The sequence below is a fragment of the Streptopelia decaocto genome (genome assembly GCF_964273445.1).
Source record: "Streptopelia decaocto genome assembly, chromosome: 27".
Classification (NCBI taxonomy): Eukaryota; Metazoa; Chordata; class Aves; order Columbiformes; family Columbidae; genus Streptopelia; species Streptopelia decaocto.
Window position 1 is genome coordinate 1,460,430 of NC_138682.1, and position 60,948 is coordinate 1,521,377.

General features: G+C 60.0%; 4 protein-coding genes across 5 annotated transcripts in view; 2 read left to right on the top strand and 2 right to left on the bottom strand.

Moving 5' to 3' along the window:
- Positions 1 to 2,967, top strand: part of GLI1 (GLI family zinc finger 1) — a gene marked incomplete at its 5' end in the record, with an annotated part of 10,389 nt that extends 7,422 nt beyond the window's left edge. The window contains one exon of the mRNA XM_082073561.1: positions 436 to 2,967. Within this exon, the coding sequence (XP_081929687.1) occupies positions 436 to 2,630 (2,195 nt within the window). The 3' untranslated portion in view covers positions 2,631 to 2,967. The remainder of the gene's footprint in view (positions 1 to 435) is intronic.
- A 13,039-nt stretch (positions 2,968 to 16,006) lies between these two features.
- Positions 16,007 to 17,002, top strand: NEUROD4 (neuronal differentiation 4; the record flags this gene model as incomplete). Its single annotated transcript, XM_082073736.1, has 1 exon — positions 16,007 to 17,002. One exon carries the CDS (start codon positions 16,007 to 16,009, stop codon positions 17,000 to 17,002), a length of 996 nt encoding a protein of 331 aa, XP_081929862.1.
- A 14,715-nt stretch (positions 17,003 to 31,717) lies between these two features.
- Positions 31,718 to 41,732, bottom strand: ENDOU (endonuclease, poly(U) specific). Its single transcript, XM_082073496.1, has 9 exons — positions 41,374 to 41,732; positions 35,149 to 35,283; positions 34,922 to 34,957; positions 34,259 to 34,430; positions 33,922 to 34,121; positions 33,548 to 33,661; positions 33,366 to 33,472; positions 32,487 to 32,629; positions 31,718 to 31,860 (listed from the first exon to the last, which is right to left on the bottom strand). The coding sequence occupies exons 1-9, from the start codon at positions 41,456 to 41,458 to the stop codon at positions 31,746 to 31,748; spliced, it is 1,107 nt and encodes a 368-aa protein (XP_081929622.1). The 5' UTR covers positions 41,459 to 41,732; the 3' UTR covers positions 31,718 to 31,745.
- Positions 41,733 to 43,098: 1,366 nt separating this feature from the next.
- Positions 43,099 to 58,910, bottom strand: RAPGEF3 (Rap guanine nucleotide exchange factor 3). 2 transcript variants are annotated; one of them, XM_082073732.1, is made up of 27 exons: positions 58,523 to 58,910; positions 54,450 to 54,503; positions 53,690 to 53,796; positions 53,434 to 53,555; positions 53,152 to 53,326; positions 52,816 to 52,900; positions 52,250 to 52,310; positions 51,967 to 52,043; positions 51,731 to 51,877; positions 50,736 to 50,845; positions 50,433 to 50,521; positions 49,426 to 49,504; positions 48,539 to 48,689; positions 48,372 to 48,454; positions 48,094 to 48,133; positions 47,379 to 47,460; positions 47,159 to 47,305; positions 46,952 to 47,049; positions 46,488 to 46,613; positions 46,223 to 46,404; positions 46,047 to 46,137; positions 45,250 to 45,300; positions 44,773 to 44,860; positions 44,581 to 44,645; positions 44,299 to 44,353; positions 44,141 to 44,212; positions 43,099 to 43,443 (listed from the first exon to the last, which is right to left on the bottom strand). In XM_082073732.1, the coding sequence occupies exons 1-27, from the start codon at positions 58,778 to 58,780 to the stop codon at positions 43,325 to 43,327; spliced, it is 2,814 nt and encodes a 937-aa protein (XP_081929858.1). In that variant the 5' UTR covers positions 58,781 to 58,910; the 3' UTR covers positions 43,099 to 43,324. The 2 variants fall into 2 exon arrangements, with proteins under 2 accessions (XP_081929858.1, XP_081929859.1); XM_082073733.1 differs by having other exon boundaries at positions 58,775 to 58,785.
- Positions 58,911 to 60,948: the final 2,038 nt, after the last annotated feature.

Genomic DNA, 60,948 nt, shown 5'->3' on the forward strand with positions numbered 1-60,948 from the left:
AGAAAATATTTAACATTACTTGTTTTCACACGGACCATAAGATCTGCCGTATTCAAACACAAAGCCTCTTGTCCTCAACACCTGTGACCACTTTAGAATGACCCAGTCCATTGCGTGATGAAGCAACATTGTTGGTCAAGAAACCAGTTTCTGGCACGGCGCTATTTGTAGTCACTTTTGCTTTCTCCGAGAGGCTGCAAATAATGAGATGTAGACATGAACACCTCGTGAATACATTTAGCTTTCCATTTAGCTATAGCTTTATTCAGCATGGCTGTAGATAAGGGTAGCAACAAACAATCGAAGCTTAAAGAGCATTTTTAACATAAGTACCAAGGGCTTATATTTGATCTGAAACTGTTTTATTTTAAGGGAATAGCGTTTAATTGAATTGTCCCCAGCGCCCTGGTTTAACACCTCTTTTCCTTCCCTCAGGCCTACCCGGGGAGGCCCCCGGCGTCTCGGTGCCGCCGCCGGCAGCGTGGCAGCGGCGCATCGCGGAGCTGTCGGCGGCGGAGCCGGGCCTGGCGCCGAGCGAGCGCCGCAGCAGCACCACCAGCACCGTGAGCTCGGCCTACACCGTGAGCCGGCGCTCGTCCCTGGTGTCCCCGCGCCCGCCGGGGGCCCGGCTGGGCGGCGAGGCGGGCGGGATGGGCCTGGCAGATGGCTACGAGCTGGTGTCTCCGGACGAGTCGCGCCGCTCCAGCGCCTGCGGGGGGCTGCCGGGTGTGGGCAGCCTCACCCCGGCCCAGCGCTACCGCCTCAGGGCCAAATACGCCGCGGCCACGGGCGGGCCGCCGCCGACCCCGCTGCCCAGCCTGGAGCAGGGGTTGCCGCACGGCCATAGCTCGCCCGGGGACTACCTGGGGACGCCGGAGCCCCGCTTCCTTGCGAACGGTTTGCCGCGAAGGCACAGCTCCAACGAGCACGCTGGCTACGCGGGCGGCGTCCCCCCTCACCTGCTGCCCTGGAACGGCGTACGGCGCGCCAGCGACCCCGCGCGCACCGCGGCCAACCCTCCCGCCGCCTCCAGGGTGCAGCGCTTCAAGAGCGTGGGTAATGTGAGCGTGCCGGGAGCGGGCAGACCCGCTCTGCAGCCCGTGGGTGGCTCCGATGCCAACCTTCAGCGCCACGTGTTCTCCCCACGGCCACCCAGCATCAGTGAAAATGTCTTCCTGGAGACGGCGAGCGTAGACGGCCCCGGCGCAGGCGTGGAGTCCGGCTTGCTGGAGATGGAGCAGTACTTGAGCTACCCCGAGGAAAGCTTCCCGTGCCAGGGGATGGGTGCGGAGCTCCAGTGCCTCTACGGCAGCGCTCAGCGGACCACAGGGGGACTGCAGCTGAACCCGGGAGGGCACAGGGACATGGAGGAGGGATTGCTTCAGTCCGACTTCTCCCTTCCGCAGTGCCAGATGAACCAGCACTTCACGACCATGCATGCCGGCGGCGAGCCCATGCCGGCTCCGTGGGATGAGCCTCCCCAAGGCAACCTGGAGCTGAGCTCTGGGCAGTCGAGCGTCGGCGCCTCTGTGTCTGCCGTGTCCGGGCCGCACTGTCACCATCCAAGTCCTGAGTACCTGCTCCCCAGTTCTTGCGGGCAGCAACCCAAACTCATGAGCTCGTGCCAGGATCGGGGTTTTACTTCGGGGCACCGGCTTAACCGACTGCAGATCAAATGTGAGCAGCGTTACCCGGCGCCTGCCCCGGCGCTTGCTCCCTGCCAGAACGCCAAGCTCGCCGGGCCCCTGCAGCCTCCAGCATCCTTTGGCCAAGCCATGAGCGCGGGGCCTGGTGGTTACCAGGCTGAGGAACTCGGTTACATGGGCATGTCGAGCCCGGGTGCTCGAGGAGCCCAAAGCTCCGCCATGCAGAGCAAAGAGGCGATGGTCTGTAGCTACGTGCAGGCCCAGCAGGCTCTGATGTGGGGAGACCAAGTGGCTCCCGCCGGAGCGGACGCCGGCGCGGGGCTGGGCGAGCCTGGGCAGTGCCAAGCTGTGCCAGCACCGCTGTACCTTAGCCCCAAGTACTCTGGTTACCAAACCAAACCAGACCACCTGCGGGGCCCGCCGGAGACCCAGCACCTCCTCGGCACCCCGTGCTTCCACCCGGAGATGGTGCCGCACCCGCCCGGTGGCCCTAAACCCGCCGGTCACCAAAACAGTGTGAAATACGCGGGGGATTGCTACGCGGGGCTGGATCCCAGCTCCCGGCGTGCGCTCCGCTTGCCCCCCGCCCGCCCCGCACCCGAGGGGCTCAGTAATTCCCAGTATCGCCCGGGCCAGGTGGGCAGAGGGGGACATAAGGTGCTGGGCCAAATGGCAGCAAGCTGCAGGGGTCCCCGGCACTACGGTGGGAGCTTGGAAGGACTCAAAGGCAGCTCGTGTTACCAGCTGGGCTCCGGGGAGCAGGTGGCCAACAGCCTGGACTCTCTGGACCTGGAGAACACGCACCTTGACTTTGCTGCCATTGTGGAAGATCCAGAGACGCCTGCGCTGCTGCCCGGGCCACCAAGCCCTGCTGGTGGCCTCCTGCTTGCTGCATCCGGGGGTGCCAACATGGCCGTGGGCGACATGAGCTCCATGTTGAGCAGTCTGGCGGGGGAAAGCCATTTCCTCAACTCCTTGTCCTAACGGGGAGGTACCAGCCATCAGGGGGGAGCCGAACCGCATTGGGGCAGAGGTGCGAAGTCCCTTCTCACGTGGAGATTCGTGGCATGAAACACCCCGGGGTGTCCCCTTGTGCGGTCTGTGAGTGTCACGCTCTTCCAGGGAAGGGACATCGCTGGGTCCCACACGCTGTAAGCCCCATTAGGTGCTGTGGGTCACCTCTTGTTGGCGGGAACTGGTTTGGGAGTCCCTCCATTCCAGTGCCTGGAACCTTTCCCTGCCTCCCTCTGGACACGGTGACCCTGGGCAGTCTTGATGTCAAAACCAAAGAGTCCTACCCATCCCAATGTTCCCATTACACCTGCCCCTTATATCCTCATCTTTGTCTTGACTGCAATCACTCCTTGCTTGGCAAGGCCACCCCCTCCCTCCCATGGACGGTGCCCGTGTCGCTCCGTGTCTGTCTGTCTGTCCGGTGGGTGTTATCCCAGCTTTTGTTTGAGAGAAGCGGCGGCCCCCGTCCCCATTAAACCCTTTCTCAGGGGGCTGCGGGCTGTGTGCAGTTTGACCCACGAGAGCCCAGCGTGGCCCTTGGGGGTCCAGCCACAGCGTCCAGCAATGAGGACCCTAAATTGACAATATCTCGTACTCCAAAGATAGAAAAGTGCTTCCCCTTCACCTTTCCCCACCCCGATTTGGGGAAAGTCCCCATCTGTGGGACTGTGCACAGAGTGGGAGCCGCCACCAGGGCGCGAAAATAGCCCCGACACCCTAAACCTGGGTCTGCAACGGGGATAAAACATTAATTAATCAATAAATAGAACAATTTGGGGGGAGGGGAGGAAAAAAAAAACCCAAATGGAAACAGCTGAAGCGACTCTCGCCGTGTGCAGCTGCTGCCCCCTGCTGGCGGGACGCGGCACTGCAGGCGGGACACGGCGCATGCGCAACGCGGTGACGGGGTGGGGCCGCCGCTGGGGGCGGGGATATGCAAATCAGCAGAGCAAGCGCTCGAACTGGCTGCCGGGAAAAAAGAAATGGAATATAGTTTTCAGGTTTTACGCTTTCAGCCTTACTGACCAAGCAAGGTGACCAAACCTGCCCAAAGTGACCCCCCCCAAACTCACCCAAATCCCCCCAAAGTGACCCCAAACCCCGCCCACTCCTGCACCCCTGGGCGGGCTCTCTGCTTGTGAGGGTGTGTCCTGTGCAAGCCCCGCCCCTGCTCACTATTTGGCAGCCCCATTGCCCCCCAAGGCTCACTATTTGGCAGCCCCATTGCCCCTCAAGGCTCACTATTTGGCAGCCCCATAGCCCCCCAAGGCTCACTATTTGGCAGCCCCCTTGTCCCCTATAGCTCACTATTTGGCAGCCCCATTGCCCCCCAAGGCTCACTATTTGGCAGCCCCATTGCCCCCAAGGCTCACTATTTGGCAGCCCCATTGTCCCCTATAGCTCACTATCTGGCAGCCCCATTGCCCCCCAAGGCTCACTATTTGGCAGCCCCATAGCCCCCCAAGGCTTTGTTGGGCTCCGCCCACAGGGACACGCCCCTAAAGAGGCTCCACCCCCTTCCTAGAGGTGGTTCCCTGGTCAGTAGGGGTGTGTCCTTTGCAGACCCCGCCCATTCCAGACTCCACCCACTCAGTTTGGCTGCCCCCTGGGGTGTGTCTCAATCAGGCCCCGCCCCCTTAAAAAGCTCCGCACCCCAGCCCCCGGGGCGGTCCCTTCTCAGGCTCCGCCCCTCGCCCCACCCCCTTTATAACGAGGTTATAAAGGGCGGGTGCAAAGCCCTTCCAGGCAAAGGCTCCACCCTCCAGCACTTGCGCTAATTAGTTAATCGTGCTCATTAACTGACTAATTAACAGGAACCCCGAGAGCAGCAAGGAACAGCTGGCCACGTGCCCTCCTGCTGGCCACGCCCCCCCTGCTGGCTACTCCCCCTCCAGCAGACCACGCCTCCATTCAACTGACCACGCCCCATCCAGCTGACCACGCCTCCATTCAACTGACCACGCCCCATCCAGCTGACCACGCCTTCCCTGGGTAGAATGGTGGGGTCACAAGGATCTATGGGGCAGTTGTGGGGGTCACGGGGTCTGTGGGGCTCCATGGGGCTGTTTTGGGGTGAAACACCCCAGAAGAGGCTGAACAGCCCCCATACTGCCCCATAGCCCCCTCAATGCGCCACTTAATGACTCCAAACTGCCCCATAGATCCACAGCAGTGCCCCACAGCACCCCAAAACCCACCCCCAGCGCCTCCATAGCCCCCCTGCACTTGTGGGGCAACAAGGGGGTGGTCATGAAACCAACCCCGCCCACCACAGTAACCCCCACACCCCCCCAAAGTGACGAGTTTTGGAACCTCTTTGAGGGGTTTTGGCGTCTCACATGATGGGAGACGCGGTCACCGTTGCTGTGGCAACGCCCAGATCTCGCCAGCAACTCCCGCGAGAGCTGCGGCTGCTGGCGGGACCCCGCTGCGCGGCCGGGTCCTAAAGCACGGCCGGGTCCTAAAGCGCGGCCGGGTCCTAAAGCACGGCCGGGTCCTAAAGCGCGGCCGGGTCCTAAAGCACGGCCGGGTCCTAGAGCGCGGCCGGGTCCTAGAGCGCGGCCGGGAACGTCCAAAATCTCCTGGGGCACGTATAGCACCGCTTGGGCTTGTATAGCAGGGCCTGGGTTACATATAGCACCACCTGGGGCTCATATAGCCCCACCTGGGGTACATATAGCATTTTTTTGGCTCGTATAGCACTGCCTGGGGTACACATAACATTGCCTGGGCTTATATAGCACCACCCGGCGGTTATATATCACTGCCCAGGGCCCATATAACATTGTCTGGGCTCATATAGCACAACCTGGGGCACATACAGCACCCCCTAGGGTACATATAGCACCACCTGGGGTACATAAAGCACCGCCTGGGGTACGTATAGCACCACTTGGGGTACGTATAGCACCACTTGGGGTACATATTGCCTGGGCTCGTATATTCATTGCACCACACATGGGCCATATAACAATGTCTGGGCTTCCTTTCCTTTTTCCTTTTCCTTTTTCCTTTTCCTTTTTCCTTTTCCCTTTTCCCTTTCCCTTTTCCCTTTTCCCTTTCCCTTTTCCCTTTTTCCTTTTCCTTTTCCCTTTTTCCTTTTCCCCTTTTTTCCTTTTTTATTTCCCCTTTCTTCTTTCTTTTTTTTTGTCTTTTCTCATTTTTCTTTTTCCTTCATATTTTTCCTTATTTCCTTTTTCCTTTGTAATTTTCTTTTTTCATTTTTTCTCTTATTTCTTTCCTATTTTTCCTTCCCCCCCACTCCCCCCCCCAGCCCAGTGCAGCCGCTCTCCATAGGGCAGGATGTCACACACAAGTGACTCCTGGCACCTTCTCACCCCATCATTGTCCCCAAGGTGTTTTGGGGCATCATCAGCCATGGATTTACTGCGGATGGAGCCTAAATTAGACTCAGCCTAACAGAGCAGCCTGTGTAATCCGGCGTGAAAGTCTCCCCCATGTTGGCACAAAGAGAAGCGCAGGGTTGTCCCTAAACTTCAAGCAGGTGACCCCAAAAGACCCCCCAGTAACCAGAGTGGGGGGCACTGGAGCTGGGACCAACCTGCATCCAACAGCTGGGAGGCTTCAGTGCGGCTTATTTTCCAGCTGTGGCACATCTGGAGGCAGGAGATGGGCACGGCCCTTGCGAGGAGCAGGCAGGTGGCACCAGGACACGCTGCGGTGTCCCAGGATGTCCCCTGGGCCCCGATGTCACGACCATTAACTCAATTAACTCTGACCATCAGCCACCCTAACGACCCAACACAGCAGCAGCCCTTAGAGGACCCGTTTCTAATTAATTTTAGCTCGTTAACTAATTAGAATAGAACCAGAGAATCGCTTTGGTTGGAAGGGACCGTCAAGATCATCGAGTCGAACCGTTAACACAAAAATGTCCCCACAAACCTCATCTCCGTGTCTCTTCAGACCCCCCAGGGGTGGTGACTTCACCACTGACAACCCTTTCTGTACATAATTGTTTTCCTAATATCGAATCTAATCTAATTAATGGATTTACTTGTAAATTCTCAGAAAAGCCGCGTTCCCTGCAATCCTTTCCCCCCCCTGGGAATCTTTGGTGATGCTCCCAGCCAACATCCCTCCCCAACAACGTCACCCCTGGGCCGGATCCCGGTGTCCCCGGTGCTCCCCGTTCCCGGGATGCTGGCGCAGAGCCCCGCGCCCCCCGGGGATGCCGGCAAATCTCCAGGCCTGGGTCGTGGCCAAGGTGGCCCAGGTGCCGCGGCGGCTCCCGGGGGACGGTCCAGGGATGCTCTGGGGGTGGGACATGGAGCCCCGGCTGCGGAGCCGGAGGAGACGGGGGCAGCAGCTGGGCCAGGCGGTTGCCAAACGGGCAGAGATGGTGGCTCCCGGCAAAGCCGAGCCCGCGGCTCAACATCTGGGGCCCCGTGGTCAGCGGCCAGGCAGCAGCAGCGCTGCCCGTGCCAAGGGATCTTCCTCCTCCTCCTCCTCCTCCTCCTGCAGAGCCTGGCAGGGGACCTGGGACAAGCCTCCTCCTGCCTCTGGGGACATCGGGGCAGACTCCGGGGTTGGGGACACTGAGGCAGGCTGTGGGGTTGGGGACATTAGGGCAGGCTGTGGGGTTGGGGACATCAGGGCAGACTCTGGGGTTGGGGACACTGAGGCAGGCTCTGGGGTGGGGGACATCAGGGCAGGCTCTGGGATGGGGACATCAGGGCAGGCTCTGGGGTTGGGGACATCAGGGCAGACTCTGGGTAGCCCCCTTAGCTCTTTGCTGGGACAAATCTGGTCCCAAGAGGTCCCCTAGATCTGTCCTGTGTCCCCAGGGCTGTGCTGGACCCCATGGCCTGGTCCCCCCAAACTCTCCTGTGTCCCCAGGGCTGTGCCACCTCCAACGCCACATCCTTGAGGACTCCGAGCGTTGCACAGTCCCTCCTGCTCCATGACCTCTGTGTGGACAAGGCCACTGTCCCCAGAGTTGGGGTGTCCCCGCGGGGCTGTTGCTGCTGAGGGTTCCTCCCAGCAGGTGTCACCTCCCGCCCAGGGATGCGCCACCAACACCCGCCCGGTGCCACTTGTGCCTCTCCCACGGTCGCACACGCGTGTGCCGGAGCTGCCGCCTTCCCGGGGGGGGTGACGGTCCCCAGGGACATGGGGGTGACACGGTGGCCCCCAGGGCTGTGTGTGTTGTCACGGCTGCAGCGACCTGGGACAGCCGGTGGCTTTTGCAGCTCCTGGGGCTGTTCGGGGCTGCTCTGCGACGGGCGGGTTGGAAATACAGCGGTATCAAAATTGGGGTGGGGAGGGAGGGGCCGGGCGCTGGGCTGGGAATCTGGGGGGCGAAGGGGGGTTGGAGCAGCAGGGGGGCAGGAAAAAAAGGATAAAAGAAAAATAGAGAAAAAATTAAAAGAAAAAAGAAGAAAGAGAAAAGAAAAAGAGGAGGAAGGAGGGTCCTGCTCCCGGGTCCCGGGGGCGCAGCGCTGCCCGGGCCGGGCCACCCGGAGCTGCCGCGGAGCGCTGGAGGGGCCGGGCCGCCCCCCGGCCCATGCGCAGCCCCGTCCCCAGAGCAGATGTCGCCTGAGCCCCCGGCCCGCACCCCCCGCTCTGGAGCCGCCATTGAGATGCAAAGCGGGGCCGGGGCCGCCCCGCCAACTGCCCGGGGGTGGCGCTTCCCCTGCGCCCCCGGCTGGCCGTGACCCCCCCGCTACCGCCCGGGCCTGGGGACCCCCGAGACCCCCCGGCACGGGGACGTGGGGGCGTCCGCTCGTGTCCCCCAGCATCCGGGTGCTGAGGCCCCAGCCCACCCAGTACCGCCCAGTGCGGGTCCGCTGGTGTGGCCACGCTCCCGGTAGCAAAAGCCCATCCCGGGGGGTCCTGCCTCAGCAGCACAGGGGGAAAAGGGCTTCCCCCCCAGACCCTTTATCTTTTTTTCCTTCTTTTCTCTTTTTCCTCTTTTCCTTTTCCTTTTCTCTTCTTCTTCTTCTTGTTTTTCTCTTCTCCTTCTCCTTCTCCTTCTCCTTCTCCTTCTCCTTCTCCTTCTCCTTCTCCTTCTCCTTCTCCTTCTCCTTCTCCTTCTCCTTCTCCTTCTTCTCCTTCTCCTTCTTGTTTTCTTCTTCTTCTTCCTTTTGTCTTCTTCTTCTTCTTCTTCCTTCTTCTCTGTACTTTTTGCTTTCTTCTTCTCTGTATTTTTCTCCTTCTTCTTCTTCTTCATGAAATATAAAAGTAATAGTAATTTAACCTGGTACCGCATCACAAAGCTTCTGTAAAGCAGAGGAGACCCTAGAACAAGATTAAAGGTGGGTGTCCCCAGCTCTGCTCTTGGGACATGTGGGGGCTTCAGCATCCCACTCGCACCCCCCTCCTCACCAGAGGAGCAGCCCTGGGGAAACTGAGGCAGGGAGCTGGTGAGAGGCTCAGCCCCATCCATCTCCAGAGCATTGGGACACACTGGGTGCCCCAGCCCTTGGGGGGACAAGAGGTGACCAGCAGGCAGGGGGAGGGCTGCAGCGAGGGTTGGGGACACGTTTGGTCCCCACGGAGTGTCCCCAACCCCTGACATGTCCCTTCTCCAGCACCAAGAGCCAACACCAACTGGACCACACGATTGGGCCACCAGGATGGTGCCTGTGGGGCTGGGGAGACCCCAAAACTGAGCTGCCAGGGGACCCCAGGAACAGCGTCCCTTTGTCACCGCCTCCCCCTCCGCCACCTCTCCCCGGTGCCACCATCGCTCAAATTGACAAACACGGGTCAGCGAGCGCTGGCTGCAGCCCCCCGGCCCCCGCCGCCCCCCGGGGGCCCCCCAGCCCCTGATTTCTCTTTAATTGCATTCCCCAGTGTCATGCAAATCAGCCGTCCCGGGCGCAGCTGCCGGGATTAAATTAGACCCCGTTAATACGCGGTAATTGCGTTTCCGCACAGGCCCAGGAATGCCAGCCCGGGCACGGGGGCGGCAATTGCCTTTCACAATATTTACTCTGGTAATTCCCCCCTTCCAGGGGCTGGCGGGGGGACGAGGGGATGGAGAGAATCACCGGGGTGGGGGCGGTGGCCAAGGGCGCTGGTGGGACATGGGGACAGGGGTGGGTGAGGTTTCCCCCTTCTCATCATCCCCAAATTTTGCCCTTTGTATGCACAGGTTTGTGCCTGGAGCACCTGAGTGGTGGGTTCATCCCCTCCCAGGTGGAACATCGTCAAGGTGGAGCATCCCGGGGTGGAGCAACATCGAGATGGAGCATCCCAGGATGGAATATCATCAAGATGGAGCATCCCTGAGGGGAACAGCATTGAGATGGAGCATCCCAGGATGGAAGATCATTGAGGTGGAGCATCCCAGGGTGGAGCAACATTGAGATGGAGCATCCCTGGGGTGGAGCAGCATCAAGATGGAGCATCCCAGGGTAGAAGATCATTGAGGCAGAGCATCCTGGGGTGGAGGAACATCAAGCTGGAGCATCCCAGGGTGGAATGTCATCAAGGTGGAGCATCCCTGGGGTAAGCAGCATTGAGATGGAGCGTCCCAGGGTGGAACGTCATCAAGGTGGAGCATCCTTGGGGGAAGCAGCATTGAGATGGAGCATCCCTGGGTGGAATGTCATCAAGGTGGAGCATCCTTGAGGGAAGCAGCATTGAGATGGAGCATCCCCAGGTGGAACATCATCGAGGTGGAGCATCCCAGGGTGGAATGTCATCAAGGTGGAACATCTCAGGGTGGAGCAACATTGAGATGGAGCATCCCAGGATGGAATATCATCAAAATGGAGCATCCCTGGGGGGAACATCATCAAGGTGGAGCATCCCTGGGGGAAGAAGCATTGAGATGGAGCATCCCAGGATGGAACAGCATCGAGGTGGAGCATCCCAGGGTGCAGCAGCATCAAGGAGGAGCAACCCAAACCCAGCTCCTTTTGGCCAGTCCTGATGCCACTGTGAAGACCTGCTCCAGGTCCCCCAAGTCCCCCATGTCACGCCAGCTCTGCTGGGATCACAGTTCCCCCCCATGGCTGCAGATCTAGGACACGAAGCATCTGAGCAGGATGGTGCTTTCAAGGGATATCTCCTTGCAGAGCAGCTGGGAATGGCCACAGGGTGAGGGACATCTTGTGTGTCACCAACAGATGGGGGTGACACGGACAAGCTCAGGACCTGCCACCTCTTCTCCAGATGTCCCGGGGATTATGAGGTCTGTTCCTCATGGGCTGTGCTGCTCAGAGAGGGAAACTGAGGCCCAGGATGAGCAGGAAGGGCTGGGACTATGTGGGGTGATGGGGACGACCCAGAGCCCCAAGTGCTGGGGAATGGAGAAATAGGGGGGGATGTGGGGTGGTGGGAAGGTGATTGGGGAGGGGATGAGATGTAGGACATGAGGGTGACAACCCATGAGAGGTGGGGGGGTTAAATGTGGGATGGAGGACGCCTGGGAGGGACAGACAGACACCTCGGGGACACCCAGCACCCACTTGGGATGGGGCGGGGGGGCTGCACCCCCACCCCAGCCACAGCCCCCCACTCTCTGCCCACCCAGGTCCCCGGGGCTGGTTCTGGGAGGGGGGAGCGGGACGGTTGAACATCTTGCACGAACGGTCCCGCTGTCACCCCACCAGATGCCGTGTCCCCGCACAATGGCATTAGCCAGCGGCACGTGGCCGCGGGACAATGCTCCCGCCACCGCCCCGCTCGCTCCGGGGGTCACCGCCATCCGGGGGCCACCGCCGGCTCCCTGGGGGGACGTTTCGCCGTGTGTCCCCCCTACTCTTTGTGCGGGTGCCGGGACCTGTTGGAGCCATCTGTCAGGGAGGGGACGAAGCCACCGCCGAGCCGGGCAGTTGTGGCAACAGGCAGATTTATTGGCCGCAATCTGTTCCTGCCGGCCCGGCCCGGTGCTGGGAAGTCAGCCATGGATCCACTAATGAATTAATTAGTATTCCCTGTAATCCCAGGCTGCCAAAGACATGATTGCGAGTGCTCTAAATTAATGGGAAGGGTCCTGGGGGCTGGCGCGGGAAGGGACGCTCCCATGCAGTGATGCTGAGCTCTAGGACCAGAGTCCGGGCAGAGATGGAGAGGGGGGGGATGGCTTTTTTTTGGGGGGGGGATGACTTTTGGGGTGCCACTGCCACCCTCAACCCAGCCCCTTTGCCAGCATGGGCGGCCGCAGTCCCCACGCTTGGAGGAGATGGGGGGCAGAGCAAAGCAACCTGTAACACCTGGTTCTTAATTAACGGGGGGTCTTTTCCCATCGCCCCCATCTTGCCAACCGGGGGCTGTGGAGCCCGGGGCCCCTTGTCTTAGCTCTGCCGGGCCCCTTCTGGCTGGACCAGCTGCTAATTATCCCCCCTTTGCTCTCTCGTTACAGCTGGGAGGGAGCTGCGTCTCCCCACCATGCTGACCCCAACACCTGGACCCCCCCACCCAAGGCCCCAGCATCACCATGGGGGTGCCCCTCCAGGGGTGCTCACTGAGGGGTGCACATCCAGGGGCACCCATCCAGAGGTGTTCATCGAGGGGTGCACATGCAGGGGTCCCCATCCAGGGGTGCCCATATTTAGATGCCCATCTAGGGGTGCTCATCTAGGGGTGCTTGTCCAGGGGTCCCCACCCAGGGCCGCTCATGCAGGGTCCCCATTCAGCGGTGCCCATCAAGAGGTTTCCATTTTTGGATGTCCGTCTAGGGTCCCCATCCCAGGGCGCTCATGCAAGGGTGCTGGTCCAGGGATGCCGATCCAAGGATGCTCACCCATGGGTGCTCATCCAGGGGTGCCCATCTAGGGTCCCCATCCAGCGGTGCCCATCCAGGGGTGCTCATTGAGGGGTGCTGATTCGGGGGTGCTCATGCAGGGTCCCCATCCAGAGGTGCTCATTTTGGGGTGCTCATCTAGGAGTCCCCATCTTAGGTGTCCATCCAGGGGTGCTCATCGAGGGGTACCCATCCAGGGTCCCCTTTCTAGGATGTCCATACCAGGGTGCTGGTCCAGGGATGCTCACCAAGGGTGCCCACCCAGGGGTGCTCACCTATGGGTGCCCATCCAGAGATGCCCACCCAGGGGTGCTCATGCAGGGGTGCCCATCTTGGGTGTTCATCCACGGGTTCCCATCTAGGATGCCCATCCCAGGACGTTCATCCCAAGGTGCTCATCCAAGGGTGCCCACCCAGGGGTGCCCATCCAGGGGACCCCACCCAGCGCACCCACCCAGGGACACTCGCCTACAGGTGCCCGCCCAGGGATGCCCGGTGACTTGGGTGCCCACCCGGGGACACCCACGCAGGGATGCCCGGGGGTGCCGTCGGGGTCCCGGGGCGGGGGGGGGGGGGGGGCGGGAGGAGCCAGGCTCGGCCACCTCCCCCCGTGGGAGGAGCCACGCGGGATCCGTGGCCGGGCAGGAGCCGCCGGCAGCGCGGAGCTCTCAAAGCCGCCGGGAGCGGAGCTGCCGCCGGTGCCGGTGCCGCCGCCGCGGGAGCTGCGCGACCCTCGGGGCTGGAGCACCATGTGCCCGGGCAAGTGACAGCGGGAACACGCTCCGGTGCCCAGGTAAGGGCGGACCGGGACCTCCGGGGGTGACCCGACGGGACGCCCCCTCCGACGGGGCTCCCCTGCCACTCGGTGCTGCCGGTTCTCCGGGCGACCCTCGGGGACAACGCGGGGGGATCTGCCCCGGCCGGGGAGCAGCGGGACACGGTCCCGGGTGGGGTTTGTGCCCTCCGAGCGGGGATGAGCCGCCGGGGGTGCGGGATGGAACCGGCGGCACCGAGCCCCAGCCGACCCCCGGCTCCCCGCAGCCGCCGGCGATGGAGCCGCAGCCCCGGGGGCGGGGGGGACCCCTGTGCTGGGGGCTCTGCCCCCTCCCCAGCCTCGGGGCTGGGCACCCTCTCGCAGCGGGTCCGGCTGTCGCTGGGGATGGAGGTGATGAAGGTGATGGGGGGATGAAGGACCTGCTCCAACACCCGGGTTTTGTTGCTCCGCTCCCAGGGTTGGGGACCCCGGTGCTCTGCAAGCGCAGCCCCTTCCCCAGCGAGTCCTGCCCGGGGCCAGGACCCCAGCAGGGGGGACACCAGCCTGTCCCCCCCCACTTCTCCCCCTTTTCCAGGTGTGGAAGCTGCAGGGCTCCCCTCGAGCGCTGTGCGCCCCCTCTCCCCTGCCCCAGTTGGGCTGGGATTGGACCATGAGTGGGACTGGAAGCTCTGGGCAGCCCTGGGTGACACCGATGTCCCTGTCGCCACCCAGATGGCCATGCCGGAGCTGCTGGAGCAGCCGTGGGGCTTTTCATCCGCCCCCTAGCCAGAGCGCACCGGCTGAGCCGCATCCTCCTGTGTTCCCAGGCAGGACACGGCGCAGCACTCTCCACTAAATCCTGATTTTCATGGTCTGCTTGGGGGTGTCTTGTCCATCTCCGTGATGAATTCCCACCCCAGCTGCCCATTTTTATCCCTGGCTCTTGTGCCAGCATCTTTTCTGCATCCTCCTCCTCAGCCCTCTGGGTTTCTGCTGCTTTGGGTGGTCCCGTCCAGGGTCAGGATCTTCATCCCAGGGGCTGGTCAGGTTGTCCTGGACCAACTGTCCACATCTGGGGCATCGAGTCCCTTGAAAGGAAACCAGAGAAGGAGTTGAACAGAGTCATTTTGGGATGGGAGCTGGGTGCCTGGTGGCACAAAGGGAAATCATCTCCCTCTGTGTTAAGCTGAGCCAGCCCTACTTGAAAATTAAGTTTTTTATTACTTTTACTGCAAGGAGTTGGTTGTGGTTCTTCCAGACAATGTGGGATGGAGATGTTTGAAAACAAGAGGTGTCCAAAATAAGGGGCTGGACAAGTTTTCCATTCCAGAGTGGGTCCCCACCGTCTCCTTGCTTGGGAAACTGGGCAACTACCAAAGCGACTTTGTCAGGCAACTCCCTCTTTGTCTGCTTTTCTCCCCTTTAAAAAATAATTATCAATATTCTGGAGAAAGAGAGCAAAACTCCTGCAAATTCAAGCTGGATTTCCAAAGAGACAAGTTTCTAGAATCCCATGGAACTGCTGTGCCATGAAGTGCAGGGAAGGGGGAGAAGATGCTGGACCGGGGAGGGACTGGAGCTGTGGGCAGGGATTATAGAATCACAGATGGTTTGGGTTGGAGGGACCGTCCCAGCTCCCCCAGTGCCACCCCTGCCATGAGCAGGGACATCGTCACCAGTTGCTCAGAGCCCCGTCCAGCCTGGCCTGGGATGTCTCCAGGGATGGGACATGGGATGCTGCTTTTGGGACAGGTCCCCAAGGCTGGAGGGACAGGAAGCCTCCTCAGGGGTGGCTGGAGCAGATCTACAGCCATTCCTGGGCTGCAAAGTGGGTGCAGACCTGTGGTCCCACCAGGGTGCTGGCAGAAGGTGTTTGGACCTGGTTCAGCCAGACCCATCCATTCATCCCAAAGGTCCTTCACCACCTCTGACCCTGGATTTCCGAGCATCTGACAGACCCCAGTGACTCTGCAAAGAGTTAATTGGGGCCACATGGTCCTCTGGGGATACGAAGGCTGCGCACAGCAATTAACACCCTAATCCAGCCTGCAAGCCCCATCACGCATATTAAAAGTGGGATTTTCTGCGTGGGGTGGACGGGGCAGTGGGGCCGGGGCTTGGGCAGCACACTTTCAGCAAAGCTGCTTAGATACTAAGCTTTATTAAATGAGTCAGGCACGATGACAGGATTTGGGGGGGCTGATTAACATGAAACTCGGGCTGTTTTGTGCAGTGGGACCGTGGTCGTTATGGCAAAGGAAGGTTCAAGCAAAGGTGCCCAGGTTAGGAAAGCTCAGGCAGGAAAATACCCAGCGGCAGCTCAGCAGAGGAACTTCACTTTAGGATTCCCTTTTGCAACCCACAACGTGACAAGCAGGGTTGAAGCCATGAGAGGGGGGACTCGTCGAATTATTATAGAATCACAGAATCATTTTGGTTGGAAAAGCCCCTCAAGACCAACCGTTCACCCAACCCTATCACAACCCCATGTCCTGAGAACCTCATGTCCGTCTGTCCAACCCTCCAGGGATGGTGACTCCAGCACTGCCCTGGGCAGCCTGTTCAATGCCCCACAGCCCTTTGGGGAAGAAATTAATAACCTTAAAATGGAATTGTTGGAAGCCCTGGCAAAGAGTTGCTGGGCCCCGGGGAGACACTTCAATGGCTCCCAAAAAACAAGCAGAAACTATTGTAGATAGGTAAACAGATAGATGATGGATACTTGCATTCTGTAGGTACTGTTAGAGGACTGAAAGCAGTTGTTGTCTGTGGAAGATGATTTGGAGCTCAGTTCCTAATGCCCTCAACATGTTGAGTGATGCTTCTGCTGGATTTCGTTAACATCTCGTTGTCCCTTCGTTGCAGAGATCAGAGATGACCAAGACGTATGCCAAGCCCAAAGAGATGGCGGAGCTCGTGAGCACCCAAGTCTGGATGGACGACACGTTGAGCTCCAAAGATGAGCTGAAGGACGAGGACGGCAGGCAAGGTCCTTTCGGATTGATGCCCGGCTTGAACGAAGAGCACGACAGCATTGAGGAAGAAGAGGAGGAAGAGGATGATGGGGAAAAGCCCAAGAGAAGAGGACCAAAGAAGAAGAAAATGACCAAGGCGAGGCTGGAGCGGTTCAGGGCCCGGCGGGTGAAGGCCAATGCCCGGGAGCGCACGCGGATGCACGGGCTGAACGATGCTCTGGACAACCTCAGGAGGGTGATGCCCTGCTACTCCAAGACTCAGAAGTTGTCCAAGATCGAGACGCTGAGGCTCGCAAGAAACTACATCTGGGCTCTGTCGGAGGTGCTGGAGACAGGGCAGACCCCCGAAGGGAAGAGCTTTGTGGAGATGCTCTGCAAGGGCTTGTCCCAGCCCACCAGCAACCTGGTGGCTGGTTGTCTGCAGTTGGGACCACAGACCTTGTTCCTGGAGAAGCATGAGGAGAAGTCCCCAGTGTGTGAATCAGCCATCTCCAGCCACCCCTTCACCTACCAGTCCCCGGGGCTCCCCAGCCCACCCTACGGGACCATGGAGACGCATCTGCTGCATTTGAAGCCACCGACGTTCAAGAGCTTGGTGGATGCTTCCTTTGGAAACCACCCCTCTGACTGCACCACTCCCCCCTACGAGGGTCCCCTGACGCCACCCCTGAGCATCAGCGGGAACTTCTCCTTGAAGCAAGATGGTTCTCCAGACCTGGAGAAGTCCTACACCTTCATGGCCCACTATCCGTCGGTCAGCCTGGCTGGAGCACACGGACATGCCTCCCACTTCCAGACCACAGTGCCCCGCTATGAGATCCCCATAGACATGAGCTACGAGTCCTACCCGCACCATGTGGCCGGGCCTCAGCTCAACGCCATCTTCAACGAGTAGCAAAGCAGAGTTAGACCCAAATTCTTGACGCAGAGAGAAGTTCGGGTATCACCACGGGGTGAGAGACTTCTGAGCATCTCTGCAGGACGTTGCTGTGGAAGGTTCAGCCGTCCCTCCTGTCCTCTCCCAACAGGTCTGCGCTGGTGCCACCTTGTTGACATCGGAGCTGTCCCCAGGAGCCATGTGAACCTTTCCTTCCACCGCCAAGAGCTGAGCCATTGCCTCCTCCTCCTTCTCCCCTAGAGATGCTCATGAAGGTGGCTTCAACCTGCAGGACTTTCCTCCTGAACGCACTCCAGCACTTGGGATCGGCCATTGCCAAGATGTCACGGCTCCTTCTCCTCCGTCCTTGGGGTGGGGGGGTGTGGGCATACCTCTGTCTCACATTGGGGATGGACAAGCCCCTCCTGCCCCTTGGGATGACTGATTCCCCTTCCACACACTCCAATGGGTTCATGGTTTTCTGTGATGGAAAAGGTGGGAATGATCTGGACCATTTGCAGAAGACCAATGTGGTTGCTCCTCCTTGACGCTTCCCACCCCATGCAGAACATTTTCTTTGCTGCCACCCTATCATCCAGGGACAGCATGGTCCAGCCAGGCTCAGAGCTTCTCATGATGGTTCCTCCTGTCCTCTTCTGAGCCTCAGACCTCACCCGTGACCTACAACCAGCATGAGGTTATCAGCACATGGATCCTGGAATCGCGTTAAGGGACAGCTGACCTTCCAGAGCACCCACGGCCCCGCTGGACGAGGAGTTCTCAGCTGAACCTTTGCTCCTGGCTTGGACCACGTCTTCTTACGGTTCGTAGCGTCGCTCATCACGATCCGTGTCCTGCAGACATCCCGGAAAAAGAAGCGTGTCTTAATTTCCTCTTTTATTTATTATTTACTATGTGCACGTGGGGGGGGGGTCTAATTTATTTCCTTCCATTTTACATGAGATGTGGAATGTGCTGAATAACCTCCTCATTTCCCGGTTGACTTCCAGGTCCTTAGGTGGAGTTAGCTTTGTGGAGACGTGTGGTTCTTGCAGTGCTGTTGCTCCAGGACTATTTATTAGCCATTATTTATTTAATTTATTTGCTTCCTGCCCTCATCTTCTACTTTCTGGTGATGGAAACCAAGTATTTAACCAAGAGGTTGCATATTTAATGTCGAACTACATATTTAACATGGCCATTTCTTGGGTTTTTGGAGGCTGCTTGTGCCCAGCAGCTCCCAACTCATCCCTTGTATTTCTAGATGAGCAATAATTTCCAAAGGCTATGCAAATATTTTTGTTTTCGAGAAAATCCAGGCAACTATTTTTGATGTCCTGCTGGCCAAACCTCCATGTTTTGCAGAGGTGTTTTGTATAGAGTCGGGAATTTGGAAATGACTTGAGCTTCGGAGCTCCCTGCCCAGGCCCTGGGGCTCGGGGGCTTCTCTTTTGTACTGAGAGCAGATGCTTATCCTTTTGTAAAGAGAGCAGAGTTGGGTTTTTAGCTTAAATAAAGTTGTGGTCTTGTTTCAAGCAGCATCACCGCAGGGCTGATGTCTCCTTTTCTGTGGTTTTCAGAGTGGTGGTGGTGAGGGGCAACCAAAGGATCTGAAATTCCCCCCGTGTTGGGGTCCAGCTGGGATCCCCAATGTAAGATCATTGAGTCCAACTGTTCCCCACCCCAGCACTGCCCCATGTCCTGACAACCTCATGTCCGTCTGTCCAACCCTCCAGGGATGGTGACTCCAGCACTGCCCTGGGCAGCCTGTTCAATGCCCCACAGCCCTTTGGGGAAGAAATTGTTCCCCAGATCCAACCTCAACCTCCCCCGCATGTCACACACGTGCTCACACACACGTGCGTGTGCACCTCCATGGCTGTGCACACACCAGCATCACGTGCGCGGACAACCCTTTGCACACGTGCACGCTGGGACACATATGCGCCAATGCACTCTCCTGCGTGTGCACACGCTTGTGAGCAATGCACAAATGCACACATGGAGGTGTGCACGTGCAAACAGCCACACACATGGGTTGGCTTGGCCATGCAGAGGCGCTGGGACTTGCCCCGCTTGGACGGCACAGGGGACACCGGCGTCCTGACTTCACCCTGCTGCAAACATCGTGACCTCGAGTCCTCATTTCCCAGCTGTGCTGAAAGCCCCAAACAACTTCTGGCTGCTGTTGAGACCTCCCCCCGCGGCCCCTCACGCGGGACCCCGTGCTCCACGTGTCCTCGCACGCCGCGGTGTCTCGCCGTCCCCCGGCCCCGCGCGCCGGCTGCTGCCGGGAGCCCGGTGGGAGCTGCCGAGCGGCTCGTCCCCGCAAGCTGTGCCTGGCACGTGGAGCGAGCGGGGGCTCTCTGGGGGGACCTGCAGCTGCAGCCGCGCTGCAAAGGGCTGGGGAGACCCTGCGGCCCCAAGTGGGGACGGGGCTGAGGGGCACGGGGGGAGTGAGCTGGGCAGGAGGAGAGGAGAGCTTGTGTGTCCCTGAGCAAGGGCGGGTCATTGGATTTGGGAGTGGGCTTGGAATGCACCTTCCTGGGGATACACCTACCTGGGGATGAACCTACCTGGGATGCACCTACCTGGGGATGCACTTACCTGGGGATGCACTTACCTGGGGATGCACCTACCTGGGGATGCACCTATCTGGGGATGCAGCTACCTGGGGATGCAGCTACCTTGGGATGCATCTGCATGAGGGTGCACCTACCTGGGGATGTATCTACCTGAGGATGCACTTACCTGGGGATGCACCTACCTGGGGATGCACTTACCTGGGGATGCACCTACCTGGGGATGCACCTACCTGGGGATGCTTTTACTTGGGGATCCACTTGGGGATCCTTTCACCTGGGGATTTATCTACCTGGGGATGCGCCTACCCAGGGATGCAACTACCTGAGGATGCACCTACCTGGGGATGAACGTACTTGAGAATGCATTCACCTGGGGATGCACCTACCTGGGGATGATTTTACCTGGGGATGTACCTACCAGGGGATGCACCTACCTGGGGATGCACCCACCCAGGGATGCTTTTCCCTGTGGATATTGTTACCTGGGGGTGCACCCACCTGGGGCTGGCTCTTTCCCTGCCCTGCTCTGCAGCCTGTGGAACTGAGAGCCCCTTTCCCAGCATGTCCGCACAGCATGGCTGCGCACACACAGCAACGCTCTGGGAGCAGTGGGATGAGGCAGTGGCCGGCTGCCCGCTGGTGCCCAGGGTCCAGCTGTGCCCCCGGCCCCCCCAGCCTTTGGCTCGCTGGCCAGTGGCCAAGCCCAGCGCGGTGCCAAGTCCCCCGGGCGCGTGTGCGCCCGACAGCCGGGGAATCGTCCTTTCCAGCAGCCCCAGCCTGTGCCAAGAGGGCAGGGAGCTGTGCCAGGCGGGGGCAAACGCTGCCCTGCTGCTGCGCTGGCCCCCGGCGAGAGCACAGCTGGCCCTGGGACGCGAGGGGACATCCCTGTGTGTGTGTGTGCAGCAGGGTGAGGGGTCTCTCATCTGCTCCGGGGTCCTGGCTCCACCGGTTGGTACTCGGGGTTGTTTAAATCCCCTGTATCTCTGCAGGACACGGGGGTTTGGCACTGCTGAGGAGCTGGGAACTGGCGCACTCACTGTACCACATGCTCCCCAGCACAGCCTGGGAGTCAACAGGGAGTCACAGAATCATTTTGGTTGGAAAAGCCCCTCAAGATCATCAAGTCCAACCATTCCCCACCCCAGCACTGCCCCATGTCCTGAGAACCTCATGTCTGTCTGTCCAGCCCTCCAGGGATGGTGACTCCAGCACTGCCCTGGGCAGCCTGGGATTTGGACCCACAGCTGGGGGGTGGGGACAGGACGGGCAGGTCTGGGACCTGGGATGGCAATGCTGTGTCTCACCAGCCCTGGTGTGGACCCACAGAAACAGCAAGGACAACCCGGTGCCCGGGAGCTGAGCCCTGCAAGTCGAGTCCATCAACTGCACTTATGTAGCCTAATCTAGACTAATTAGCAGGTAGGACAAAGGAGCCCTTGTTAAAAACTCCCTGCTTGCCACACGATGACCCAGCTGAGGTTGGAGGATGCTCTTTCTCCTGGAGGAAGGACCAAGGAGGCTGGAGCCATCAGGAACCCCGAATGATCAATTGGCTCCTCGTGCTCCAGCTCCAGTCTCGTTGGGTGAGCGTTGCTTTGGGACTCAGAGCAGAGACACCTCCAGATGCTTCTTGGGCTTCCAAAGCTTTGCTTAACTCCACCAGGTTCTTCATCTAGGTCTACATGGAAGTCACCTCAGATGGCAGAACCAGACCCTCTCTGGGACCCCCAGCAAATCCTTAGGGGATCTGGCTGAAGACCAAGACTCTATTTTTAAGGGTGCTGGAAGGAAAAAACTCAGCTGGGGAATGAACAAGGTGAAGAACGACCACCAGAGCTGAACGTGCCAGCTGGGAGAAGCCTCCTACACCGTCCATCCCTGGGTGGCTGGAGAAGACCCCAAGGGAAGGAGCTTCATCCCATCCAACGTGAGGCATCCCCATGGTTGCGGTTGGGGTGTCCAGCACCAGTTGGACACACGGTTTGGCCAACAGTGGTGGTGTCCATGGAGGGGACTCCCCACCTTGCCTTGGGAAAACCACCATTGGGACCAGCTCTTCACTCCGAGGGTCTACGTCACCGTGCTTTCCACAGTGCTGTATAATTGCTAAGTCTTTGTAAAGCCCAGATTTAAAAGCTGTAATTCTGATATTGTTTGTAATCTGATAACACCATGAGCCACTGAGCTCCTAATGTGCCCAGCTTGGGAAACCACAAGGATTTTCCCACTAAGCCGAAATGTCAGACTGTTGATTCTTGAGTTAATCGTCTTTTCCCCCTTGGGGACATCAGATTTTGCCAACTAACTTTCTTGCTGATTAGTGTGGGCCGGTGGGAGAGGAGCTGCGCGTGGTCTCAAGAGGATCAATGTGGTGGCACTGTGGGGACACCAGGATGTACCAGGACATTGCCCGCACCCACCACGCATCGAGGGTTCAATTTGGCTTGTGCAAAGCTGTGACCCTCAGGCTCACACTGTGTGTTGCAAACCAACCCATCATTTGGATGTTTGCAGCCTTCAGGACCAGTTTCTGTTTCCATGAGTCCAAGCTGCTGCTCCTGGACATGGTTGTGCTGGTGGGTGATCCCTGTGCTTGGATGTCCCCACCCCAGCACCCAAGCACCCTCCGGTCCACGTGCTCAGTGTCCCCCCAGGCCCTGGAGCTGTGTGCATGTGGCTCAGGCCACCCAGGGCAGAGAATCATCACAGAATCATTTTGGCTGGAAAAGACCGTCAAGATCGAGTCCAACCGTCCCCCACCCCTGTCCCTTCCCCATGTCCTGAGAACCTCATGTCCGTCTGTCCAACCCTCCAGGGATGGTGACTCCAGCACTGCCTGGGCAGCCTGTTCAATGCCCCACAGCCCTTTGGGGAAGAAATTGTTCCCCAGATCCAACCTCACCCTCTTTCTCCAGCCCCTCACCAGCTCCGTTCCCTTCTCTGAGCTCACTCCAGCACCTCAAGGTGTTACTTGGCATGAGGGGCCCAAAATTAAACATAAAACTTCAACTGAAGTTTAAACCAGACAAAACTCCCAAGGCTGCAGCTCATGAATCATGGTCTAGTGGAAGGTTGAACTTGCTGACCTTCAGGGTCCCTACCAACCCAAACCATTCTATGATTTAACTGGGGATCTGCGGCTGCTCCACCACCCTGTAACACCCCTTGCCCGGGACAAGGGACCCAGGGAAGGGCAAATTCCCCTTCCCACATCCAGCCCAGCCGAGATGGGACCGGGGTCCCCATCCCATCAGCTTCTCCAGATTCTCCCACCAGCGCGGGGCGGGTAATTCGCACAAATCCCAGCGCTGGCTTCACCGAGTCCCTCTAAGCTCTTTGCCGTGCTCCAGATCAGCCTTCGTTCAATCTGTTTGCAAAGCTGTACAGAGTGTTTGCGCAGCAGGGACCGGGCCGGGGGATTAGGGGAAACGCTCCCTCAGCATCTGCTCGGTCCAGCCGTGGCCGGTGCCGGAACATCCCTCACCTTGGGGGACCATCCCGGCCCCCCAGGCGTCCCCATCCCCACCCTGCTGTGGGACCCAGGGAGTATTCCGGCTCCAAAGGTGCTGGGGGTCCTGGCACACACCTGTGCTGCTCTGGAAGCCTCGGAGATCATGATTCAGGGACCTTCCAGGGGTGTCACTTGGACCCGAGCCCTGATGCTCCAGCAGAATGGAGAAAAAGCCACCAGCATCCAGGCTCTCACCACCCGCAGTGCCCAAAATTGTAGATTGTAATAAATTTTACATCATAAAGATGTGTAGATCGGATTCTCAGGGACATGGGGCAGTGCTGGGGTGGGGGAACAGTTGGACTCCATGACCTTGAGGGGCTTTTCCAACCAAAATGAATCTGTGATTCTATGATAAAATCTGCCCAGGGAACAGGCAGCTCAACAGCTCCTTGGGATGGGAAGGGACAGGCAGGGACGGGCAGGGACGGGCAGGGACGGGCAGCCCTGGCCAGTCCCCGGATCCCACGCTGCCATTGGGGTGTCACCAGCACCATCCCCATCTGAGACATGGGGGCTGTCACACACTGCCCAGCACACACACACACAGGGCTGTGTTGTTTTTTATATATATATATATTATAATACAAGTTCAGGATCCCCCCCCCCCAGCTTAATCCCCACCAGATAAACTAACAGCGGAGAGATTTGGAGTTATTGACGAAGTCTTGCTGCTCGAGTGAGATTAGAGCTCGGCTTAATCTTGTAGCAGGAGGGTTTGGGGCCGGTTTAATCAGAATTTGTACAGGAATAATCCCGTCTTTAAACTCGCTCCCGGCCCAATCCCTCCCAAGTTGTAATCAGGCGGGAGCCTCTTAGATGAAGAGGCCTCGGGGGGTGTTTCCAGCCCCAGTGGTGCAGGAGGAGCCCCAGAGATGTGGGGCCCCCAGGGCGCTGCCACCTTCTCCACACCTTCCCGGAGGGGAAACTGAGGCACGGGTGAGCCCTGAGGCTCCGATTGTCACTGTCCCCCGGTGCGCTGACTCAAAGAATCAAGCACGACCCCCCCCGGGTGATGGGATGGGCACCCATGGGTTGGTGGCAGCAGGACCAGAGCACCCTGAGGACTAACCCAAAAGCGGGGGCTCAGCCACCTCCCACAGCCCCCCCCAAGCTCCGGATGCGGTGGTCGCATTGGGCTGTTTGCAGGAGCCGTCCTGTGTGACAACCCTGTGCAAACCCCACCAAAACAATCAAATCAACCTCCAACAAGGTTGCAACCAGATCTGAGAGAGCTGGGTGAAGGCTTTTGCTCTCCAAACCCTTCTCTGGGTGCTTTAAGCCGCTCCCTTAACCGTGTCGTGCCTCAGTTTCCCCCCGAGCTGCCAGCATTGCCAGCTGCTACACAGAACCCACCTAACGATCTAATAGAATTTAAATCACCCACAGGTGAGGTTGCAACCAGCATTGGGAGAGCTGGGTCAGCGCTTTTGCCCTCCCAACCCTTCTATGGGTGCTATAAACCGCTCCCTTTGCCGTGCTGTGCCTCAGTTTCCCCCCCCCCCCGCTGCTGGTATCGCCAAACCCTACACAAAACCCACCTAATAGCATTCAAATCATCCACAAACAAGGTTGTGACCAGCATCAAGAGAGCTGGGTGAATGCTATTGCCCTCCAAACCCTTCTCTGGGTGCTATAACTGCGCCCTTAACTGTGCTGTGCCTCAGTTTTCCCCCAGATTTGCCAGAGCCTGCACCAAATCCATCTAAATATCAACTAAAATTTAAATCTCCTGCAAACTAGGTTGCAACCAGCATTGGGAGAGCTGGGTGAGCGCTTTTGTCCACCAAACCCTTCTATGGGTGCTATAAACTGCTCCCTTCTCCGTGCTGTGCCTCAGATTCCCCCCCCAGCTGCTGGTATCGCCAAACCCCACATAATAACATTCAAATCATCCACAAACAAGGTTGTGACCAGCATCAAGAGAGCTGGGGGAATGCTATTGTCCTCCAAACCCTTCTCTGGGTGCTTTAAGCTGCTCCTTTAACTGTGCTGTGCCTCAGTTTCCCCCAGATTTGCCAGAGCCTGCACCAAATCCATCTAAATATCAACTAAAATTTAAATCTCCTGCAAACTAGGTTGCAACCAGCATTGGGAGAGCTGGGTGAACGCTTTTGTCCACCAAACCCTGCCCTGGATGCTGTGAACTGCTCCTTTAACTGTGCTGTGCCTCAGTTTCCCCCCGAGCCGCCAGCATTGCCAGCTGCTACACAGAACCCACCTAACGATCTAATAGAATTTAAATCACCCACAGGTGAGGTTACAAGCAGCATTGGGAGAGCTGGGTGAGCGCTTTTGCCCTCCAAACCCTTCTCTGGGTGCTATAAACCGCTCCCTTCGCCGTGCCGTGCCTCAGTTTCCCCCCGATCCGCCGGCCCTTGTGCAGCGCCAGCGCCCAGCGGGGCCGCGGCTGCTTTTGTGCCGCGTTGGCTCTTTCAGGGAGCACAAAGCCGGGACCCGGCGGCACAGATGGACCCTTTCAGAGGGGAGCGGGCTCCTTTCTCCGTCTGCCGCCGGGCTCTGCCTTCCCTGGCGATCCCCCTTAATTGAATCCGCACTTTCATAGCTCATTACCCCGCTGATGGATTGGATTAGCCCGGGCTGCGGCTCGCCCGCCTCTGCGGGGAACAGTTGGCTGCTCGGCGTCCCCGCCGGGAGCGGGAGGAAGGTGGGGAGGGGGCCCAGGGGGGTCCCGGCCGTTAGCGGGAGCTGGGGGGCAATGGATGCGACCCCGGCCATGTCTCTCCAACGGGCACACGCAGCTGTGGCCGGGGGGTGGCGGTGGGTGCGTGTCCTCGCTGTGCCCCCCAAGGGGTGTTGGACCCCACTGGGGACCTAATGATCCCTGGGGGTCTTTGTGGGGAGCGGTTGGGGGACCTGGGGGGGTTCAGCTGGAGAACTGAGGGGAGACCTTCTGATCTCTGAACTGCCTGAAAGGAGCTTGGAGCATGGAGGGGGTTGGTCTGTGCTCCCAAGTGATAAAACAAGAGGAAACGGCCTCAAGTTGCACCAGGGGAGGTTGAGGTTGGAAATTTGGGGTGATTTCTTCCCCAAAGGGCTGTGGGGCATTGAAGAGGCTGCCCAGGGCAGTGCTGGAGTCACCATCCCTGGAGGGTTGGACAGACGGACATGAGGTTCTCAGGACATGGGGCAGTGCCAGGGGTGGGGAATGGTTGGACTCGATGATCCTGAGGGGCTTTTCCAATCAAAATGATTCCATGATTCTCTGATTATTTGGTGATAGGAAGAGCATCCCTGGGATGGACGATGTGGCAGCGGTGGGGGGGACCATCTCTGGGTTGGGACATCAACACCCTCACCCTGCACCTCGGGTGCCCCACGGCAGCACAAGGCGGGGGCTCTGCCGCCCCCAGCGCGGGGAGGACGCCGGCACGTGCCGATCCGCCCCCGCTGGCGTGTCCATATGGGCTAACGGCCGCTCGTTAACCTCTGCTCCGCGCTGGACCCCAGCCCAGCTGCCAGCGATGCTCTGCGCCCCCTCCCTGCCCGCTCGGGGGGCTCGGGGGGGGCTCCGCGCTCCCCCACCCCTTCCATCCTCAGGAGGAATCACTGTAAAAAGTGGATTTACCATATGCAAACACAGTGGTGTCTTACCCCACCGCGGCAGGACTCGACCTCTCTCCACTGCATCCCTGGTGGGTTGAGGACAAAGGGGGATGCTGCCCTGGGGTCCCTTCCAGCCGGTGGCTCGTGGAGCCCATAACACACATGAGGGTTGGGTTGATTTGGGTCATTTTCTCCTTTAACTTGCACTCAGAGCTGGGACAGGGGGTTCTGAGGCAGCTCAGGGTTTCCCATTGGCAGGACAGCATCTCCCTGCCCTGAGCATCGTGGCTGCGCTGGGCATAGGGCAGAGCATGGGGGGACGTTTCTGCCCTCCCCGAAGGGCGCTGAGCCCTGGAAAAGGCTTTAGCAGGAGCACCCGGTGCTGCTCCAGCGAGGAGGGATGCTGCGGGGATGCAGGAGCCAGCCGAGCGCCGGGAGGAGGGATGCTGCGGGGATGCAGGAGCCAGCCGAGCGCCGGGGCCGTCCATCCAGATGGAGATCCCGCTCCTGCCAGCTCAGACATCTGATCGCGGCGGATAAAAAAGTGCCCGCGGCATAAATGGTTTAGCGTAGTCCCCCTCCGCATCCTCATCCTCTTAGCAAAAGGTAGAGCCGGGCACTCCCGGCAGGCTCCCCGACCAGATGTGGCCAGAGTCCCATCGGGGTAGTTAGTGCCGTATCGTTTACGGGAGGGGATTAGAGGGACTCCACGTCGAGTCCCCGTCCCCAAGGCCTCTTGGATTAGGACATAATGCAGGAGGCTTTGCCTTGCGGGGGCTCAGATGGAGCCGTAACCCTCTTCATCCTCACTTTGCAAAAGCTCTAATGGGCGGGAGCTGGTGGTGGCGCCCGGGGGTGTCACGTCGGGGCTGACACGGGCTGTGCCAGGAGGAGTCAAAAGCTGCTTCCAGAGGTGAGAGCAAAGCACGGGGGAGACCCAACCGCAAATCCTGGGGTCACTTTTGGGCCCCTCGTGCCAAGAAACACCTTGATGTTCTGGAGCAAGTTCAGAGAAGGGAACGGAGCTGGGGAAGGAGGTTTAGTTTGGAAATTTGGGGTGATTTCTTCCCCAAAGGGCTGTGGGGCATTGAAAAGGCTGCCAGGGCAGTGCTGGAGTCACCATCCCTGGAGGGTTGGGCAGATGAGGTTCTCGGGGACATTTTAGTGGCAGCATTGGGTTAATGGTTGGACTCCATGATCTGGAGGGGCTTTTCCTACCAAAATGATTCTGTGATTCTATGATTCCCTGCAGGCAGCTGGTCCCACAGCTGCGCGTTGGTGCTTGCAGCCCGTGGGAGGGCACCCCACGGGGGACACGGCTTTTTTGGGGCTCCAGGGGACAGAGGTGGCTGAGACCCCCCAGGACGGGGGCACCTTAGCAGACAGGACCCTCATCCTCCTTTATCTCAGCTGTTTCCAGGGCAGAACTCCAGGAGTTCTTACTGTCTGGGGCTGCTGGTCCAGGACACCAGCGGGGTGAGGACACCGGGCCAAGCGAGGGTCAGTGTCACTCTGTCACTTACCCTCCAGTGCGGCACCCAAAACTTGTCCCCACTTTCCTTCCTCCACCCCTGCACCCACATTCTCTGATGTCTCGCTCCCTGACGTCTCTGAGCCCCAGGAGCTGCTCATGGGTCCTGGCCCCAGGAACATCCCCACTTGGGGACCGAGGACATGGCTGAGCTGCTGGGCCCTGGGGTCTGTGTCCCAGGGGCTGCCCCTCCCTGGGGACAAGGACATGAGGGTCTGCGGGAGGCGCATCCTCCATCCTGGCCCAGCTGTGCCCTCTCTGGGGGCTGGGGGTCCCTAGAGCCCCCCAGCCCCACACCCAGCGCTGGGGCCGCTCAGAGCTCCAGGTGCTTTTCTCAGCACAGGGGGACAGACCTGGAGGCCCCTTGGGCAGCGTGGCGGTGGCACCCCCAGGGTGACACCCCCTGTGACGCCGTTCACTGTCCCCCAGGCTGGTCCAGGGGAATGATGCCCCACACTTGGGGGGTGCCCCTGCCAGCCCCCCGGTGATGCCAGCCCTACCGCAGAGCCCCCCAGAGGCACCGGGACCCCATAACCCCCCATCCTCAGCCCCATCTCCTGCTTCCTCCCTGCAAGATTTGGGTGGGCAGCGGGCAGGACAGTCAGCAGCTCCAGGCAGCCACTTGCGCCCCCCTCTTGCCTGCACCCCCATCCTGCCTGCATCCCCATCCTGCACCCCTCTCCTGCCTGCACCCCCTCGTGACCACACAGTCATCTTGCCTGCACCCCCATCGTGCCTGCAACCCCTCCTGACCACACCATCATCCTGCCTGCCTACTCCCTCCTGCCTGCACCCCCTGGGTGCACCTCCCTGGCTGCATCACCATCCTGCCTGCACCCCATGCCTGTCCCCCCCATCCTGCCTGCACCCCCATCCTGCCTGCACCCCCATCCTGCCTGCACCTCCATTCTACCTGCACCCCCTCCTGCCTGCACCCCCTCCTGACCACACCACCATCCTGCCTGCACCCCTCTCCCTGCACTCCCTCGACTGCACCCCCTTCTGTCTGCACCCCCATCCTACCTGCACCCCCTCCTGCCTGTACCCTCCTGTCTGCACCCTCCTTACTGCACCCCTATGACTGCACCCCGCTTTTGTCTGCATCCCCATCCTATCTGCACCCCTGCCCGCAGCCCTGCCCGCAGCCCATGCCGGCCGGGCAGGCAGCAGGCCGGGTCCCAGGGCGCCGATGCTGCTGCGCGAGCAGCGCGGGGAGATTTGAGCTCCCGACAGATGGCGGCTGCAAGAGTTCCTGGGGACGGGCTGCGAGTCCCCGCACCATCTGCCAGGGGTCACAGGTGACCCCCCAACCCCGCCGCGGGGAGGAGGGCATGCCAGAGCTTGGGTTACAGCAACACGCAGGGACACGGGGGAAAAGCGATATGGGGGGGATGCAGGATACGTGTGGGTTGGGTCCCCACCATGGGCACCGTGGCCATTGCTCCGCTCAGTCCCCGGGGGGCAGCAGGGGCTGGTTGCAGGAGGCACAGGGGGGTGGTCCAGCTGGGGGTTCAAGCGCTGGGGGGCAGCTCGGGGCTGGTGGCAGCTGGTGGGTGCTCCCCCTGTGGGGATGTTTGCAAGGGGCAGATTGTCGAGCGCTGGAACAGGCTGCCCAGGACAGTGGTGGCGTCACCACCCCTGGAGGGGTTGGACAGACCGAGATGAGGTTCTTGGGGACATTTTAGTGCCAGTTTTGGGTTAATGCTTGGACTTGATGAGCTTGAGAGGCTTTTCCAACCTAAATGATTCTGTGATTGCCCAGGGCGGGGATGAGGATGCTCCAGGACCTCCATCCCTGCTCCAGCCCACCCTGGAGGTTGCTCCGCAGCGATCGTGGCAGCGGGTGCTGCTGCAGGGCTGTGCTGGCACAGCACCCAGTTCTCCTCCTGGTTCTGCATCCTTCAGCCCACTCCCATTCCCACCGGCCTCCGAGATGCCAAATCTCTCCATCCAGCAAGACCCTGGTGTCCCCAGATGTCACAGAAAGTACCGGTCCCCTGTCCGCAGGTCCCCTGCACCCGCTGCCAGCCCTGCACCAGGGCTGCTTTTCCAGCACCCATTTCTGGGGTGAACACAGACAAACCTGACCAAGAACAGTCGCCCGCCCTGCCCAGGTCACTGCCGTGGGGGCGGGTGTAGCGTGGGGGGACCGACCAGTGTTTGGGGATGCTCAGGTGATGCTGGGGAGCTGCTCAGAAGGAACCCCCTCCATGGGGGGCAAGGACGGCCAAGGTGGGCACTTCTCTGGGTCTTTGCTGGGCTGATGAGCCCCTTCCCCACATCAGCTCACGCTGTGGGGGGTGAGGCTGCCCAGACCAAGGGAGTCCAGGTTGCACCCAGCAAAGCAAAGCAGAGGAAAACCAGCCATCAGCGGGTCTCCCCGTACCCCAAAATCCCTGTCTGCGCTGGCGGGGACACCACAGCATCCTCCGCAGTGTCACCCTGCAGCCCCGGAGCCAGCGCATCCCTCTGCATCTTCCCACCCTCGGGTCCAGCTCCTGGGACAGGCTCCTTTCAGACACAGGGAGCAGCACCACGGGACCCTCCAGCTTCACCCAAAGTGCTGGGAAATCGAACAAAACGAGTGGAGAAAGAAAGGGAAGGGCAGGAGCGGGGTGGAGAGGAGGGGCAGGTGTCAGCAAGCTGCCTCCAGCCATCTGTTGCCAGCTCGGGGACTCCCAGCTCTGCGCCCGATGGGGACAACGCTCGCTCTCGAGGCGGGGGACACCGCGCGGTCGCATCCCCCACCTGAGCGCAGCCGCGTTGGGGACTTTGGGAGGGGGGTGCTGGCCCTCCCTCCGTGGGGCTCCTGGGTGTCCTCGGCACAGCTGAGCTCACGGGGAGGCTCAGGAGACTATTTGCAGGGAATAATGCATGGAGGGAATATTGGGGTATCCCCTGTGTTCCCCCCCTTGCATAGGGGAGGGGGGTGCAAACCAGCGCTGGGGCTTGGGCTCCTCAGGGGACAGGACTGAAAAATACTCCTCAAATACTCAAATCTTGGGGGCAGTTTTGGGCCCTTCACACCAAGAAACCTTTGAGGTGCTGGAGCAAGTGGAGAGAAGGGAACGGAGCTGGTGAGGGGCTGGAGCACAAGTGTGATGGAGCGGCTGAGGGAGCTGGGGGGTTCAGCTGGAGACCAGGAGCTGAGGGGAGACCTTCTGATCTCTGAACTGCCTGAAAGGAGCTTGGAGCCAGGGGGGTCGGGCTCTGCTCCCCAGGAACAAGCGCCAGGAGCAGAGGAAACGGCCTCAAGTTGTCACCATCCAGGGGCAGTATTTATTCGCTCGGGGGTGCTGCTCTCCATGGCAAGTCCCCCCCTTTCCCTCCATCTGCTGTGACCGGGGAACACGACAATGATGGCACCGGGATGCAGCTTCTGTCTCCATCCCCACATTGCCACCACACTGGGCACGGCCACCACTGTCCTTCCCAGTTCCCTCCAGTACCCTGCACTGGTCCCGCAGCACAAGCACCAGCAGGACCAGTCCTGCCCAGTGCTGCAGACCTCAGTGTGGGGCAGCCCATGGCCCCAGCGCAGGCTTGGGGTCCCCCCCTCTCCCAGCCTCAGGGTGAGATGACATAGGCGGTGGCGATGTACTTCTTGCCATCGCCGTAGGTGGACTTGGTCCAGGTGTAGGTCTGGACGCTGAGGCTGTAGCCACCCAGGCTCAGGTGACACCTGTGGGGACACGGCCTCTATCGTAGCCCTGCTCCATCCCAGCCCCACAATCCCATCTCCAGATGTTCTCAGTGTCCCCACACCAGCCCTGCTCCATCCTCAGCCCCACAGTCTCATCTCCAGATGCTCCTGGTGTCCCCACCCCAGCCCTGCTCCATCCCTGAACCCCACAATCCCATCTCCAGATGCTCCTGGTGTCCCCACCTCAGTGCTGCTCCATCCCCACCCTCACAATCCCATCTCCTCCCATCTCCAGATGCTCCTGGTGTCCCCACACCAGCCCTGCTCCATCCCTGAGCACCACAATCCCATCTCCAAGATACACCTGGTGTCCCCACCCCAGTGTTGCTCCATCCCCACCCTCACAATCCCATCTTCTCCCATCTCCAGATGCTCCTGGTGTCCCCACACCAGCCCTGCTCCATCCCAGCCCCACAGTCCCATCTCCAGGATGCTCTTGGTGTCCCCACACCAGCGCTGCTCCATCTCCAGCCCTCCCCACCCACGCTGCCCCAGGTCTAGTCCGGGCTCAGGGGCCAACCCGGCTGCTGCTGGAGCTCAGGAGGACACTGCTGACCCCACGGCCAGAGGACAGAAGGACAGACGCACACAGACAAGGTACTTACGCCCTCCCAGGCCGCGCGATGAAGCACAAGGTGTAGAGGCCGAATTCGAACTCGGGGCTGCAGCCGATGAAGGCAGAGCCCACCTCCTTGTAGAAGCCATCCCAGCTGAACTGCAGCCCCAGCACGTCAGGGTACGTGTCCCACTAGAGAAAGGGGGTTCAGGGATCAGCCCCCTGGCTCCACTTGCCCCTGGGCGCAGTAGGGCAGGGGGTTCAAGCAAAGCCCATCTGCACACAAACCCAAGCACCCTCCCACCCTCTCCAGAGACAGATCCAGAGCAGCTCTCACTGCTCCCAGGGGCCACCAGACAGAGCCTCCAGTGTCATATTGCTCACTTGTGCTTTGGGAGTCCCTTTTGCCCATCACATCCTCTGTTCTGGACCATCCCACCCATCTTCATCCCCGGGTCACACAGGGAAGCAGAGGGGATGTGGCAGGGCGAGCATCTCTGATGCTTCTGATTTGCCCTGTTCGGGATGCAGCTTATCTGGGATACAGCTGATCTGGGATGCACCTGATCTGGGACAAAGCTAATTTGGGATGCTGCTGATTTGGGATGCAGCTGATTCGGGATGCAGCTGATTTGGGATGCAGCTGATCCAGGATGCAACTGATCCAGGATGCAGCTGATTCAGGATGCAGCTGATCCAGGATGCAGTTGATTTGTGATGCTGCTGATCCAGGATGCAGTTGATCTGGGATGCAGCTGATTTGGGATGCAGCTGATTTGAGATGCTGCTGATCCAGGATGCAGTTGATCCGGGATGCAGCTGATTTGGGATGCAGCTGATTTGAGATGCTGCTGATCCAGGATGCAGTTGATCCGGGATGCAGCTGATTTGGGATGCAGCTGATTCGGGACCCTGCTGGACCACTTACCGGTCCATTGAAGTTGTGGCTGAAGTAGTTGACGATGCCCTGCTTTTCCAGAAGGTAGAAGCGAATCCAGTTGTGAAATCCCGACACCTTCCCTTTTTTCACCTCCCCTAAACACAAGCGAGAGCCCGGGGTGAGCCCCCAGCCCCCAGCCCCCAGACCCCGTCGCACGGCTCGGGCTCTACCTGAGAAGACGTGCTCGAAGCCGCTGGAGTCCTCCTCGCCGTTGCCTCTGGAGTAGAGGCCGAACCACATCTCCTTCAAATCGGCGACGAACTCCTGCTCGGAGCCGTAACGGTCTGCGGGCAAAGCAGCGTGAGGTGGGAGCAGCATCGCAGGGTGGGTGCACGGGGAGAGGTAGAGACACAGCTCCCCCATCCCATTCCTCTCCCTCAGGAACATCTTGGCTTTGCCCAGCTCAATTCTCCCATGTTTGGCAGCTCGGTGCATCCCTCCCATGCTCCTCCAATCTGCATCCCCCCAGGTCATCTCCCACCCAGCTGGGACTTTCCTTTTGGGTGCCCAGTGCCCCATTCCCCCTGTCCTTCCCCACACTCACTTTTCTCGTGGAGGAAGGCGAAGAGTTTCTTCATGAGCTCAGTTTTCATCACCTCCTTGAGGAAGTTGTCCTGCTCCCTCAGCTCCTCCGCCGTCACCTCCTCCTCCCTGCCCGTTGCCCTCTGGTAATTGTCCAGCAGTTTAATGAAGCTCGAGTAGGTGGGTTTGGAGAAGAGCTTCTCATTGACGTATTTGTAGAGCCTGGGAGAGACCGGATCCTGCGCTGAGCGAAGCAAAGATCCCTTCCAAAACCAGCCCTGCGCCCTGCCCGGCCGGCTGGTCCCTGCCGGGGTGGCCATGGGCTGCTGGCCACCCCAGGGATGCTGGTGGCCACTCACGGCTGCGGGGAGCGGTCCTCCTGGTCACCCGTCTCATCAGGGGATGCCTGGTGCTGGGGGTTGAGGGTGATGTCGGTCGGCTGGGCTTTGTTGTGATCGGCCTTGTAAAGCTGCTCCGAGATGCGCAGGAGGTCCTGGTCGGTGATGGCATCCTGGCTCCTGGAGAAACCCTCTGCAAGGACAGGTGGGAGAAGCGAGGGGATGCAGCACCCGCTGCTGCGTCCACGCAGGGGTGTCACGATGCTGTGACACCACGAGACCCTCATGCTCAGCATGGAGGGGTTAGTGGTGCAGGAGTGGCAAGGGGGGTCCCAACGCACCCCAGCCCTGGGGACAAGAGCTGGACACAGTGTTGCAGGCACGGGAGTGTTTCATTAAGCACTGGGGGAGCCCGAAAGCATCAGTCCAGTCTCCCACACACTGGTGAGGCCAAACCTCAAATCCTGGGGTCAGTTTTGGGGCCCTCACACCAAGAAAGAGCTTGAGGTGCTGGAGCAGGGACATCTTCAGCAGCTCAGGTTGCTCAGAGTCCCGTGAGCCTGGCCTGGGATGTCTCCAGGGATGCTTCATCCACCACCTCTCTGGCCAACCTGGGCCAGGCTCTCACCACCCTCGGGGCCAACAATTTCTCCCATATGTCCAGCCTGATGTGGAGCTACTCACCGTGGGTGTGAGCCGCCTCCTCGGCCCCTTCTCCACCTGTGTAGAGCCGAAAGGAGAAGCAGCTCAGTGTGATGGAGACGCGGGCTGGGGGCTGCCCAGGACCACACACACAAACGCACAGCCAAGCAGACAGACACACCCACCCCCCTGCACCCCACAGATGAGCTCTGGTGGCTTCATGGAGCAAGCAGCACCCCCCAGACCCCCCATGGCCCGGGGATGCTCACCGGGTCGGCAGTGCCTGTCGTAATCCCGGCAGCAGCTGCGGTACCTCCGGCACTCGGCGTTGCAGTGGCACTCGTCCTCCTCGTTATAGGGCTCCCCGCAGCGCCCCTCACAGGAGTCGGGGGCCGTGTACAGGTCTTTGGGACAGACAAACACCAGCGTGGTCCGCAGGACGGACTGACCACCCTGCCCATCCCACCTGGGAGCATCCTCCTGCCCACGCACCCCTCCTGGACCATATCTCCACCCCGCACCTATCCGGGATCATTCATCAGCGTTTCGAGGTGGCATTTTGATCAGCTGAATCGCCAGGATGCCCATTGCCACAGGTCAGTCCCCTTCGGCCAGGGACGCACACCCCACCGTGGCCACTTCACACGAGGAAACGCGTTCTTGGCTCCCCACTCCTAACCGCTCCGTCTGATTCACCCTTTTAATGCCAGGTTTGCAAGAGTGTCCCAGGTCCCCGGGCCACATTCCAGACACCCTTATTTGTAACCCACTGTCTCGTCCTGCAATGCTGGGAAAACTGGGAGCTCGCTCCTGAACTATTTATATGACAAATGAGTTGCCGAGTATGTGCTTTATTACACATAATGCAAAGCTAAAAATAACCCAGCAACTCCCATCATGCTTTGAATAGTGTAAGTGTCCCTTCTCAGAAGAACGAGGGACACGTGCCATCAAGCAAAGAGAAGCTGTAGGGGACCAAGATGTTGGGTTTGAACTAAGCTCAGAGACTATGTGCTTTGGGAAGGTTCTTTTTCCTCCGTGTTGTCCATGAGCTCCTGACAGATGAATGGGACAGCCTGGGGGTGACTTTCTCAACATCATTTTGCTCCAGTCAGGAAGGTGACAAGGTGACAAGGTGCTGAGAAGTCATGTCCCAACCTGTAGAGCCATCCCTGGAGAAAAGGATGTTGCAATCACACAATGTCTTAAACACCTCAGGGTCACCAGCGTTTATCTCCAGCCCATGAAACACCCTTTGGGCAAATCCTGATGAGAGTGACTTCCAAGTCACCAAGCTTGCTGGCTTCTTCCTGCCCCCTCATTGCTTGGTGTCTTGTCTGGCATTGCACCCAAGCCATTTGTACTGTTCAGAATCACGACATCAAGGTCTCCCATGTGCTGATGAGAGGAGGAAGAACCTCTTCATCCACCAGCCAACGCAGCTGGTTGGTCGTGCTGCTGAGTCCTGTTTGGCCACCAGGTCCTTTTCTGAAAATCCACTTTATGGAAAGAGGAGAATCGGTGGGAAGTAGTTAATAGGACGTTATTAGTACGAAGGGTTTCCTTGAGGTGACGTGCCCTTGGTGCTCCTTTATTCCCACCTTTGCTTGTACTGATGCCTGGAGAACTGCAAAGAGCTGCCGAGGGGAGGAGCGCCCGTGTTTTGGGTGGTGGGGGATGCTCGTGGTGTCCAGACATCCCAGTGTCACCAGTCCACGCAGTGGAACCGCAAGATCTGGAGCAGCTGAGATCCCCGTCTCTGGGGCAGCATCCCTGCTGCTCCCAGCGCAGCTGTGGGGATAACTCAGCCTGAATCATCCATCCCGGCTCATTTTCCAGTGGGATTGTGCAAGGCGGGAACTGCCCACACATAAGTCACCGCCGAGACCTTCCCGGAGCCGGGGCACGTGCTGCCGGAGCGTGTCCCAGCAAAGCACCGATACCGGGTGTGCGGTGACTCAACCCGGGTCGGAGCCACAAGAGCCCTTGGGGAGCGAGATCAGTGTCGCCCCAGCCCCTGGGGGTCGGGAGCTGGGGGGGGTTTGCTCCTCTACAACTGCCTGAAAGGAGCTTGGAGCATGGAGGGGGTTGGTCTGTGCTCCCAAGCGATAAAACAAAAGAAAACGGCCTCAAGTTGCACCAGGGGAGGTTGAAGTTGGAAATTTGGGTAATTTCTTCCCCAAAGGGCTGTTGGGCATTGAACAGGCTGCCCAGGGCAGTGGTGGAGTCACCATCCCTGGAGGGTTGGACAGACGGACATGAGGTTCTCATGGACATTTTAGTACCAGGGGTGGGATAATTGTTGGACTCCATGATCTTGAGGGGCTTTTCCAACCAAAATGATTCTACAATTTGGCTGGCCCAACCAGCAAATGTTTTCTGGCTGTACAAATCCAGACAAATATTTCGTTCTCATTTTCAGCCCTTCGGCCTGATCCACCCTCCCCGAGCACAGCTTTTTGGACAAGAACAAACTGATTCTCCTTGCTGCCAGAAGAGTTTCTGACCCAGGAAAAGCGGGCTGTTTCCTGAGCAGCTCCATTCACCAAGGTGTGGGGAAACGCCTGAGACACGACGGAGCCCTCCCAGCGGCTCCCGGCTCCGTTCAGTCCACGAACATGAGTTACAGCTGGCGTCAGAGCAGCATCCGCGTGTCCCTGGCCTGACTCAACACCTCTCTCCACTGTGCAAACACCATCCCAAAATCAGCCCATTTGAAGGGCAAATTAACTTGCAGCAAAAGATCTATTGATAGCCTGAGCTCCCCAAATATTCAGTTACATGTTCCTGGCCCTCAAAAGCATCCATAACCCTGGGTGCACAAGCTGCCTGTGAGATAACCAGGTAAAATCTCCCACCGCTGTCCTGCCTGGATGAGGATAAGCAAAGTCATTGCCCAGCAGAGGTGTCACAGCTCCCATGGGTCCATCAGGGTGATGCTCTGGTCCAAAGCGCTGGCCAAGGATGACCATGACACAAGCTGCTCTGCTTCCCAGTTTCTCCTTCAAGCAACAATAACTTTGCGGTTGCATCAAACAAGATGAGACCACAACAAATCCACCTGTTTCAGGACAACTTTGCAGCAGAAGCAGCTCCTTGTCTCCGCTGGTCACCTCACGTCTGCTCTGAAACATCAGCTACAGCTTGTTGGCAGCGTCAGGAGTGATGAAACTCCCTTCTTGCACATAGATCAGCGCTCGAGTTTGGTGCGAGGAGATGGTAACAGCGGCACCGAGTCACAGGCCGGATCCTGGTCAACCGGGAGCCACAACCTGATGCCCACAAGCCAGAGCTGTTCTTTAGCACCTCTCCTAACAACCACAAAGTCATGAAGGGCGAAGCACCCGAGTTCACGCTGCATTTCCCATTGCATCTGACTGGCTCCTCCGCTCACCTCCAGCGCCCACAGTGGGATTGGGGATGAGGTGTTAGAGAAGTATTTCCCTTTGCGGAGGAGCCAGAGGAAGGTGGGTTTGCGTGATGAACGCACAGCAGGACACACCAGGACGCAACTGGTGGACCAGGCTAAAGACCAAGGGAAGTCTCAACCCATCGAAGAGACGGATAAACCACCCTCATCACCACCTGGAGCTTAAGAAACGTGAAATCATCCTTCACTCTTTCCCCTGTGAAGTTCTGCTGGTCCAACCTAATGTGGAACCAGCTGTCCCCATCCAGCCGAGCTCCCCCCCAAAACTTCCAACCCATTGCTGGCCCCTTCCCATGGACGCACCGGCTGGTTGGGCCCCTCTGTCGCCGCCAAGCTCCATTACTCACGGCCAGACACGCAGCCCAGGGCTATTCCTGCCCCAACAAGGAGAATCCAGGGCTTCATCGTCCCCTCGATGCCACGCTGGCTGCTCCGGAGCGTCCCGGATGGCAATGCCGGTGCTCCCTGCTATATGTGGGTTCCCTGGGGAGGAGGAGCATGATGCACCCACACTTTGCCAACTCTCATTATGTGCACAGCTTAATTATAGGTTGCCCAGAGTGGGAGGAGGGCTGGTAAATCCAGTATCCCGGTATTGCTCCATTCCTCCCGTGCACAGCCCTGGGGGGAAATTTGGGAGCATTGGGAAAACTTCTCCGTGGGGTTTTTGGCCACCCGGAGCCCAGCAGGTCCATCAGAGACATGAGCTGGACATCAGGGCCATGAGCTGGTCCCTCCATGTACCACACGCTCCCGTGCAACTGGTGTGAACTGGGGGGCAACTTTCTGCTCCCCAGTTCATTGGAAGTGAAGATCTCTCCTTCCTCCGCTGCTGTCCCTGGACGTTATGTCCCCCTCCAAGGACAAACCAGTTTCATCGAAGGCTCCAGGTCCTCCAGCAACACAAGGAAACCCTGAGGCACAGCCACAAGCCAGGTTTTAGCACCAAGGCTGCTCAGGAGCAGGTTTTGTGGGCTGTCCCAGTGCCCCAGCCCAGAGCTGGTCCATCCCTACCCTGCTCCAGGAGCCCTTGTGGCCTCAAGTAATGCCAAGAGTCACCAGCCCAGACATCCCAGGCTCAATCCAGTGTATCCCAGTGGAAGATGCTGCAGGAGGGGGGGTGTTTGGGTGTATTGGGCAGGAGAGACGCCTTCCCCTGCTACTACAGCTTGGAAGGGACCTGGATCCCACAGGTTCCCAGTCCTGGAGCATGTTGGACATGCTGACCAGTATACCCAGAGGCACGAGGGTGACCAGACTGGGACAGGTCAGTGTCCATCTTGCCTCCAAGGGCATCTTAATGCTGGCTCTGAACCCCAGCACAGCCGCCCCATTCTCAATGGGCATCGCAACCATCCCTGAGCGCATCTCCATCCACGTCCCTGCACCACCCGGCTCAGCCGCTCCAAACCACACCAGGAAAATAACAGTGAGGGGTGAGGAGCAGGACAAGCGACCAGGAGTGGGTATGAACCTCCTCACCCCATTCTGCTGCTGGAGGATGAGGAATCATCGAATCATAGAATCATTCTGGTTGAAATAGACCCTCAAGATTGAGCTCAACCATAACCCACCCCATGTCCCTGAGAACCTCATATCTGTGTCTGCTCAACCCCTCCAGGGATGGTGACTCCACCACTGTCCTGGGCAGTGTCCACTGCTTCATGACCCTCTCCATGAATAATCTTTTCCTAATATCCCATCTGAACCTTCCCTGAGGCCATTTCCTATCGTTGGGGAAGATTCCCCAGCCAGCAGCTCCTGGATGTTCCATAAGGAGCCCCGGGTGCTCCGGACTCCCATGCTCATGATGCTTCAACCCAAAAGCAGCAGGTCCATGACAGGGTCTCCCCACCCAGAAAGGGGTCACCCCTGTGCATCTCCCCCTCAGTGGGCAATAACCGACCTCCCAGCACCATCTGAGCCAAGGTGAGACAATCTCTGGGCACGGGCAGAGCAGGCAGGAGCTGCCTGCAATTCCTGCTGCCAACACAGCATTGCGACAGCCTCAACCCCCCCGGGGTGCGTTAGCTGGCACAGCAGAGCCGGGTTTGGTGTCACAAGGACCAGGTTTGGGTTCTTTGTCACCCCTCAGTCACTTCCTACCCTCCGCCCTGGGCTGGGGACCCTGCTGACCTGTCTTTCTGGAAAACCGCCTTGTGTTCTCCAAGAGCTTTGAGTCACCTGGTGCTGAGGCTGCTCTGTGAGTCCATCCACTGGATCAGGCACAAGCCAACCCTTTTTCAGCTCAAGCCCTGTTGGGTTGAGGAGCTCATATCGCTGGGGTTGGACGTTGGGTGGATGGCTCCAGCAATTGTGCATCCCTCTTGCTCCTTTGAGATGCCCAGGAAGAGCAGGAACTGCGGTGGGAGATGGAGCAGATCCCATGGTGCCTGGGGAAGGAGGTGAGTGCCCACAATGGAGGAGGATGGAGATGGAGCCCATCTCTTCTTGCAGGTTTCTTTCCCAGCCTCACCGTGGAGGATGATGCCTTTTGCCTTGGGATGAAGCGGCAGCATCACCTCCAGCCCAGCTGGACAAAAAGGCCACCAGCATCCTGGCTTGTCCAAGTGCTGGTGTGGCCAGCAGGACCAGGGTAGTGACCGAACCTGTGCTGGGCACTGGGGAGCCCAAACGGCAAATCTTGAGGGCAGTTTTGGGCCCCTCATGCCAAGAAAGGCCTTGAGGTGCTAGAGCGAGTGGAGAGAAGGGAACGGAGCTGGTGAGGGGCTGGAGCACAAGTGTGATGGGAGCGGCTGAGGGAGCTGGGGGGTTCAGCTGGAGAACGGGAGCTGAGGGGAGACCTTCTGATCTCTGAACTGCCCTCGATGAACTTGAGGGGCTTTTCCAACCAAAATGATTCTGCGATTCTATCTCCTCCCTCCTCTGCCATGTCTCTCCACCTCCCTCTGCTGTTGGAGATACAAGACCAAGAGATGTCCCCAGCGGGCAACAAATCAGCGCTGCCAAGCCGGCATCACCAGGGGCTGCCTTGTCTGCTGAGCACTGAGCTCTTAGCACAACCCTTTAATTTTCCTCTATCATCACTTTGTGATTCTATTACCTTTGTTCGAGGAGGCATCCAGCCTCTTATTTTCGCGTGGTCTATTCTTTGCTACAAGCTGCCCAACATGGAGCTTCATCCCCATCCTCACCCGCCATGCTCCTTCCCTGGACTCCTTGCTCTTTCCTAGAATATTTCTCCAGCTCTTCCCTCACCCTCAGGACCTCGCGGAGCTTCTGCAGCTCCATGGGAATCGCTGGTGGGGCTGGACCTTTACGCTCCTGCTCCCAAGGGAAACAGCTTGTGGAGGACACGGGCTGGTGGGTTGTGGGGCTGCATGGACCACGTTGAGCCCCCAACAGGATGCTCTTCACCGCCTGCACCAGGAGAACCAGACAAGGGTCAACTTTCCCACTCGAGAGGAGATTCCTCCAGCCGAACCAGCATCCCAAGGAAGGGAAAGCCCCAAGACACATGCATGGACCGGCCAGCCAACCTGAAGGCAATCCTCAGGCCCAGAAACATCTGGAGAACATCCAGCTCCAGTTTGACTCTTCCTTCCCCACACACGAGCCCCTTCAGTTCAAGGCTCTTTTGGATCTTGAGGGCAAATACCTTGGAAAAGGCGCCAGATTTGGGTCCAGACGCCAGGGAATTGCCATCAACTTGCTGCTTTGCATTGGCTTGTTGGACATGTAGCTGGGAGTTAAAACCTGGGAGATGTTGGGCGTCAAAACCATTGAGCACGGCCACCCGCTGCCTTGCAGAGAACCACAAAGCCCAATTTTATACTGGGGGGGACTGGGGTGGACATGCTTCATGTCAGGAACCTGCATTGCTCGCAATGTTATTTAGGTGCAATGGGGACTCTTTTATTTGAAGCGACCCGTTCATTTGCATTGCGAGACTGAAAAGCGCAATTAATGCAGCAGCGCTCGGGTCCCTTGTCGCCCAACCTGGGGCAAGGCTGGGGTGGCTTTGGCTTTGCTGTGGCTCCGTGGTGTCCTGGCTGGGGAGCTGTGAGCCCCCCCATGCTGGTACCCAACAAATGCGGGAGCTTTTGGGGCGGCGATCGGCCCCCAACCCCGCAGCTTCATCCCGGTTGGGAGGTTGTTGCTAAAACTGCTCCATGTGCATCCAGAGATGCTCTGGGGGTCCTCACCCCTGGGGTCCGTCAGCTCTGTCCTCTTTGAAGACATCTCCCCCAAACCTCTGCTCAGGGCTCAGCAGCAACTGGTCGCCGTTTGGGGAGAGCCCAAGCAGGTCATCATCTCCATCATGAGGCCACCAGTGTCCTTCCATAAGAGCTGCTGTCCTGCCTCTACGCCACAGCTGTACGCAGCTATTCCTGCCCCATCCATGTGGGGAAACTGAGGCACAGAGAAGGTTGTGATCATCCCAAGCTCTGGCAGCACACGTTGGTTTAAACCCCAACAGTCCTGATGGGGATAAAGTCACTTTTCTCATGGCTCCTGGGGTCGTGGGGGACAGGGGATGCAGCCAGCACCCCCAGGGGACACATAGGACAGAGGGAAGGACAGGTCCCCTGTAGGGCTGCCCCCCAGATCTGTGGGTCAGCAGAGCAGCACGAGCCAGACCCTGAGCTCAGCCTGGGTGTCCCCAATGGGGACAGCCATGGTGTCCCCCATGTACAGGGATGCTCTGGCTCAGGATGGGGCCTCTCCCAGGGTGGGCAGCACTGGGGGGGCAGCCAGGGCTCCATCGCCCCCCGGCTGGCGCGGGGAGGGAATCCCGGCTGCTGCACGGAGACAGGGGAGCGCAGCCTTGTGTACAAAAATATCTCTATTGCTCCCTGCGCCCGCCCGCAGCCCCACGGGCTCCCGGCTGCCTCGCGGTGCTGGTCCCGGCACCCACAGCACAGCTGAGCAGAGGCGGCTCCCGGGCGGCTCCAGCGCAGCCCCGTGCCCGGTGCCACTGGGAGCAGAGCTGCGGGGCTGTCCCTGCCACCGACACAGGGTGACGCGTCCCTGCTCTGGTCCCCTCCGGCCTGTCAGGACTCCAGGTCGCGGGAGAGCCGCAGCAGCTCCTTCTGGCTGTCGATGGCTTTCAGGTGCTGCAGGTACGCCCAGGTGGAGACGGGGCTCCGCACGCTCAGCGACTGCTCCGAGCCTGCCGGGAGAGCCGGGATCAGGGCTGCGCTCACTGCTCAACCTCCGGCTGGTCAACCCCCTCCATCATCATTGGCCAGCCCTCCCCATCACCTCTGGCCAACTTTCTCCACCACCACTGGCAAACCTGCTCTATCACCACTGCCCAACCCTCTCCATTGGCCAACCTTCTCCATCACCTTTGCCCAACCCTCTCCATTGGCCAACCTTCTCCATCACCACTGCCCAACCCTCTCCATTGGCCAATCTTCTCCATCACCATTGCCCAGCCCTCTCCATTGGCCAACATTTTCCATCACCATTGCCCAACCCTCTCCATTGGCCAACCTTCTCCATCACCTTTGCCCAACCCTCTCCATTGGCCAACCTTCTCCAACACCACTGCCCAACCCTCTCCATTGGCCAATCTTCTCCATCACCATTGCCCAGCCCTCTCCATTGGCCAACATTTTCCATCACCATTGCCCAACCCTCTCCATCACCGCTGGCCAACCCTCCCCATCACCGCTGGCCAACCCTCCCCATCAGCAGCATCTGGACCAACTTTCACCCACCACAACCAGGCTGACACCCTCAGGATGTCCCTGTGGGACCCCCCCACCAAGGACGGTGGGTGCATGCTCTCCTGGGCAGGCCCCAAGGGGTGGGGGTCCCCCAACACAGGGGTGGGAGGGCAGATGGGTGACCCCCAGACCTACATGTGGAGATCCTGACGGACTTGGGGTCCTCCGGCCGGTGCGGGGAGCGACTTCGCAGAGGGGACAGTGGAGCTGGATGTGGACAGAGAGCAGGAGCTCAGCCCCGTCCCCACAGGAGCGTCGGTCCCTAGGGTCCGTGCCCCCCCAGGGACACTCACCGTGCGCCTGGCCCCGGCAGCGCTGCAGGACACGCAGGGTCTTTGCCATCATGTGCTGTGGGCAATGCACAAAGGTCACTTGCTGTCACCTGGCCCCACTTTGCTGTTAAAACACTGTCCCCTCCAGCTTCACCGGTGGCTGCGGCTGCCCCGGGGGCCCTGGCTGGGGTGGGGGGATTCTGCCCTAACATCGCGGGGATGCTCTGGATCTGCATCCCAGGGGACGGGGACACAGAAGGTGCCCCAAGGGGGGTCCCTGGGGAGCCAACCCGCCCCACTCACCATCTTCTCAAAGTTGATGAGGTTCTCGGCCATCGTGCGGTTGCCCTCGTGGATGAACGTCATGTCTGCGAGGGGGGTTTGGGGATCAGATTGGGTCTTCTGGTCCCTGGGGTGGGCTGGGTGTCCCCAAAGGGGTCCCTGCCCCGCCACCCAACCCATTCCCAGCCTCACCCCCCAAGCCAAGACACCCACCTTTGAGCAGGAGGGGCATGAAGGGGATGATGGGGGGGCTCAGCTTGGCGACGGCCAAGCGATAGACCCTGTGGTTCCACGACGGGTCCTGGGGACGGAGAGGGACCTCAGCGCAGGGCAGGCAGGGGACACAGTGGCACCCCTGGGACCTTGTAGCTTTTGGGAGCCCCAGCAAACTGGGGTGACCCTGTGCCACAAAACTCCCCCAAGTCTGCCCTCTGCTACCCCAAACCCTCCGAGAAGGGGGATATGAGGTGGGAAGGGGACATGGGGCAGCAAGGGGACATGGGGAGGGAAGGCAGGTACAGCGTGAGAAGGGTGACATGGGGCAGGAAGGGGACATGGGGCAAGAAGTGGGATATGGGGCAGGAGAGGGATATGAGGAGGGAAGGGAGACAGGGGACACGAAGGGGACACAGGACAGGAAGGGGGACATGGACAGGAGGGGCACATGGGACACGAGGGGGCTGCGCTCACCAGCATCCGCTCCAGCGCCGAGTGCAGCTTTCGAATCTTGTGGGGCAGCCTCTGCGCAGAGAGAGGGTCATGGGTGCTGGCACCCCAGCTCTGCCACCCCCAGCCCCCCCAGCTCCGCCGGCACCTCCTGCTCTGCGTTCACCCCTTTGCACTCCTGGGCTCTGCTGCTCCGGGTACCCCATGGGCTCAGAGCTGCTCTATTATGGGGGATTGTGGCCCCAGGCTGGGTCTAACCAGCCCCCAGGGCCGGTCCCAGCCCCCTGCCCTCAGCAGGACCAGAGCTTTGGGGTGCAGAGTCTGATGGGACCACAGCACCCAAGTCACCCCTGCCCAGGGGACCTGGCAATGGAGCTGGTGAGGGGCTGGAGCACAAGTGTGATGGAGCGGCTGAGGGACCTGGGGGGTTCATCTGGAGAACAGGAGCTGAGGGGAGACCTTCTGATCTCTGAACTGCCTGAAAGGAGCTTGGAGCATGGAGGGGGTTTGTCTGTGCTCCCAAGTGATAAAACAAGAGGAAATGGCCTCAAGTTGCGCCAGGGGAGGTTGAGGTTGGATGTGGGGAACAATTTCTTCCCCAAAGGGCTGTGGGGCATTGAACAGGCTGCCCAGGGCAGTGCTGGAGTCACCATCCCTGGAGGGTTGGACAGACGGACATGAGGTTCTCAGGACATGGGGCAGTGCCAGGAGTGGCTTAACTCAATGATCTTGAGGATCTCTTCTAACTACAATAATTCTCTGACTCTCTGATCCCCGCAGAGCTCAGGGGAGCCGGCAGCAGCGCAGAGGTGGTTTGTTACCTCCCAGGTCCTGGCCAGGCGGCTGACGGCCGTGTTGCTCACACCAAACATCACCGCAAAGAAGGAATTCAGGTTCTTCTGCTCCTTGAGGCTGCAGGTGAGGATGGAGTTAGGCAGGGAGGTCACCACCGGTTGCATCCTCGTGGGACCGGGTGGCAGATGGTCAGGAGACTCACTGTGCGGCCAGTTTGATGAACTTGCGGAGGAGCTGGGCTCGCCGGCCCACCTCGGGGCACAGGCACAGCTCGGTGGCCACCCAGTACTGCAGCTCGTTGAACCGCCGCATCACCCGCTCCAGGTTGGCCGTGGTCACCTCGTGAAACTTCTGCGGCCCCACGATGTAGTGGATCATTTCCACCTGCAGAGCCCCAGGCGGTGGTTGAAGGGGACGCCCAAAAGCCACCACCCCGGAGGCGTCTCCCGCCCCCACACTGGCCCTACCTGGTGAATGCTCTTGAAGAGGTTCCAGTCGTAGTCGGTGAGGTGACTGGCCAGGTCCTTGGAGCTGATGAGGTCCAGGGTCTCTGAGGAGCCGACGTGGGGGCCCAGCTGCTCAGGGTGGGGGGTCTGGGGACAGCAGAGGGGACGTCCAACCCCTCCTGCCATCAGCAACCACAGCGGGGACGGCGACACCAGCCCCTTCCCCAGGGGAGAGGAGCAGGGAGGGATGGACTCCCCCAACCCCAGCCCCAAATCCCACTCTGGGGAGGCCCAGCCTGGTGCTGCCCATCCCCAAACCACATCCCATCCCTGGAGACATCCCAGGCCAGGCTGGACAGGGCTCTGAGCAACCTGAGCTGCTGAAGATGTCCCTGCTCACGGCAGGGGTGGCACTGGATGACATTTGAAGGTCCCTTCGACCCAAACTATTCAATGATTTATGATTCTAAGACCCCCAGGCTTACCAGGCTGCCCAGCTCCTCCACGCTGACGGCAAAGAGCCGCTCGTTGAGCCCCAGTGCTGTGAACACCCCCACGGCGTCCGGCTGCAGCCCCACTTTATCTGCGGGAGACAGGACGGTGGGTGCGGGGACAGAGAAGGGACCGGATCCTGGCAGGGCAGGGGACATGGCCACCACGGCACGGTGACACCCCCGCGATGCCGCCCTCACCTCCGGCTGAATTCACCTTCACCAGGACGTGCTCCCCGTGCCGGCCGAGCCGCGGGGCGAGCGAGCGCAGGACGTCCCGCACCGAGGCGTTGACAGGCAGCACGGTGACCAGGCACGAGTGGTCGGCTCTGTAGATCTCGTAGGGCACTATGGGGGATGGAAACGGAATTTTGTGTCCTGCTGCTGGGGAGGGGACGGTCCCCATCCTGCGCGGCCGTACCTTTGTCCTGGGCTCTTAAGGCACAGCTGCTGTTCGGAGTCGCCTCCTCCTGGCTCGCCAGCCAGCTCGCCGAGCTCCGAGCCTGCGGCCAAGGTGGGAGAAAGTGGGGAATCCCAGAGCGTCAGGGGTTGAAGGGACCTGGAAAGCTCATCCAGTGCAATCCCCCCATGGAGCAGGAACACCCAGATGAGGTTACACAGGAACCAGGCGGGTTGGAATGTCTGCAGAGAAGGAGACTCCACAACCCCCTGGGCAGCCTGGGCCAGGCTCTGCCACCCTCACCACGAACAAGTTTCTGCTCAGATTCAAGCGGAACCTCCTGTGTTCCAGTTTGCACCCACTGCCCCTTGTCCTGTCCCTGGTTGTCACCCAGAAGAGCCTGGCTCCATCCTCCTGACACTCCCCCTTTCCATATTGATCCCCAGGAATGAGTCCCCCCTCAGTGTCCTCTTGTCCAGCTCCAGAGCCCCAGCTCCCTCAGCCTTTCCTCACCCGGGAGATGCTCCACTCCCTCCAGCATCTTGGTGGCTGTGCTGGACTCTCTCCAGCAGTTCCCTGTCCTGCTGGAACTGAGGGGCCACAACTGGACACAAGATTCCAGATGTGGACACAATATTCCAGATGCCACCACAGTGGCCACCCCTCTGGCCAGAGGTCCCCAGAGGGCAAGAGGTGACCCAGAGCTCTACACCCACCCCCCCAGGGCCACCCCTACCTTGGGCTGGGGAGAAACGCTGCCATCTCCATTCTCCGTTCTGCAGAGAGAAGATACAGGTGCTGTTAGAGCCCCATGATCATCACCTCATGCTGGAGATAAAACTGGGTTGTGCAGCCTGAGCATCCCTGTGACCCCGGGCCCTGGGTGTGTGACACCCTCCCTGTGGCTGGGGTGCAGGACACGGGGGGTGCAGGACACGGGCACCAGTGGTGGCACTGGGGCACAGAACCAGACTCTGTTGGTTGGGGACACGTCTCCCTCCTCGGGGCACTCACGCCCAGGGCCGCCGCCGCTCCTGTCCTTGCTCCTGCGCCATCCCGCCCAGGCGGGGGTCCCGGCTCGCCAGGTCCGCCAGGTTCTGCGGGAGGAAGGTGCCCAGCAGTCAGGATGGGGTTGTGACAGCCAGACCCCCCTGGGGACATCCCTGTCCCCCTTCCCGTACCTGCAGCAGGGCCGTGGTGCTGCGGTCGCCCTGCAACAGCCGCCCGTAGAGCAGCACCCACTGGCTCACCAGCCGCAGGATCTTCCGGCGCTTGTGCAGGGAGTAGGTGGCCTTGTCCTGCTCCGACCCCTCCAGTGGTTCTGCACGGAAACTGGGACCAGTCAAGGACACCAGTGTGGGTGGTGGGGAGCAGACAAGGACCCGCAGGATGGGATTGGAGATGGGGATGTGCCCTGTGCCCAAGAGCCTGGAGGATTCATGGAATCACAGGAGGGTTTGGGTTGAAGGGACCTTCAAATGTCACCCTACCCACCCCTGCCATGAGCAGGGACATCTTCAGCAGCTCAGGGTGCTCAGAGCCCCGTCCAGCCTGGCCTGGGATGTCTCCAGGGATGCTTCATTCACCACCTCTCTGGCCAACCTGGGCCAGGCTCTCACCACCCTCAGGGCAACAATTGCCTTTTATCCAGCCTGAATCTCCCTCCTTGAGCTTAAAACCATCACCCCTTGTCCTACCGCAACAGGTCCTGCTCAAAAGTCTGTCCCCATCTTTCTTCAGGCCCCTTTTAAGCACTGAAAGGCCGCACTAAGGTCTCCCCGGAGCTTCTCTTCCCAGCTGAACACCCCAGCTCTCTCAGCCGTTCCTCCCAGCAGAGCTGCTCCAGCCTCGCATCATTTCTGCGGCTCCTCTGGCCCCTCTCCAGCAGGTCCAGGTCTGTCCTGTGCTCAGGACCCCAGAGCTGGACGCGGTGCCCGGGGGGTCTCAGCATAGCAGAAAATTCAGGGCTCCCACTGGGGTGACAGGGACCAAGGTGCTGGTCCCTGGTGGGGGGTGCATGGGGTAGGATGGAACCCACTCCCTCCCAGTTCCAGCCGCTGAAGGATACTGGTGGAGCAGAGCTCTGCAGAGCTGCGTGGTCGGCATGAACACGGTGTAGGTCAGCAGAAAATCCCCCAACAGCGTGTCTGCAAGAGAGAAGCCACCAGTGGTCACCCGCCATGGTCCCCAGTGTATTTGGGACACAGTGGTCACAGCCAGGCAGCACGGCTGCCCAGGAAAGTGTCACCCATGCCCTGTGTGGGGTCGGTCTGCGGTGTCCCCCTATGGTGACCGTGCTCACTGTGGGTCACTTTTGGCTCCTAAATGTCCTGGGAAGGGCTATGGGCTCTGGGGGATGGAGGAGAATTAAGGGGTTGTGCTAAAGCTCAGTGCTCAGCAGACAAGGCAGCCCCGGTGACGCCGGCTTGGCAGCGCTGATTTGTTGCCCGCTGGGGACATCTCCTGGTCTCGTATCTCCAGCAGCAGAGGGAGGTGGAGAGACGTGGGAGAGGAGGGAGGAGATAGAATCGCAGAAACATTTTGGTTGGAAAAGCCCCTCAAGATCATTCGAGTCCAACCGTTCCCCACCCCTGTCCCTGCCCCATGTCCTGAACCTCATGTCCGTCTGTCCAACCCTCCAGGGATGGTGACTCCAGCACTGCCCTGGGCAGCCTGTTCAATGCCCCACAGCCCTTTGGGGAAGAAATTATCCCAAATTTCCAACCTCGACCTCCTTCTCCAACTCCTTCCCCAGCTCTGTTCCCTTCTCTCAACTCATTCCATCACCTCAAGGTCTTTCTTGTTCTGAAGGGTCAAAAACTACCCCCAGAATTCAACATTTGGTCTCCCAGGTGCCCAGCACAGGGACGGTCACTACCCTGGGCCTGCTCCGGGCACTGGGGCTTCTTCCCTCTCCTTGCCCCAATGGGGCATTTTAGGGTGAGAGGACCAGCTTTTGGGGCTGAACATTGGTAATAAGGCAGTCCCGCAGGGTGCTGGTCCCCGTGCCAGCGCCCTGTCCCCAAAGTTGCTCTGGGATGTGGTCCATGGAGCAAGGGGGACACCCCCACCTACCCACGGGGTCATAGAGGGTGGCATCCAGCCTCATGAACTCCAGCAGATGCTCCAGGATCTTCTCCGGCGTCCCAGCCATCACAAAGTACCTGGCGGGCAGAGCATGGGGGACATCAGGGGAGGATGCGGCACCGCAACTGTGGGCAGGGCCAGCACGCTGGGCCACCGGGCCACTCGACACAGCTCGTCAGCATGGCTTGATGTCCCCGTTCCCCTCTGGGGACACAGTCCTCCCAGCAAACTCGCTGCGGGAAGGCCGAGCGCGGCAGAAGGAGCAGGGGGACGGGGCCAGGCTGCTGTCACCTGCTGCTCCGTGCCGGGGCCGGCTGGTTGCTGCCACCTTGCAGGTTCTTCTGCAGGACCAGCACCACCTTCCCGTGCTCCTTCAGGCGCACAGTGTTGGCCTCCACATCCTAGAGAGAAAAAAACAGCCCTTATAGTCACAGAATCACAGATGGTTTGGGTTGAAGGGACCTTCACATGTCACCTTACCCACCCCTGCCATGAGCAGGGACATCTCCAGCAGCTCAGGGTGCTCAGAGCCCCGTCCAGCCTGGCCTGGGATGTCTCCAGGGATGGTTCATCCACCACCTCTCTGGCCAACCTGGGCCAGGCTCTCACCACCCTCAGGACCAACATTATCCTTATTACCCAGCCCAAATCTCTCCTCTCTTAGTTTAAAACCATCACCCCTTGTCCTATCTCAACAGGTCCTGCTCAAAAGTCTGTCCCCATCTTTCTTCAGGCCCCTATTAAGCACTGAAAGGCCGCACTAAGGTCTCCCCGGAGCTTCTCTTCCCAGCTGAACACCCCAGCTCTCTCAGCCGTTCCTCCCCCAGAGCTGCTCCAGCCTCGCATCATTTCTGCAGCTCCTCTGGCCCCTCTCCAGCAGGTCCAGGTCTGTCCTGTGCTCAGGACCCCAGAGCTGGACGCGGTGCCCGGGGGGTCTCACAGAGCGGAGCAGAGGGGACAATCCCCTCCCTGCACCTGCTGCCCCCGGGGCTGGGGCTGCAGCCCAGGGTACCACTGATCTGGTGCCAGCGCATGTTGCTCTTCACGTCCCATCTTTTATCCACCACCACCCCCAAGTCCTTTCCTGCTCTCCATCCCTCCATCCCAGCCTGGATGGACATTATCATTTGTCACCTCAGCCCAGCTCGGATCCATCAGGCAACGCTCATCTAGCTGGTGGCAGCCCAAACCCCCACACTGTCACACAAGTAGCATCCTCCCCTTCCAGCACCCTGGGGGTGCACAGCGTGCCCCGACTGGCACCCGGCCCCTCTAGCCCCCGTCACCTTGAGGATGCGGTTGAAGTCCTGCTTGTCCACGCGGAGGAAGTGGCAGTTGTCCTCCCGCAGGATGATGGTGGCCGCCCGCGGCGCGTCGTTCACCAGCGCCAGCTGCCCAAAGTCGTCCCCTTCATGCAGGGTGGCCACCAAGCCCTGGCGGGGGTGACATGATGGGTGAGGGATGGGGTGGGAGCCCTTGTCCCTGCTGGGGGACAGTGAGTGTCTGGAGTGGACGTACCCACCTTGCCGTGGGTGACCACGTTCACCGAGCCCTTCCAGATGATGTACCATGAGGTGCCTTTGTCTCCTTGGCTGAACACTGCCGGGGAACGGTGACATCCAGCAGTCGAAGAGGGGGAGCCCCCAAGCACCCCACCCATCCCAAGCCCCCAGCTGAGGTGAATACTCCTGTCCCCTCCACCCCTGGGCCACCAGGAGACAGCAGGAGCACCCCCATCAATAACTACAGGTCCAGGTGTTGTCCCCAGGCTGGGGACCCTTTCTCCTGGGACACGCGATACTCACGCACGGTGCCCGCTCTCGGGTGCGACTCGAACATCAGCACGGACGCCAGTTCCCGCTTCACCTGCGGCAAGAGGCACGTGGGTCACCCCAGCCCGGAGCTGAGTGAGGAGGGGACACAGGGGACAAGGTGGGAAGGGGACCTGGGGATGCTCAGAGAGGGACAGGAGAGGATGCCCAGGTGGGAAGTCATAGAATTATAGAATCACAGAAGGGTTCGGGTTGAAGGGACCTCCCCAGCTCCCCCAGTGCCCCCCCTGCCATGACAGGGACATCTTCAGCAGCTCAGGGTTTCTTAGAGCCCCGTCCAGCCTGGCCTGGGATGTCTCCAGGGATGCTTCATCCACCACCTCTCTGGCCAACCTGGGCCAGGCTCTCACCACCCTCAGGGCCAACAATTGCCTTTTATCCAGCCTGAATCTCCCTCCTTGAGTTTAAAACCATCACCCCTTGTCCTATCGCAACAGGCCCTGCTAAATGGAAGTGATGGGATGCAGGAGGATTTGGGGACCAGGAGCAGTTGGGGGGGACACACAGGCCACAGCGGGGACAGACACGGCCGCACTCACCGAGTTGGAGAGATGAGCCACGGCTTTGATGTGCAGCAGCTCCTCAAAGATGAGCTCCAGCTCATCCTCCGTGCGCTGGGCAGGCCTGGGAGGGCAGCGGGGGGTGAGCAGCCGCCTGTGTCCCCTGTCCCCCCATCCCGGGGCACAGACACCCCTCCCCAGGCACAAACCCTGCCCAGGCAGACACATTCTCCCTCCCCATCTGCCAGATGTGGAAGAGATGCTCAGGTCACCCCATCCCTTTGGTGCTCCAGATTCCCCCAGAGCGGGGTCCAAATGAGCCCCCCATCCCGCCTCGTCCCCTCTACGTCCCCTGGGGACAGCCCAGCCACTCACGGCTTGCGCAGGGCCATGGTGAGCAGCGCGTCGGGGCCCAGCTGGGCTAGGAAGGCCAGTGCCTCCAGCAGCTCCTCCGCATCCCGCAGCCCGGCGCCGGGCTCGGGGCTCAGCTCCAGCTCGGCAAAGCGATAAAACTGGGTGTCCTTGTCCTGGAAATGCCACTCCTGCTTCACTGCGGGGAGGGGAGAGCGCCCATCAGCTCGGCTGGGGAACCCATGGGAGCCCCCAGGAGCCCCCAGTGTGCCCGTCACCCCGTCACCCGCCACCGCCTGTCCTCACCGTGGGTCAGGATGCCACCGTCCACCAGCACCTGGCAGATGCCGACAGCCTGGCTGCGCGTCTGCACGGCCAGCCCGGCGCTCAGCAGCCAGTCCACCAGCTCCTTCCCCGAGCAGCACTGCCTGCAAGGGGACGGGATGACAAGACTGTCCCCAAAACCGGGCTTGAGCACCCAGCAGCCCTGTTGGGGATGGGCAGGACCAGCCCTGTCACCCTCGGAGCCCGTGGTGTCCCCCGGTGTGGCCGTGGGTCCCACCTGTGGTGTCGCAGGTGATGCTTGTGGTCGCGGATGAGGCCGGGGCGGGAGCTGGTGAGGTGGGTGAACAGGAGCTTTCCCGCACGCCAGATCTTCTCCGGGGATGCCTGGGGGGGAAGAGGATTAGGGAGTGGATTGGGAAGTGGGGAGAAACCACAGAATCATTTCGGTTGGAAAAGCCCCTCAAGACCATCGAGTCCAACCACAACCCACCCCGGCACTGCCCCATGTCCTGGGAACCTCATGTCCGTCTGTCCAACCCTCCAGGGATGGCGACTCCAGCACTGCCCTGGGCAGCCTGTTCAATGCCCCACAGCCCTTTGGGGAAGAAATTATCCCAAATTTCCAACCTCAACCTCCCCTGGTGCAACTTGAGGCCGTTTCCTCTTGTTTTATCACTTGGGAGCACAGACCAACCCCCTCCATGCTCCAAGCTCCTTTCAGGCAGTTCAGAGATCAGAAGGTCTCCCCTCAGCTCCTGTTCTCCAGCTGAACCCCCCAGCTCCCTCAGCCGCTCCCATCACACTTGTGCTCCAGCTCCTTCGAACGGGGAGGGCACGGACCCCAACGTCTCACACAGCCCATGATCCCCATCACCCATCCCCAGGAACAATCCATCCCAAGGGCACGAGCACCCAGGAGCTGAGCCCCAGAGCAGGGGGTGCTCTGGCCCCCCACCCCTCCCAGCCTTCAGGACATGGTTTTCCATCTCCCCCTTCCCCAAACCCATCTCCTTGTATGTTTTCCCAGCCCCCCCGACCTGGGTGAGGCTGTGTCCATAGTCCAGGGTAGATTCAGTCTCCAAAAGCGGGGTCTGAAAAATGGAAATACAGGGGGGTTGGTGGCCGTGGGGGCTCCGCTGTGTCCCCCCTCGCCCCGCACACCCCACCAGCTGCTCATTGCAGTGGGTTGGACTGGATGACTTAAATGTCTCTTCCATGCAAACTATTCGATGATTCTATGGTGCATTTCAGCCTCATCCGGGCGAGGAGACGAGTGTACGGGGGCCCGAACCCCCAGACACCCCCCGTGGTTACGTTGAGCTTCAGAAAGGGAAGCGCATTCAAACGAGGGTGCCGGGAGATAAAAGGAGTTAAAAGGGATCAAACAGGGATCAAAGACGTCGCGTTTGAGATGGGGAATTTGCCACTGGAGGTGAAGGACTTGAGAACGGAGCCCCTGGGGAGGGACAGGTGTCCAGCCTGGGGGGGTTTCCTACAGCTTTGAACCTGGGTTCAAACACAGAGGACATGGAAAAGATCCCAAACTCCTATTAATTGGGGGAAGAGCGCAAGGACCCTCCCCTGCAAGCATCGTATTGGGAGACAGTTCTCAAATCACAGCAGGAATGGAAACAACTATACATCTATATAAATATAATGCTATAATCTATATAAAAATATATATAATAAAATATAAATCTATGCAATAATTCCTGAGAAATCGGCTGTAACAAACCACCGGGACATGGGGTCCTGCCTGCCCGTCCTAAACCGTTTGTTCATCCCAAACCCTACCTGCCCATCCCAAACCCTGCCTGCCTGTCCTAAACTCTGTCTGTTCTTCCCAAACCCTGCCTGCCTGTCCTAAACTCTGTCTGTTCTTCCCAAACACTGCCTGTCCATCCTAAACCCTACCAGTGCATCCCAAACCCTGCCTGCCCGTCCCAAACCCTGCCTGCCCGTCCCAAACCCTGCCTGCCCGTCCTAAACTGTCTGTTCATCCCGAACCCTACCTGCTTGTCCTAAACCCTGCCAGCCCATCCTAAACCCTACCAGTGCATCCTAAACCCTGCCTGCCTGTCCTAAATTGTCTGTTCATCCCAAACCCTGCCTGCCCGTCCCAAACCCTGCCTGCCCATGCTAAACCCTGCCTGCCCATCCCAAATCCTACCTGCCCATCCCAAACCCTACCTGCTTGTCCTAAACCCTACCTGCTTGTCCTAAACCCTACCTGCTTGTCCTAAACCCTGCCTGCCCATCCTAAATCCTACCTGCCCATCCCAAACCTGCCTGCCCATCCTAAACCCTGCCTGCCCATCCCAAACCTGCCTGCCCATCCTAAACCCCGCCTGCCCGTCCCAAACCCTGCCTGCTTGTCCTAAACCCTACCTGCTTGTCCTAAACCCTGCCTGCTCACCCCTGCCTGCCCCAAGCTGCCCCCTCGTTCCCTCCAGCCCTTTCCAAACCCCCAGGGCTCCCCCATCCTGCTCCGGATGCTGCCTCGAGCCCCCAACCTGCCCCCCGCAGTTTACAAGCAGCTCAGGAGCGATTCGGGGAGCAGAGGGAAACAAGCGGCTCCGCGAAGGCAGCCGGTCCCTGGGGACACTCCCGAGCCAGCCGCTGGGCCGGGGACACGGCGACTTACTCACTCTGCAAACTTTCCTGAGCCTCGTGACCGCCCCGTGGAACAGGAAACACCACGGCGATCGCTGAGCAAATGTTTGCAAACCGGAGCCGGGCTGCGGCCGGAGCGCGGAGCTGCCTCCCGGGGGACACGGGGATCGGTGTCACCCCCTTGGGTGCAAGTGACAGCTGCTCTGGTCCCCAAACAGCCCGTAAGTGAGGTCTGTCCTTGAGGGAAGGAGCCAGGATGTGTCACAGTCCTGCCCCAAGCCGCGCTCACAAGGACACCGATGCAGACTTACAAAAACCCTGACCCAGGATTAGCGCTCGGAGCGATTCCTCCCTCCTGGGTTTTTCTCTTTGCCAGACCAGCTCTGAGCCACGTGCAAAATCTCACGGATGGCCCCAAAAATCCCGAAGCATCCTTGCTCCCCAGCTCTCCATGCACAGGATGCCCTCCCCACCCTCAGCCCGTCTCAGTGTCGCAGCATCGCGCCCGCTGTCTCCAAGCAGCTTCCTAAGGAGTTGCCTTTTCCATCTTCCTGCTGCCGGGACGCGCGGCGCTGAGATCCTGCCTGTCTCCAGGAATCCGGCAGCGCCGGGCAGCCGGCCAAGGCCGCCCCAACCGTTCCGCGCTCGCGCGCCGCTTTTGTTTGGGATCCCGAGGAAAAACAACGGGAGTTATTTTCAGGCTTTACGGCTCCGGAGAAAGTCCTCGCCCATCCGCAGCCTCCAAAGGCACGGCAGCCGGCCAGGGGTTTGCCGTCCCCCCGCCCCGGGACACGCTCTGTCCCCTTTGTCCTCCGCAGGGACGTGGTGAGAGCTGGCACAGCAGCACTTGTGCTTGGGAAGGCTGAAGGATGGAGCTCCTTGGGGACATCGGGCTGTGATGTTCTGCTGATGCCAGCGAACGGGAGCCAAGACGCCAGGAGGAGCTTCCATGAGCCGTAGCCTTGCAGCGATGGGGACAAGTGACAATACTGTTGCTCCAAGGCACAGCCGGCCGGTTCCCTGCCATCCGCCTCTCCTGTACCTGGTGACACCACCCTCCTACCTGCAAAAAGTGGGGAAAACACCCCCTCTCTGCAAAGATCAGAGCCCCTCCAATGGCCAGCGGTTGTCCCCAAGCACAGGGGAGCCACTCGGGGAGGGGACACTCCTGTCACACTGCACCTGACTTGGTCAGGTTTACCCTAATCAGTTCAGTGTGGCAACGCTGCAGCCCGTGGCTTTCCTGCTCTCTCCAAAATTAAGTTCCTAAAAGTTCTCGGGAGAAAATAAATCAGGAAGAAGGGGGGAAAAAGAGAAAAGAGCTTTCTTAAAAATGCTGAAAGGGGGTTGCTCCCTTAATTTCACTTTTGTTCCTTAAAAGCATTTGTCTCCGGTGTGAGAAGGGGAAGGTCACCCAGCTCAGCTGGGGCAGGGGAGGAGGCTCCAGGGTCACCTCTCAGCACAGAGGGGACAGCGAGAGGCTGAGAACAGGGACCAGGTGCCTTTTACACTGCAGAGACCCCCAAGAGACCAGCAGCTCCCGGCCAGGGGACGGCACGGACCCAGAGAGGAAGGACGTGATGTTGAGCGTCGTCCTGCTGCCAAGTGACAAGTTTCTCCTGCAGAAACAGCCCGATCCGGCGGGGAGGGAACGTTTGGAACCCCGTGTGCCGCGGGGCTGCGGGGGAAGGTGTTTCCTGTTCGCACACCCGCAGTTGGGGTGTGCTGCCCGGCTGCCGGCCGCCCGAGCACAATAGCACCGGGCTCATTTCATGCCTGGGTGCCAGCTCCACCTGGAGAAGGGGCGAGAGCAGAAATGCGCTCCCTGCTCGCCTCGCCTTGCTCCTGCACACTTCGCTTTGCTCCGTGCACACCTGGCTCCCTGCACACCTGGCTTTACTCTGTGTACACCTTGTTTTCTCCCTGCACACCTTGCTTCCTGCTCACCTGGCTTGGCTCCGTGCACACTTTGCTTTGCTCTGTGCACACCTGGTTTTACTCTGTGTGCACCTTGCTTTGCTCCCTGCACACCTCACCTTGCTCACCTGGCTTTGCTCCATGCACACCTCACCTTGCTCACCTTGCTTTGCTCCCTGCACACCTCACCTTGCTCACCTGGCTTTGCTCCATGCACACCTTACATTGCTCCATGCACGCCTGGCTCCCTGCTCACCTCGCCTCGCTCTCCTCAGCTCCAGCGCTCCCGGTCCCTAATCCCAGCCTGCTGCCAGGTCCCTGGGAAAGCAGCCAAGGGCCAGACCTGCCCTGCCAGGCCGTGCTTAGTAAAGCGGGACTAGAGGTGGCGTTAAGCCTTAAGGGGCCCCACTTGGCTCTTGCTCCAGCGAACCCCGTCCCTAACGAAGCACAGACGCCCGGAGCAAGGAGAGATTCTGCGAGGGGAAAGCCGGCAGCGTGGGGGCTCCGCGGCTCGGGGTCCGTCCCCGGGGGCTCTGGGTGGATGCCGGGGGGGGTCCCCTCCCTCCCAGCCCGCACTCACCCAGCGGATGCCCTGGATGGGGGGCCGGCTGCCCCCCTCGCCCTCCAGCCGGATCTCGTAGCTGCAGCTCCGGAACAAGTGCATCTTCTTCAGGAGCACCGGGAGCCGGTTACCGGCAGCCCCGGCGGGCAGCGGCGTTGCGGGGGTCGCAGCACCGCCCCCCGGCTCCAGCCCGTTTCGCTGCCGGCTCCGCGCTGCCGGGCCCCCCCGCGCCGCCTCCCCGGCCGCTCCCGCCGCCCCGGCCCCGCGAACCTTCATGCGGCGGCGGCGCGGGGGGGCGAAGCCATCGCGGCCGCAGCTCCGGGGCGGCTCCGGTGCTGCTCCGGTGGCGGCTCCGCTCGGGCCAGGACGGGGCCGGGACGCGCTCGGCGCCGCCGCCGCCGCGCCGGGTTGGGCTCCTCCCCGGGGTGGGATGGGGCCGGGAACGGGGAACCCCGCCCGCAGCTCCCGCCCTCCGCCCCATGGGCTTTTGGGCAACCCCCCGGCCTGAGCATCTTGGGGGGATCAGTCCCGACCTCCGCCCGCGGGGCGCCCCGTGCAGCCTGAGCCCTGCGTGTCCCCCTGGGACCCCAGTCCCTGGTGTCCCCAGGAGCCCCTGCCCTTCCCCCGAGCACCCCAATGTGACCCCAGGGACTGGGGTGACTTGAGGAGCTCCTGCCCTTCTCCTGACTCCCTATGTGTCCCCCTGGCGCCCCAATTCCTGGGCATTGGGGTGTCCCCAGGAGCCCCTGCCCTTCCCGCAAGCACCCCAATGTGACCCTGGGAATTGGGGTGACTTGAGGAGCCCTTGCCCTTCCCCTGAGCACCCACCAAGACCCCAGGAAATGGGGTGGCCCCAGGAGCCCCTGCCCTTCCTCTCTGCACCCCACCGAGACCCTGGGGATTGGGGTGACTAGAAGAGCCCCTACCCTTCTCCTGACTCCCTGTGTGACCCTCTGGGACCCCAGTTCCTGGGCATCGGGGTGTCCCCAGGAGCCCCTGCTCTTCCCCTGTGCACCCCAATGAGACCTCAGGGATTGGGGTGACTTGAGGAGCTCCTGCCCTTCCCCTGTGCACCCCACCAAGACCCCAGGGATCGGGGAACCACAGGGACCCCCTTGCTCCAGCTGGTCCTGCAGGGCCCAGCCTGATGGGGGGAGAACGGGGCCCAGAGGAGCTGGAAGCAAGAGGTGGTTTGTACTGGGGAGCTGGTCCCAGCCTCTGCGTGGGGGGACAGCGGAGCAGAGCTGGAGCGTGGCCCAGCGGTCCTGGGAGTGGGACTTTTGGCTAAAAATAACGGGTTTTCTGCCAAAAAAAAAGAGGTTTAAATTTTGAAATAAACCCTATTTTTCATTTTAAAAAAATATATATGTATTTGAACGTTTGTATTTAAATAAACCCCCACCCCAACCAGCAAAGCGATGAGAAATGTCAGCTGGATACAAGCGGTTTGGAGTGGCATCCTTGAGGCGATGCTGCTTCATCCCTCATGTAGGTGCCCCAGGGGCTTTGGGGGTCACGTCAGGCTCCCCGGGACCGTCACCCCTTGGGGCCACCCCCCGTGGGGAGATCAGATCTCCCAGCGTGGCCTTGGGCGAATCCTTGAGCAGCCGTGCGGAGGGGGCCACCAACCCTTCCTCCCCCCGGCTGCTCCTCCCGCCAGCGCCCCGAGGCAGAAAAGGCGCATTTTGTATTTCTCATGGAGACCTTGAGGCTCCGGGTGCTGCTGCAGCCGGATCACAACAAACCACCCCCGCACCCAAGAGTCTCGCACCGGGATCCGTCACCACTTACGCCGTGCCCGGAGTTGGCTCTTGTCTGCGGTTATTTGGTCCGGGATCTCCAAGGTGTAAAAATCCCTGGGCAGGCTCTGGACCCGTCATTTCCCCCGTATCCCTCCATTCCACGTGGCACCAGGTGTGCAACACACATCAGCTTTGCACTAACTGAGCCTGGGCTCCCAGCACGGGGTTTCACAGCCCTCAAGCAACTTCCAAAGGAAATCTCCCTGAGCGCAGCCCAAGGGGGGGGTCGTGGAAACAAAGTCTGGCACCAGCAAAGGTGTCTCAAGGTTTGACCACCCTCCCTCCTGCTCCGCTGCCCATCCTGGGCTGGCAAAGCCCAGCTCAGCTGCCCATCCTGGGCTGGCAAAGCCCAGCTCAGCTGCTCTGCTCTCCAGGAGCCGGTGCAGCGATGGAGCCGCTGGCGGGGCAGCGGGCCAGGGACCGGCCCTCCGCTGCACTGGGGGAGGATGCTGGCCCAGCTGCCACAGGGAGGAACCTTTGGAAAGCTCCCCGGCCTGGTGGAAAGTGCTCTGGGCTGCCTCGCGCTTTGCACATCAAGGATCCGCTCCCCTTCCGCGGGCCCGTGCGTCTCTGCTGACACGGGCGAGGGAGCCCTGCCTTGCACAGACATGCCCCCCCGCCATGTAAATTAGAGCCAATTAA

Excerpts from the sequence above, each read along its gene's own strand:
- ENDOU (XM_082073496.1), bottom strand. The coding sequence starts at position 41,458 with ATGGGGATGAAGCTCCATGTTGGGCAGCTTGTAGCAAAGAATAGACCA. Across the intron at positions 33,662-33,921 it reads CGCCTTCCTCCACGAGAAAA|ACCGTTACGGCTCCGAGCAG; the intron begins GTGAGTGTGGGG and ends CTTTGCCCGCAG. Across the intron at positions 33,473-33,547 it reads CTTCGAGCACGTCTTCTCAG|GGGAGGTGAAAAAAGGGAAG; the intron begins GTAGAGCCCGAG and ends GCTTGTGTTTAG.
- RAPGEF3 (XM_082073732.1), bottom strand. The coding sequence starts at position 58,780 with ATGAAGGTTCGCGGGGCCGGGGCGGCGGGAGCGGCCGGGGAGGCGGCG. Across the intron at positions 52,901-53,151 it reads ACCATGGCCCTGCGCAAGCC|GCCTGCCCAGCGCACGGAGG; the intron begins GTGAGTGGCTGG and ends CTGCCCTCCCAG. Across the intron at positions 51,878-51,966 it reads ACGTGGTCACCCACGGCAAG|GGCTTGGTGGCCACCCTGCA; the intron begins GTGGGTACGTCC and ends CACCCCCGCCAG.